Source organism: Mesoplodon bidens (assembly GCF_964165515.1).
Source record: "Mesoplodon bidens genome assembly, chromosome: 16".
Lineage (NCBI taxonomy): Eukaryota > Metazoa > Chordata > Mammalia > Artiodactyla > Ziphiidae > Mesoplodon > Mesoplodon bidens.
Genome location: NC_138173.1, coordinates 23,414,456 through 23,486,544, shown reverse-complemented (window position 1 = coordinate 23,486,544; position 72,089 = coordinate 23,414,456). Strand labels below are relative to the sequence as shown.

The 72,089-nt window shown below is 39.2% G+C and overlaps 1 protein-coding gene across 1 annotated transcript; it reads right to left on the bottom strand.

The window, feature by feature from the left end:
• Window positions 1-18,863: 18,863 nt before the first annotated feature.
• STMN2 (stathmin 2) lies at window positions 18,864-69,629 on the bottom strand. Its single transcript, XM_081258356.1, has 5 exons — window positions 69,546-69,629; window positions 42,460-42,555; window positions 38,546-38,718; window positions 27,088-27,279; window positions 18,864-20,203 (listed from the first exon to the last, which is right to left on the bottom strand). The coding sequence occupies exons 1-5, from the start codon at window positions 69,562-69,564 to the stop codon at window positions 20,144-20,146; spliced, it is 540 nt and encodes a 179-aa protein (XP_081114482.1). The 5' UTR covers window positions 69,565-69,629; the 3' UTR covers window positions 18,864-20,143.
• Between the last annotated feature and the right edge of the window lie 2,460 nt (window positions 69,630-72,089).

Below are 72,089 nucleotides of genomic sequence, written 5' to 3'. Positions count from 1 at the left end.
TGGAGTATAGTTGCTTTACAATATTCTGTTAGTTTCTGCTGTACAGCAAAGTGAATCAGCTATATGTATACATATATCCCCTCTTTTTTGGGCTTCCTTCCCATTGAGGTCACCACAGAGCATTGAGTAGAGTTCCCTGTGCTACACAGTAGGTTCTCATTATTTATCTATTTTATACATAGAAGTGTATATATGTCAGTCACAGTCTCCACTTCATCCCACCCTACACACGTTTTCCCCCTTGGTATCTATGATTTAAAGATAGTTTTACCACATGGAACAAGCTAAAAGTTGAGGATCTCAGGCAAGAGGCATGCAGAGATATCAGCCCTTGGGGCGAGTATAGTATTCAGAGGAAATCATGTAGAACAGGGCAAGCTAACTAGAAAAGGATTAAAGACTTGTGCTTCACAAGTCAGATTTCTTTTCTGAGTACTCTTCCTGTGTTTCCCCTTTGTTCTCCTTTATGATTTAGTAAAGACTCTTACAGGGGTTGGCTTGTGTCAGCACTGCAAAGGGACAGAGCCAGCCTCCCCTAGAATCAGCATGGTGGCTGTGGGTGAGCTCAAAGGGAAGGGACCAAGTCAGAGCAGCCACAGTACTTGGGAGGCAATGTAGTGAAGCGACTGCAGATGTGGCTGCATAGTCAGACTCCTGTCCCACCACTAGCTGGCCGTAAGAACTTCATCAAGTTACTGGACTCTTCCTTGTCTGTTTCCGCATCCATAAAATGACAATATATACTCAGCACGTTGCTGGGAAGATTTAATCTATTGATGTTTGTAATGTGCTTAGAACAGTGCCTAGCATATAATAAATATTATATCAACCTTTCTTTTCACCAGGAAACTCTACTTTGGGTACTAAATTTTGGAGGTTCTGCATTTTACTTTCTTAAGGGAAATGACATTATCTTACACGCTTCATGACTTGAAAAATTTACTAACCTCCCATTTCCCACTCCGATCCAGATTTTCTAGTCTCTAAACCATGTATTGCATCTTATCACCAGGATACTCTTCCTTGGAGCCCATTTTCCCCATGACCTTGGATTCATTCTGTCCGTGGAGCATCACCTTTTTTTCTTCCCGTTTGCTTTGTTCAGGGTGGTCTCATATACTGTCCTTGTTCCTACCTCTTCGTTTTCATTCAGAATATTTCTTTACCTGGAATGTCCTTCATTCCCAATTCTTTCCCCCTTCCCTACCTCCCCTCCACAAACTCTACCTATTCTTTTAGATCTAAATTAGTTCAAATTTTTTCCAGGAAGTATTCTATGGCCACCTTAGCTTTCAACTATTTATAGGTCATCTCCACTAGATGGTTCACATGTACTTTGAACTCAACATATTTAGACCTGAGCTCTTTATTCTCCACTCCTCCCATTTATTTTCTTATAGTTTTTCTCTCATTGCTGCCAGCCAGGGTGTGTGAGTTCAGGACACCAAATTATGACCCAGTAGAAATTAAGAACATCCAATAAAAATGCATCATCATTGATCCTGCTCGTATTTTATCCTCAGTATCAATTGGCTACCATGTTGTCTTGGTTCTACATCCTACGTTAATTCTTTATTCCATACCTCTCATTAGCTTCTGTCTTAACTACTGAGATAGACTCCTAATTATTTCCTTTCCTCTAATCTTGTCTTACTCCATACCATCTTCCATGCAGCAATTAAGATAATCCTTCTAATACACAATACAATTGCCCTAGTCTCCTCGTCTGATATTTTAAAGGCTTTCTATTGTGTAAAGTTGAAATCTCCATCCCTATTGCCACGTGGTTTCTGCCTCTCTACCATTCTCATATCCCATCATTGCTCAGTGTTTACTCTGACTTCAGCCCATTAATGAGCCACCATGCCATTTCCTGACTCAGTGCCTTTGCACACTCAGTTCTTTCTACCTGGAAGATCCTTCACTCATGAGTCTACTTAGAAAACACCTTCAAGACTCTCCTCAAATGCCACCTTTTTTGTGATGTTTCTTCTAGTTCTCATGCTCATCTTAAGCATTACCTATCTATCTATCTATCTATCATCTATGTAAATTTTCTATCTATAGATAGATAATTATAGGTATTTGTAGGTATCTGTCTATCTACAAATAGTTCAATCTTCAAAGTAATAAAAAATATATATTACTACACACACGCACACATACACACACACACACACACACACTACACTAAAAGTAAACAGTTTGTTTACAGTCTGTCTCCCTTACCAGCCTGAGTTCCTCGTGGGTGGGATTGTGGGTTATTCATATCCCTCTTGTTTAACAAGATGCTTCATATGTTACATGTGGTCCATTAATCTTCATTGAACAAATTAATAAACAGAATAAATCATACTCTTTACAGTGAGAGTGTAAAGTCTGCAAGGGAGAGCACAGTGCCTTTTACATACACTCTTGCACCTCATTCATATTTGGAACTTAATAGGCGATCAACATATATGTATCGACCATCTCAGTTGAACTCTGCCACACAGAAGTAGAATCTGTTTTATATTATTATTAACAAATATTTTTATGCATATATGCCATGCTCTCATAGTTAAAGTTCCTTTAGGGTAAGGACAATATTTTACACACTGCTTTCCCCACAGAGATTCATGCAGTGCTGTTTAATGAATGTCCATTAATTGAATAACCAGGTAGCAGAGCCTAGATTATTTCTTTCCAACTCTTATGGCTTTTTGTTTCCTGGAACAGTATTTGGTCTCTCCCATTAACGGTTCCTAGTGAAGAAGTTGCTGAGGCCCAAGCAGGGGCTCTAAGCTCTTTATAAGTGTTCTGATGTGCTCTGACAGGAATAACGTCTCTAGGTGTCTCAGATAACACACTCTTGAAAGCACCTGGTCATTGACTTTCATCAGGAAATGGCAGTGCTCCAGGGCCTGTTCATTCTGGCTGGCAGTGAGTTGAGTGAATTCTGGGCAGCCTGTCAAACGTGGGTGGCCATTTTCAATTCTGCCTGCACCAGCAGAGCGCTCCTCTGCATTTCCTTATCTGCCAAGCAAAAATGATAATTGCCTCTCATCTATCTCAATGAGTTATGATGAGGCTAAACCAGACTATTCAATGTGAAGGAAGTACCCGTTGGAAGTGCTTGAACAGCATCAATGCTGAGTAGAAACCGGAAAATTCCTTCTCACCCGATATTAATACCTGCTGTGACCTATAGCTGAGTGATGAAAATGATAAATGATTAGGAAGTAGAGATTTGTTCCATTAGATAAGGATAATTATAGAATTATGAATATGGAAACGCCTCTTTTTTTCTTCCTTTTTAATACATTTTAATCCAATTACTATATTTGTCATCTGTGAGGATTATGTATTTTATTAGTCATGTAAAAGGAATGAATAGCATTTTACGCCCATTTTTAACAGATGGGGCAGGCAGGAGTCGCTCCCATGCAAAATGATTGCCAGGGTCAGAAAAGTTGTCACACGTGGTCAGACACTGCCCCCTGGTGGTCCAAAATGATCTCACATTTCCTCCAGGAAGGAAAACCCGCAATCCAAAGACAACACATCCTTAGGGGGTCTGAGGGTCTCTCTCTCTCTCTCTCTCTCTCTCTCTCTCTCTCTCTCTCTCTCTCTCTCTCTCTCTCTCTCTTCCTCACACACATAAAACTTCTTTCCCTACTGTTCTCCCTACTCCACCATCATAGCTGCCATGTTATAATTTTATTTTTAAGAAAATTATTTATTTACTTATTTATTTTTGGCTGCGTCGGGTCTTCGTTGCTGCGCCTGGGTTTTTCTTTAGTTGCAGAGAGCGGGGGCTACTCTTCGTTGGGGTACGCGGGTTTTTCATTGTGGTGGCTTCTCTTGTTGCGGAGCACGGGCTCTAGGCACGGGCTTCAGTAGTTGTGGCTTGAGGGCTCAGTAGTTGTGGCGCGTGGGCTTAGTTGCTCAGGGGCATGTGGGATCGTCCCCAGACCAGGGATCGAACCCGTGTCTCCTGCATTGGCAGGCAAATTCTTACTCACTGCGCCACCAGGGAAATCCCCATGTTATAATTTTTATACATAAAAGTTTATAACTTTTCTAATTCCAATGTAGGCTTGCTGAGCACAGTTTTGAAGGTTAAGGAAGCATTTACTGAGCACCTCCTATGTGCCAGACCTTTGCCTCCACCTCAGATAAGAATCTTTGGACAACTTTATCTTCTGTATCCCTTTAATCTAACAGAGTATGAATCTCATCATTTTCATGGCCATTTCCCCCAAGTTGTATGAATGTATATATATGACTTATTTATTGTCAATCTCCCCTCACAACCATGTAAGATCCATGAAAGCAAGAATCACATCTGTTTTACTCAGTATTGTATAGTTAACACCTAGTCAAATATTTGGCACTTAATAGTCCATCAATAGTGTTTGTGGAGTGAATGGGTAAAACTGGAAGAAATTATTTCAATTGCAATGTGATAATTGTTGATACAAGCAAACATACGGAGTTACAGAAGCAGAGAGGAGAGTCAGCCAATGGGGGGAAGTGGGAAGGGATGGATATGTGTTCAAGATAGGTTCCTAAAGGAACCAGTGATGTGTGAGCTGTAGAAGAAGGCGGGTAAGCAAGCAGATAGAACAGCACGAGCAAAAGCATGAGCCTGAAAATGAGCAGGGCATGGTGTATGAACTGTGATTATCAGTTCAGTCATGTCGGAGGGCACCATGCTTAAGACCAGCCAGTGGGCAACTGGCAACTATTGTAAGAATGTGAGATAGCTACATTTGTTTTTTAGGCAGATCACCATTTGAATGGCCTCACAGCTGAGGATCGGGTTCTATTCATTTATATATGCAGGGCTTGGTGAGCACGAATCACTCTCTAAATGTTGAATGCAAACATGAATCAGTAAGAACAAGAGTAAGAGAAGGACAATCATGAGGATGGTTGATGCAAGTAGAAAATAAGTGAAGAGAATGGGTAAAAGATGGCGAATGCATGTGATCGTTTTCTCAGATTGTGTAAACTCCATGCTGGATCCTCAAGGAATGTTTGCTGAATGACTCAGTGAACTGGAGGACTTGTTACCAGAGAAATAGTAAGCTGAATGTGTTGCAACAAAATTCTACAGATTGTGCAGTTTCAGTCCCTGTTTACCATGTGCCAGGTATTGGGCCAGTTGAATTAGTCAAGTTCTACCTTTGTTCTCGGTTTGGTGTTGTACTGCTCATTCTGTAGTGCCTTCGTTGTATATGCCATTTAAAGAGCGAGACCATTGATTTGCTTAGATTTAACCTACTTTTCATAAGGTTTCAACTGTGAAATGAGTGAGGAAAGCCCCCTGAAATCTGGGTTTCACTTCTGGAAATTGACCCCTACTTAAAAGTTTAGAAGCTTTGTTCTGAGTGTGCTGCCATGAAAATTATGTTTTGGCTTATTCATAGAGTAGGATTTTACCTTAAACTTATACATAGAACAAAATCCATTTTGAAGTAGTTTTCCTTACATGTTTTTCTCTTTGTGGAATCTAGCTGAAATTCATGGGTCTCTTAATAAATACATTACTTGAGAGTGAATTCCACTGCATGGTAAGACCTTTCTAGAATTTATTGCAGTTTCTGGAGGATCTGAAAATTTAAGAATCAAGCACAACAATTTACAAGTGTTCTGGATTTTGTGAAATTTTAAGGAATCATCTGTTTTTACTGAGGCTTCCTGTATTCTTAAATTTACTGAATTCTTTAGTGATAAGATAGTGTGGAAGGAGTTTGGTAAGAGGCTTGAAAAGAAGCTTGATTTGAACTGCAGAGAGTTTCTCTTTATAAATAACACTTTTTTGGATAACATTTTCTGAAAAGTTCCAAATTGTTATTACTTTTGAAAAGAACATTACTGGTAAAAAGTCAATCAGAAACTATTTTAATTATGTCAAACTGAAAGAGATTTAAGGGAATTTGGTGTTTTCCAGAACTTTGTAAGTGCTGCAAGAGTGAAAGTCAGAGGCACTGTAGCTGTGTGGTCCAGAAAATCAGGAAGTGGTTGTTGCCATGTAGGAGTCTGGAGACAGCAGGAAAGGCCAGTGTCCATGGTCACAAGTGTCCTGAAGTAAGGCATTGCCAGAGAAATGTGACTGCTACAAAAGATCATCTTTGCTTTTCCCCCCAAATCCAGGGGGGAAAGAATGACTTCTACTTTCCTTCCACCTTCCAAACCTAATGCAAGCTCATATCATTGGCAGAATCTATAGAGTACCAGGAACTCTGCTGGCAAAGAAGATAGGAAGTGTAGTTCACAGGCTTGTAGTCCTTGGGGAGAGTACAGAGGGATGAGAACGATACGGAATGATGTTAGACAATATCAAACATATTCATCAACAATAATTAGAAGACCTGTAAATCTTACTGGCTCCTTATACTGACAGAGTATATCCTTGAGTAATTTTCTCAGAAATTGGGCAGTACATTTTATGAGTTCCTATATATATGAAAATATCTTTATTTTGCCTTTGCATTTGATTGGTCATTTGATGGATATAGAGCCCTACCTTATTTCCTCAAGACTTTAAAGATATTTCTCCTTTATCTTTTAGCATTCAGAGTTGCCAACAGGGACTCAGAATCAATCTGATTTTCACTTGTCTGTAGGTAAATTATTTTTAACTTTGTTGGCAATTTAAAGGATTGGATGTTTCCAAATTTCAGCATTTGTGTGGGTGCAGTCTTTTTGCATTTGCTCTGTTTAGCACTTAGTTGGTTATTTCTATCTGCTGATTCATGTTGCTCTGTAGTGCTAGAAAATTTTCTTCTGTTATGTCTTTATTTCCTACACAAACTGCTCCCCCTCTTGCCCAAGTAATCTAGAAGAGCTCTGAGATGAATGTTGGAACCCTCAATCCATCTTTCTTCTGTTCTTTCTTTTGGTGTCAAATCCAAAATAATCATTGCCAAGATTGATGTCAAGGAGCTTACCTTTGATATTTTTTTCTAGTAGTTTTATGCTCAAGTCTTTAATCTATTTTGAGTTGATTTTTGTGTATGGTATAAGTTAGGGGTCCAGTTTCATTCTGTTGCATGTAGTTGTCCAGTTTTCCCAATACCTTTTATTGACGAGACTATGCTTTCTTCATTTATATTATTGACTCCTTTGCCATAAATTAATTGAGTATATAATACATGGGTTTGTTTCTGGACTCTTTATTTGGTTCTTTTGATTTGTTTTTATGCCAATTGCATACTGTTTTGATTACTATAGCTTTGCAATATAATTTGAAATCAGGAAGCATGATGCCTTCAGCTTTGTTCTTTTTTTTTCAAGATTACTTTGGCTAGTCAGGGTCTTTTGTGGTTCCATACAAATTTTAAAACTATTTGCTCTATTTCTGGAAAAATGTCATTGGAATATTGATAGGAATTGCATTGACTCTGTAAATTGCTTTAGAGGGTAAAATGAGTTTGAATGTGTTCCCTCTTCTTCAATTTTTTTTGGGGAAGAGATTGAATAGAATTTTCCTTAATTCTTCTTTAGATGTTTGGTAGAATTCATCAGTGAAGCCATCTGGTCCTGGAATTTTCTTTGTTGGGAGGTTTTGATTATTGAGTCAATCCTTACTTGTTATTGATATGCTCAGATTTTCTTTTTCTTTACAATTCAGACTTGGTAGGTTGTATGTTTCTCAAAATTTATCCATCTTTTCTAGGTTGTCCAATTTGTTAGTATATAAATTGTTCATAGTAGTCTCTTATGATCCTTTATATTTATTGGGTATCAGTTGTAATGTTTTCTCTTTCATTTATAATTTTATTTAGTTGAATCCTCCCTCTTTTTTTCTTGGTAAGTTTAGATAAAGGTTTGTCAGTTCTGTAAACTTCCCTCTTAGAAACACTCCTGTCATCCAATAAGTTTTGGTATGTTGTTTTTCCACTTTCATTTATTCTAATTTTTTTTTTTTGGCCTCTATGTCCTTAGGGCTCACACTCATTGTTTTAGTTCGAATATAAAGATAGTGTTGTCTAACTCTCACTAAAGCCTGGAAAGGGGAAAGGAGTCAGCTGGCCTACATACTCAAGATATATGCTCTCAGTTAAACACTCTGATACCTGGTTGCCCCACACCTGTTACCTCTTGACTCTGGACTTAGAACTCCCCCCAACTGCATCTACCTCTGAAATACATGCGTTCCTCGAGCTGGATTTCTCTACAGATCTGAGTCCAACTGGTCTCCATTTTTCAAAGTTTGCTCAAAACTTCTGGCCTATTTACAGCACTTCTATTTTCTATTATTGCAATGGAATTACTCTATCTTAAATATATTTTATGCTATTTCACAGATTTGGGGTAAAAACAATGAGAAATGAATGTATCCAACCCTCCATCTTGGTCTAACTGGTGACTTCTCAATTATGTTTTCCTAAAGAAATAGTCCCTTAAACCATTTATGGTGTTGCTCAAATAAGAGGAAATCGCCCTTTGCTTTCAGAATTTTAATCAAAAAATTGATTTTCAAAATTGTTATCCCACATTTACAACACAACAACTAAAAAGTTATTGTTCTCTCTGTTCTGATACATTTTGTGCAGACCTACTCAATGACGGAGAAATCAATTTGTTAATCCTTTGAGATTCTTTTGATTCTGAACTTTTGTTTTGTTTTTTTTGCTCTCTGTACTTTTAAAATATTGTCATCAGCCATGTTTGTGGGCTGAGCCGTGAAAGGAGGAAATGAATCAAATCATTAAGAAAATGGAAATGTTCTCTTTGTTTCATTCACTTGTTTTCATTCTTTCTTTCTTTCTTTCTTTTTTTTTTTTTTACACTCCACAAATGTTTTCAGGCACTCTGTAAATGTTGGGAGGAGAGAATCATGGTATTTTCCAGAAACTAAAGAAAGTAAGGTTGTTACATAGATTATAGGGCTATGATGATAAGAGATGAAAGCAGTGAGACCACAAGTTTGTAAATTACACTAAGGAATTTAGAATAACTTCAGGGCAATGAGAAGCCACCAAAATATTTTAAGTGGAGAAGTGACCCAATCAGATTTCAATTTTATGAACTCCCACCTTGGCTGTAGTATTGTAGAACAGACTAGAAGTGGGTAAGATTTTTTCTTTGTAAAAGACTGTCCTATTCTTACACGTTTTTCTTGCTCTTCTCTTCCATTTGCTGTTAGATTCATTTTACAAAAATGAAAACCTAGCCAAGAGAATACAAACCAGTTTAATAAGAAGGTTGCATGTGATTCTGTAATAGATCTTCTATAATGGACATTCTATAATTGCTAAAGTTTAATAGATTTTCCCATCCTTTTTGTGATAATATATAACTAGGCTTAGTTTATAGCTCTGGACTAGAAATGATGTGTCTTTCTTCTGTAACCATCAATTTCATATTGAAAGTATGAAACATTAAAAGTTTCACAAAGAGGTATTACTCAAAATGTTAAACTCTAGGGGAAACTTTGACTTACTCTGTTGCTCCACATTATTTCTTTTCAGTATGTAATTTGGTAATTAACTGTCCATCTCCCAGTAGATAATGAAAAAGACACATAGGCAAAATATTGTGGTTACACAAGTCCTTGTTAATGAGTAAACAAATAAATTACATATAGAAGGTTGCTGGCAACTGCTTAAATTTATAAGTGATTCTTACTGTTGTGTTAAATGTTGTGTTCCTTCAGCAGAATAAGTATATTTTACTAATATGTTTGGGCTTTATGGCTACAATAACTGTGAGTGGAAATATATTTATTTAATGCCCTACTCTGTTCCAAAAACCATCATCTGAGATATTTATATGTGTAAATATAAGCCCTTATTGCAGGCAGAGAAGTGTTTGAAAGCTAAATCTGTAATAAAACTTGTATGAAAATCAAAGTGGTCTGGGTGTAATTATAAAATGTCTTTCAAAGAGCTGTGATGAGTTTAATATAAAGTTCATGACAGCAAAGTTTGCATTTCAGTTCCTTCTAGATAAAAAATATCCAAAGTAACTAATACTTTATAAATAGTAAGTACTACTTTCTAGAGGTTAAGCTTTTTTTTTTTAGCACTTAAAGTTGCTGATTCATTTAATTTTCACTATAACTTTATGAGGTTGGTACTATTATTATCCTCCATTATATCTGAAGAAACAGAGGCAGAGGGGTTAAGTTATTTGTTTACTGACACCTGACTGATAAGTAACCAAGGTGGGGTTTGAACCCATACACTTTGACCCCATGTTATTGGCCAGCACACCATGTTTCTACATTGTTAGAAGGCTATCTCAGTAATCCCAACAAATGATGAAGGTAGATTAGACGAAGGTGATAAAGTATCTATCTACCTATCTATCTATTATCTATCTATCTATCTATCTATCAATCATCTATGATCCATCTATCTATTGATTCTGAGAATAGAGTCAACAAAATTTTCTGATATTTGCCTATGGAGTATGAGAGAAAGAAGGGGATCAAAGATGACTACATGGTTTTTGGCTGAGCAACTTAAAGGATGAAAATGTAAGAGAATGGGGAGCAGGATTTGGGGGGAATATTGGAAGTTTTGTTCTGGGCATGTTAAGTTGAGGTGTCTATTATACAAATATATAAATGGAGATGCATGCAGTATATACAAATGAAGATGTTGAGGGTCAGTTGGCTATATGAGACTGGAGTTCAGGTGACAAATATAGATCTAAAAGTTTGGGAGCTGTACACATATAGATGATGTTTAAACTTTGAGACTAGTATAGACCACTAAGGGAATAAGAGTGAAAGTAGATCAGTCCAGGGACTGATCCCTGGGACACTCCAACACTTAGAGGATGGGTAGAAGAAGAGGGTCCTGCAAAGGAGAAGAAGAAGCAGAAACACTGAGATGAAAGCCAAAAAAAAATCTGGGGTAGTTAAAGCCAAGTGAAGGAAGATATCATGGAAGAGGGAATTATCAGTTATGTCAAGTAATAGGTCAAATAAGATGAGGGTTGAGTATTTACCATCGGATCTGGCACCTGGAGATCATTGATAATTTGACAAGAATAGTGTAGGTTGGGCTTCCCTGGTGGCTCAGTGGTTGAGAGTCCACCCGACCAGGGTTCGTGCCCCGGTCCGGGAAGATCCCACATGCCATGGAGCGGCTGGGCCCGTGAGCCATGGCCACTGAGCCTGCGCGTCGGAGCCTGTGCTCCACAATGGGAGAGGCCACAGCAGTGAGAGTCCCACGTAGAGCAAAAAAAAAAAAAAAGAATAGTGTAGGTATAGTAGAATGCGGGTAAAAGCCCTGTTGGAGAGGGTTCATGGGAGAAGAAGAGAGAAAAGATGGTGAGGGGAGACAATGCTTTAGGAGTTTTGCTGCAAAAGGGAGCAGAGAAGTATGTCAGTAGCTGGTGGGAAAAATAAATAGAAAACAATTTTTAAAGTGGGAGACATAATAGCATGTTTCTATGCTGACACTGTAGAAAGAAAAAAATGATGAAATAAGAGGGAGAGGAGAGAATTCCTGGAGCAATATATCTGAGCTTTTGAGAGGAGATGAGCTCTAGCACACAAATGGGAGGGCTGGCTTTGGATAGCTCATCTGTAGTAATAGACAGGAAGGCAGACATAAGTGTGGTAGGTGGATAGATGTGTTGGTGGGAGTCTGTGGAAGTTACCTTCCAATGACTTCATTTGCTCAGTGAAGGAGAGTCATAAGCTGAGTGTCAGGATAGGGGAGGTGGTATTAGAAGTTTGAGGAGGTTTAAGAGAGTATAAGAATAAAATTAGAGTAATAAAGTGTGATTTCCTGGAAAAATTAAGGGCTCATTTGGAGTTCATGAACGTAAAGAAAGACCAGTGAGAATAGCTGTGTGATTTCTACAGCTGTGTTCATCTGCATGGGTACAGCATGGACTAGATGGAGAGGTAATTTAGCTCGGGTGTGGGTTTGGCCAACTGAGAACAACACGTTACACGGAGGGGGTTGTAGGGATGTGTAAGAGAGAGATTGCAATAATTGCCCATGGAAAAGAAGCTGGTAAGGAGGGAAGGGATGACTGAGAAGTTTAAGGAACATGAAGAGGTTCTATCAAGGAACTGGAGTCTCAGTGTGACTGAAGGGTAGGAGTCAAAGTACTAAAGGGATTCAGCTAGAAAAAGGAGGTGGTAATCAAAGAGTGCGATGATAGAAGGGAGATAATTGGGGGATTATGATTATTGATAATAACTGATAATAATATGATTATTGATAAGGTCTAGGCAATAACCAGGAGACTAAGTGACTGAGGAAAAGTTGAGGATCAAGATCCCTAGAGGAGGAGAGGTCAAAGAACTCAGAGCAGAATGTGGGAGCTTCGTCTATGTGGATATTACCATTAACACAGAAATAGAGTTGAAGCGAATAACAGTGATCCAAGAACTAAAAATCATAGAGAAATGAGGGAACGTGACCTGGGGGTTTGTAGTGAACCCCAACAATGAAGACAAGAGGTTGAATAGTCTGGTGACATGAGATGCAAGGGTGGGTATTTCAGGGAGGTGTTAGAATGATCTGAATGTGGAAAACAAGAACACACTCCTTGAGAAGCCTACAGGGGAAGCAGAATCCCCAGGGGAGAGAGGGAAAGACATTGTTTCCATTGGGAATTTCCATTGGGAAAGACATTGTTTACGTGGGGAATTTAAGGCTTAAAGGAGACAATGCACGTACAGTATTCAGCACATAAATTCCAGGAATTTTTTTGTCACCAGACCCTGAGAACTGTGCCCTTACTGTACTTGCCCATTTTGGAAGAGAGTTCAGTTTAGTTAGACTCCATTTCCTCAGGAACAAATGGGAACTTCAGGCTTCAGAGCCCTGGACTAGCTGCTGCTTTAAGTGGCATGACTTGCGGGCAGAATCAGCAGCCCACGTGGTGTGACCTGCTGGGACCAGTGTTGGTTTCATGGTATGTTGCTGAAAGTGTTACCATTAAATTCCTAATTAAAGAGTTGCCTCCAAGTGATTTTATTCTGTTTTTCTCTATGGTTAGATGTTAAAAAGTTTTCCCTTTTGTGCGGAGGTTTATTTTTCTGATCATCTAAAATGGTGTTGTATACCTAAAGCTTAATTTCAAGCTCAAATAATTTGAAACCAAGAAGACATTAGACTATAGAGGAAGGAAAGAAGATGGGAACTCATATTAAGCGTTGAATATGCCAAGCACTGCGGTAAGTATTCTTCTCATTTGAATTCATCGATTCATTTTGTTCATTCATTCATTAACTCACCCAAAGTATGTGTGTGTGTGTGTGTGTGTGTGTGTGCATGTGTGTGTATTGAACCCTTGCTAAATACTAGGGATTCAACAATAAATTAGAAAAAGACTCTCTGCTTTGGAGGAGCTTATGGTTAAATGAGAGAAACAGCTAAGCAAACAGAAATTATAATATAGTGGGATATATGTTAATAATAATTATGGAATATTTACTATGCACCAGGTGCTGTGTAAAGATCCTTTACATTAGCTCATTTAATCTTGTCAGCAGTCTTCTCAGACACTACATTAATCATCTCATAACAACGCTGTGTTACAAACCATTTCAAACCTTGGTGGCTCACGACCATAAATATTTACTTTTCTTGCATATATATATATTTTTTCTGTTTCAGAGTGTTGGTCAACTGGGCTTGGCTCCAGGCTTTTGACTGGGTTCGGGTCTGCTCACGTGCCTCCACATTCTCCTTGTTTACAACAGCTCCTCCAGGACATGTTTCCATGACAGATCATAGGAGTATAAGCTGGCAAGCCTCTGCTCGGTTAAAACCTTGACTCATGGCAAATCCAGTATTATTCCATTGGCCAAGGTCTGATGCATAGTCAAGCCCAACATCAGTGGGTGGGGAAATGTACTCTGCCTTCTCCAGTGAGAGGTCCTGCAGTCACATGGAGAGAGTGAAGAGCTGAGACAATGCTTCAGTCAACTATAGACATTGACTATGAGATCATCCCCAGCTTATCGGTAAGGACATTTAAAGAAGATAAGCAACTTGCTCAGGGTCAGAGAGCTAGGGACCTTGATCTCCAGAGCCCATGCCCTTGACCACTACACTATTTTGCACAGGGTGCTTTGGGAGCACATAGGCGATGCGGCTCACCAGCCTATTGGGGCATGAAGTGTTCAAGGATGGATCTGTAGGGAAGGAAGGGACTGGAGTTGATCCTGAGTAGTATTTGGCCAGACTGGGAGTTTAGTAGCAAAGGGGCCATTGGTAGTGGTGAAAGCAGTTTCACTGGAGAGGTGAGAGCAGAAGGCAGATGGTGGTAGGTTGAAAGGTGCTTGGGAGGTGAAGGAAGAGAAACAGGCTCTAGAAGCTAAGATGGGTAGAAAAAAATACAACAGTAGGACTGGAATAGGATAGAAGCTAGCATTTTTTTTTTCTTCAGAGACCTGAGTGCTTAATGCTAACCTGAGAGTTAGTAGAGAGGCCCCGTTGGATTGAAGTTTGGCTTCCATCACATCTTTGTCCCTCCCTACGAGATGACCCTGCTGGGTGGTGGGAGGTGAGGGACAGGGAAGAGTTGAATGCGACTCAAAAAGAGGAAGAGGGGGGACTTCCCTGGTGGTCCAGTGGTTAGGACTCCACGCTTACATTGCAGGGGGCACGGGTTTGATCCCTGGTTGGGGAACTAAAATCCCACATGCCATGAAGCGCGGCCAAAAAAAAAAAAAAGAGAGAGAGAGAGAGAGAGAGAGGATCATTTCAATGACTGTATGTGCCATTGCATATAACATGTAGTCTAGCTCAGTGTCTGTCATGTAGCCTACAGAATTGAACTGATACATTTTTTAAACTAGTATTTAGGAAACATCACAAGCAGGTTTTAAAAGACTTTCTGGAAGTCCCCATTAATTGACATGGAGTCCTTCACAATATTCCATGCTTGTGTCACGTTAGTCAAACGTATTACTTCCTTTCATACACAAAAGGGTCTACTGAAGCCTCAGTCATGGGAATATGTGTGTTAGGAAAATAACCTTTAGAGGTAGTTGGCACAAGTATGTATGTGAAGATTTTTGTATGCTAGAATTTGTATAAGGTTTTTAACTTTATGCTCTCTTATCTTTTAAAACAATGCAGGTGACTACAGTTCAAAATAAACCAATGAAAAAATTCAATTCGCCTTTTCATATTTGAGATAAAATAGTTCAGTTGGTTAGGTCAGGCCTCCTTCCCGATATCATAGTGTTAAATGGTTTCTTTGCCATTTAGGACTCAAATGAACTGAAAATACATAAGCCACTTGAAAGCTGTTGAAACATTCAGTTTCAGACTGGGGATGATGTGATTGGCTAAAAGTTACGGTGTGTGATGGTAAAAAGAATTTCAATTCATTAATAATTATTAGTGAGTAACAACCTCAAAGCTCAAGGGCATAAAACAAAAAGAGTTTACTCCATTCCTGATACATGTCTCTCACAGATGGGGGCTGAGCTCTGCTTTATCTTCTTCCAGGTCGTGGTAGCAGGGGGAAATCGGACATGGTGAATTGTGAATTTCCTCTTAAGTTTTCCACCTGGAAGGGGCACGGGTTACTCCCACACAACGTGCACTGAGCGAAGGGAATTACACAACCACACCTAACTAGAAGTGTCAGGGAAGCAATCAATCCCAGAAAAAAAGAAGCCAGAAATATTTAGTGAATAGCACTAATGACAGACAAATAGAAGGTATCCTAGTTGTCATCAGCACTGTTCTCTAATTATGTCGGCGGTCTGTACTACAGGTTGCCATATCCTCCATTTGCCCTTCCAGATTCTCCTTCTGCCTTTCTTCATCCTGCTCAGCCCCACAGGCTGACTTCTACACACTGCCTCACCTGGGCTCCCTTGCCCTCTGGTTTCTTGTTGGATTTGGCCACTGTGAGTCCTTGGCTACAGATGGAAGAGTAAGAGAAGAAAGCTACTCTATTCTGTGGATCCCTCCTTGCCGGGCTGCATTTGCTAGAGGCTGAATTCCTCTCTTTAAGGTCATAGCCCCTGATCAGACAGCCTTCTTCTACAGCTGCAACTGTCTCTTGGATCTATAGGCCATAGGTGGAAATGGCTTCTCTCTGGTGGTACACACTAGGTCCTTCACCATCCTTTGTTGGTTTCTTTTAATCTGTCCACATCCTTATAAAAGAATCTTCATTAAATATACTTCATTTACCCCTTTATAGTATGCCATCTGTTTCTTGCCAGGTTGAGGACTAATACGTGAGGGTATGATAGTAAAAACGTAATGAGTCTTGGATCTACAAGTTTGGTGGGCCGCGAGCTGGCAAGGAGCTGCTCAGGTTCCATGGAGGGCGTATTCTCCAATGCCCCAAGGGGAATAAAGGAACAGGAAGATCTGCTCAGGTGACAGAGCCAAGAGCCATGGAGTGGGGAGCCCCTCTCTGGGAGTAGAATAGAGACAGAAGCAAGGAATGTTCCCTATCCCAAAGGAGGAGGACCCTCATAATGACAGGCCAATGGGTCACCAGAATTTCTATCTTCAGTGAATGCCATGTATTCCCTATCGTTCCCCTTTAGAACAAGCTTGTTTATTGTGATTTATCTGTCCTCATTTCACCACTGTATATTGAATATGTTAGGGAAGATAGCTTGTATTTTAAATTTATTTGCCTCTTGTCAAGAGAACTCACATCCACATCTGTCGGAAAAAGTACTGTGCACCAGCCAGAGATCCTGGACATTGAGCTTGATGTCATGGACAATTGACACTTGGGGATTTTATATCTTAGGAACAGTGTGAGTGTACTTTACATGTGGGAAGGAGAGTCAACCTGCTATTTGGTGACCAGTAGGGTGGCAGTCATTGGTGCTGCTTACCAAATATTTTTGGCTTTCCTCCTTCTGGGCTTATGATGGGATGGAACTTTTCCTGATCATTTGGAATCGAATGTGGTTGTATCACTTACTTTGACCAATGACATATAAATTGTGCTACTTATGGGAGGAAGCTTTAAGAGAGTCAGCACGTGATTGGCCTTGGTTACACTCTTCCTCTTCTATGGTGGCCAGCAATGTTCCAGATAGAGGCAGTCCTTGTAGGTCTTTGGCCCCAGAGTGAGCAGTGAAACAGAGCAGCGTCCACTGTGACTCATGTTGGACATGTACAGCAGGAGAAGGAAATAAACTTTTGTGGTTTTATTTCACTGACATTTGGGGGGTTTTACTACAGAGCAAGCTAGGCTCTTGTGACTGATATTGTAGTGAAGATAATTCTAGACAGAGAAAACAGCATATGCATGGAGGCCAGAAATGTCATGCCATTGGTATGTCAGGATGCATAGTTTGGTGTCTAAGGAAAATGACATTCTTGAGAAAAGAGAGGTGTATTGGGGACAATTTAATGTCATGTAAAGACGTGCAGATTTTATTCTGCTGGTAAAGGGGAGGCGGTAGTAGAATGTGGGAGAGACCTGATCAGCGTGTAGAGGAGGCTGTAGACTGGCACAGAAGAGACTTCTTAGTTGGCTCCTGTAAGAGTCTAATAGCATCCAAATTAGGGCAGTGGTTATGAAAGCAGAAAAGCAAGGAATGAGGGGCAACTTGGAAGTCAAATCAGTCCTGCTTTGATGGTCACTTGGAGGTGGGCACTGGGGACAGAGAGGAATCTAAGATGATCTGGGATAATTTGGGGGAGCTTGAGGATGCTAGTTTTGCTTTAGGCTCTGTGTTTGCCTTAGCAGTTTTCAGCAAATTGCCTGATTAGAAGTCAAGGACCGTTGTCCTGTCCAGCCTGGGAATGCAAGAGATGATTGCTTGCTAAAGTCAAGGGTGCCGTGTCTCCCTTCTCATTCTCTCCCTCAGTGGGAGGGGTGGTGTGAGGGGTAGACTTTTTTACTTCTGCTTTCTCCTCTGAAGTGTTGTAAAGTCTGGTGCCTGATCCAGGGAGGAGAATGACATTTATCAGTCCTCAGCTGTTTCACACATTTTTGAGAGTAGAAGAGATGAGAGGAGGGTGAATCTTCAAATCAATGGGATTATGTGAGTTTTCTTTAAAGAACATTTCAAAGTCATATACACAATTTAAACGTAATCCTGAGGAAATCCAGGGCTTAATCACAGGTTCTGGCCCAGTGGAAGCCCTTCAAGTAATGTTTACTGAATTAAGCAACATAAAAATCAGTGTGAAAATATAGTTTATTTTATGCTAATCAGAAGCTCTGATTGACTTCTGAAAGGAAGATCATGGAATTCATGTTTTTAAGGATGTGTATCAATGGTTGCAGTGTTAGATGCCCACAAATAAAGGATATTCAAGATAGGGACCAGGTGGCCTCCACCTTAAACTTGGCTTGTTAGCACTCCTATGGACAAATAGCTCAGTTTGCTTATTCATAAGTCTGTGTGGTTTCAATTATTTATGATTTTCTGCTAAATCTGGATGTGGTTCCTTTGGTCCTGCAGTATCCATCTGGGTCATTGACACGCCCCCGCTGTGTCCGTGTGTGCAGTGTGTTTATTGGCAGTGCAAAATTCGGCAGTATGGCAGGGAAGTCACATTTTAACAGGCTGGGGAAGGTGTCCTGTGGCCGCGTGGGAGAACGTGAGACTGTGCCAGGAAGCTTCCAAGCTCTTTGAGAAGGGCTGTCTCCTGCAGAATTATCAGTCTAAACCTGTGGTATCTCTTTCAATTTTGAATGTTTTTAAGGGGAACAGATTGAAGCCCTCTCCTGCTGTGTTGGACTGTCAGAGGGAGAGAGAAAAGTGATACTTCCTGCTGCTCCAGAAGGGAAGTGAATCAGCAGGGCCCTGGTTTCCTTCAAACTCTAATTACTGTCTTTGCTTCTGAGATTGCCTAATCCAACAGCCACCCTTTTAAAAGCTGAACTCCAGGGTCTGACACATGGAGGGGCAAGAGAACAGACCAAACCTGTATTAGTTCACAGAACTCCAATTCTTTATTAATCACAGCTTGCTCACAATGACATACAGGAAAATAGCACTAATGAAGAGTAAATATGCAGGCAGCAACCTTCGGGAGTTGGGAGTTGGGGGAGAAACGACTTCAAAACTGCGATAGGTACTTATGGTGGGTATCTGTTGATTCTCTCAGTTGGCACAAACGCCCTGCCTAGCCCCCTTGACTGCATCAGCCCTCATAGATGGAGTAATATATATAAATATTTTTTTAAATAGGCAGGATTGCCTCACACTGGGGAAGAAAGACCAGCTTAAGTGAAAGTCCGCAGTGTTTTTGATTTTGTTTGCGTGTGTGTTTGAATGCAACAATCAGCTCACAGTTTCCAAGTGGAAAAATATTCAGTAGCATCATGTACTTGTACTATAGGTAAGAGCTTAAAATGAACATCATCAATCATGGCATCCACAAATAAGCCACCTGACACATTAATTCATTCCATCAAAAGAACTTAAACTAGAGAATAAGCCCACTTCATGAAAAGCGATTTCACGGCTGCTTGAACCATTTGGGTTAGGATCTGTGTTCAGCACTTTAAAAGGTTCAGCTTTTTGCTTCTACCCAGATTGATCTCAGATCTGTCTTTTTCATCCATCCCTTTCTAACGCCAAAGCACATTTGTAGCACATAATCCAGTAGAAGCAGAAGTAAATGCTATGAGTAGTGGTTTTTCTTAGCCTGGTTTTGTAGTTCCTAGGCAGTTAGTAGATTATGAGCGGACAAATGTGGTGATTTGTGTGGAGTTGTAATACCTGTGATCTAGGTATGGTCTCAGTCAAGTTCAGAGATTACCAAGCTGTCTAGGTCAGTAGGCAATGGTGGGTTTCTAGCACCAAAGACTGTCTATTGACCTCATTTTTCTGTTGGAATGAAAAGGGCAGGGAATGGAGTCAGACATGGGGAGCTTCAAAAAGAACAGACCTAGCAAATTCATTTGAGTGGAAAGACACAACATCAAAAGCCTGTTACAGGACATGTAAGATTATGAAATAACTTGCATAATGCAATACTTGTATTTTTTAACAAAAATGTAAGTATTTACAAAGTAAGATCCAAGGTATTTTTTAAACATCAAGCAAAACATTCTGCAAAGAGACCGCATTGATTTTTTTTTTATTTTTGATTCTGTTTTTTGTTTTTTATAATGAGTTCTTTTTAAACCATGTCATACATTTCCCATACTGATATCGCATGATCCATTATAATATAGGCAGGGGGATTTACTAATGGTGGGGCGTGCCATACCCTCCGTCGCTTCAGCCAGACAGTTCGACCTGGAGTTCCTTGTTCCTGCGCACCTCCGCAGCATGCCTCTCCTGAAAAACACCGAAGGGAGACGAGACATCAGGAGCCTCGCCTGGTCCACAGACAACGAGGAGGGCCCGCCCACTAATTTGACTACTATGCGCTTGACTGGAAGTAACCCCCTTTAGCACCTACCTTTAGGAAATGTTCTCATTTCAAAGAAAGGAAAACGTGGAACCCAATAAGGGTCACATTACAGAAGATCATAGAAGACTAATAGTGTCTAAAAAAATTTTATCACTGTATTTGATTAAAATGATGAACAAAAGATCATATGATTAAGAGAATTAAAAAAATCTTTAAAATTTTTTGATTAAGAGAATTTTGACTATTAGGACTACTGTATAAATCCGGAGAATAGCAATAAAATATCATCCTGTCTTCTCTATCATTTTGAACAGCGTTTTTCCTTTTCCCTAACATTTTAAGGGATTATACTGGACAGTGGACACTTTGGGAGGATGAGATGCAGGAACAAGACTTTTTGTATACTTCCTAAATTCTTAACCCCTTAGTCAAGATCTTTCAAAACTTGAGTCCAGGGGCTTCCCTGGTGGCGCAGTGGTTGAGAGTCTGCCTGCCGATGCAGGGGACACGGGTTCGTGCCCCGGTCCGGGAAGATCCCACATGCCGCGGAGCGACTGGGCCCATGAGCCATGGCCGCTGAGCCTGCGCGTCCAGAGCCTGTGCTCCGCAACGGGAGAGGCCACAGCAGTGAGAGGCCCGCGTACCGCAAAACAACAACAACAACAACAAAACTTGAGTCCATATGACCTCTCCAGTCTTACCCTCCACCCGTCTCCTACGCCTGCTTGATTTCTCGGTTTAACAGAAGTGTCTTTTCATGCACTTTTCAAGGCTTGAGATTCCTAGTTTTCTAGTTCTATCCACCAGGATAGTAAACAGACTCTTTAATCCCTGTAGCGGTTGTCTCTTTCTCCGTGAAGACTTTCATAAGACTGAAAACTATTTCACTTTCCATTTGAAAACCTGCATTAATCTTCCCTTTTTACGTGACAGCCGTTTTATTCTAGCTTGTGCTTTGGTCATTTCTGTTCTTGTCTCATCAGGTCTCTTAGGCAGATGCTTATTTAGAAGCCCGCTGAGGGCCAGGGCTGCATTTTCTCACTTTTGTTCCACTTACAGGGCCCAGCAGGTTCTCTCGCACATAGTGCATGATCAATAAATGTTTATTTACATGAGGATCTGGGGCACTAAACTTGATTTGGGAACTAAACTCTCTGAGCAGGGAACTGATAGGAAAGGTGGAATTCTATTTTTAGTACACAGGTCTGCCTTGGATGATTATAAGCACATGGGCTTGCCTATCATAGGTGATAAATAAGTGGGTGTTAAATTGAAATTGAATTTTTAAAATATTAATTGTTATTAGTATTATTTATTTTTCTATTTAGAATATTATTTATATTGCTATTTTCTCCCCCTGCAGCTCCAGAAATTTTTTGTGGCTCTATAGCAGGTGTCCCCAACCCCCAGGCCACAGGCAGGTACTGGTCCTGGCTTGTTAGGAACCGGGCTGCACAGCAGGAAGTGAGCGGCGAGCGAGCGAAGCTTCATCTGTATTTACAGCCGCTCCCTATGGCTTGAGTTACCGCCTGAGCTCTGCCTTCTGTCATATCAGCGGCGGCATTAGATTCTCATAGGAGCGCGAACCTTACTGTGAACTGTGCATGCGAGGGATCTAGGTTGAGCGCTCCGTAGGAGAATCTAATGCCTGATGATCTGAGGTGGAGCTGAGGCTGATGCTAGCCCTGGGGAGTGGCTGCAAATACAGATTATCATTAGTAGAGAGGTTTGACTGCACAGAGACCATAATAAATCAACTGCTTGCAGACTCATATCAAAACCCTATGAGTGAGTGGCAAGTGACAATTAAGCTGCATCTTACAGAGTAGACTGGACATAAGCAACACACTTCGGGTGTCACTTTCTCCCATCACCCCCAGATGGAACCATCTAGTTGCAGGAAAACAAGTTCAGGGCTCCCACTGATTCTGCATTATGGTGAGTTGTATAATTATTTCATTATATATTGCAATGTAATAATAATATAAATATAGTGCACAATAAATGTAGTGCACTCGAATCATCCCCAAACCATTCTCCAACCCCCGCCCCGGGTCCGTGGAAAAATTGTCTTCCACGAAACCAGTCCCTGGTGCCAAAATGTTGGGGACTGCTGCTCTATAGATTCCTTTAGCTCAGAGGCAATGATCTTGACCAGCTATAAAGTAAATCTTATCATTAAGCTCTATTAATCTCAAGGAGTCTCTGCTTATAGGTTCCTTATAATACTAAGCATTTATTAGGTACTTAATATGTACCAGTTCTGCATAGGTACAGATTTTACCTGTATTAATTCCCTCGATCCTCGAAACAATCCTGTGATGGAGTCTCTATTCTGGTGCCCATTTTACAGATGAAGAAACTGAGGCACAGAAAGGCTAAGTCACTTGCCCAAGATCACAAAACTAAGAAGCAGCAGAGCTGAGACTCCAACCCAGGGAGCCTGGCTATACAGCCCCCATTCAACCACTGCTATGTAGCCTCAATGTGAACGTGAGGAGAAAATTTTATAGTTGTGTGGAAAAATGTGTCTTTTCAAATGTAGGTTCTGGGAGAGAAAGGCATGTACAGCCCTACATTTCTTTCAAAGATACAGAGTTAGAGTAAACAGGAAGTTGATTCTACAGAAAGAGTTTAAAAGCAATTTTATTTAATTGGTTTAAATGAGCTTTTTGTCTGTATTCAAAAGCCATGAAGAGAAGAGGGAAAAAGCATGTATAGAGAAATCATGTCCTGTCTGGAAATGTCACAGGGGAACTAGCATGAATGCAGCTGACTCTTCTTTCTTTTTGTTCTGCTATGGTGAGGAAAAAGATGCCATAAAATCTTTTTCTCATGCAGAAAGAAACTAATTATTAAGACCTGAGCTCTGACAAAAATTGAGAGAAAGCCCAGACCATCACTATGTTAGGAAAAAAACCAGCCTCAAGTCTAAAGACTCATATAAACTCAAATTTATAATATAACAGGAAAGATTATAATCAGTATTAGTAGGCTACTTTGGAGCACACTTCTTACTCAGCTCAAAATTAGTTGCAAAGAAATGGATTTTGCCCTAGGAAAGAACAAATATAATCTGTGAGCTTGAGATAACATGAAAAAAAAAGGAAATTTAAATAAATGCTGAGCTTCTGGGAAAAATATTGTTTATTTTCAAGCATTTTAATAAAACTATTATTTGAAAACCTTACATTCAAATCATCAAATATATACTCAAAATTGTAATGTGATTTTGTATAAAAATGTGGGAGGATCAAAGGCAGATATGCAGGGGGCGTGTAATTTTCAACATAGTCTGTTTTTTTTAATCAGCAAAATGTTGGCAATTGTCAGACCTTGAGTAAGAGGTTACTGAGGAAGTTGTGACACTCTGAGAAAGCGCATCAAGAGGTCAAGTCTATTCTTCGATAATATTCATTTCATTATTGAGCTTCTAATATTTGCCAGGCACTGTCAGACACGCTGGGTTAGACAGAGTGAAGCAGATCTAAATTTACAATGTTCTCTACAATTTACCCCCTTGCTCCCATCAATATAATAGTGCTTAAGCACTTGTATGCAAATATTCTTTTGATATGCAAAAATGTGTAAGAGATGGTTTTAGGAAAAAATTCTGACTCTTGGAGAAAATGTGATTAGAGAGATTTCTGTACCGGAAGTGAAGAAATATGAGGTCTTTCTTTTACTTTACCTTTTAATATCCCCTTCACCTCACTAAGTATCAAATCTAAACAAAAGACTTGAACTAGATGACCTAGGGTATCAATTCCAATCCATGAAATCCTATTATATGAGTATTTAAATGCAAGATGAGATTCAACATCATCAGAATCCTTCTTTTTGCTGATAACTATGAGCTTGCAATACAAAAGAGGGGTCAGGAGTGAGTCAGGAGTGCAGGAAAGCACATTTTCGTACGTGAAGATGACATTGGTCATGGGAGCACTATCAACATCCAATGCCGCAACCAAATCTGCTTACTGTGCAGTTTTAGGATGGCCAAAGTTACAGCTTTAGCTTAGTATAAAAGTTTGGAGTCAAAAAGACATGGTTTCAAACTGAGACTCTGCGATCTGCTTAGCTTTGTGATCTTGGCCAAATGGCTTACTTAACCTCTCTAAGGACCAGGTTCCTTAGATGTGAAATGGGGATGATAACAGTATTTCCTTCTAGGGCTGTAGTTTGGATTAAGTTCCATAGTATGTGTCAAATGCCTGGCCTACAGTGAGAAATCAGTGAAAGCTAGTTTAATCCTCTTTTTCCTTTCATTATTCATTTATCAGACATATTCCATAGGAAATAGTTACGCAAATAGCATTCGTGAATCAGAATGATAAAGAAAAAACGTCAGATGAGAAGAATGAAAGGTTACAACAGACGGAAATTGATAATGGTTAAAATCTCTATCTAAAGAGTTATATATCATCAAAATCATCTCTTAGAAAAAGACTCACAGAATGTTACTCCCTGAAGAAAACACATTTTTTATCCTTTCTATATCCAGATTATTTTGCATATGTCTTCAGCCTTCACGCAATTAAAAGAGCTCTTCAGTAGGTTCTAAAATGCAACCGGGATTGATTTTGCTTTAGGCTTTCAGTCTTATCTAAAGGCCTTGTGCTAACATGGCTGAGAATTCATCAGTGAATGACACTGAGGATACCATCGTAGCCACCATCGAGGGACATGCTCTGCTCAAATGCTCAATTCGATTAATTGAGGAGGAGGGGGACTGAGGGCTGGGTGGTAGGCAGATTGCTGCAAAAGCTCACGTGGAATTGTATCACATCTCTTGGCTAATCGGTAGGGCCAGTGAGGGCTGTCAAAATGGTGGGCACTTAGTGTGGTCACCTCATGACTATCTAACTAACAGATGTCATTTCAGTGATAATTATTTTTTGATGCGGGAGATTCCAGAAAAGCTTGTGTTATATTGGCAGTTTCATGCACTTTCAGCATAATTATTATTATTGATCCTCTTTTTAATTTCTAACTTCATTGCAGTAATTTCATTCAAAAAAAGTCACAATAAAAAACTAACTTTGTCTTATTTTAGGAAGGAGCATAATAGTTTTAGTACATACAAACACATATACCATATGTCAACAAAAAATCTACAATGTACTTAAAATACATCAAATGGAAGTAAAGTTAGTATGCTCTAAGGCTAATCTCCGCTTTACTGAGAAGATAACAGATCTTGGCTGTCACTGGTCAAAGATTCTATTAGATTTGAAAAGTGTCTCTTTAGCTATGGAATACCAGGGAAAATGTGGCCCCCAAAATGATGTGGGCTGCATCATTCAGCACAGGATAAAATGCTGTCAGCTGAGATTTACATCAGAAAAAGCTACAAACCGCTAGTCCTCAAAACTGACTGCATGCTGGAATCATCTGGGGAGTTAAAAAAAATATATGGATGCCTGGGTCCCACCCCTGGAGATTCTGCAGCTTGATGCCAGGAATATTAAGCATTCCACAGGTTGATTATTTCCAGGACAAACTGTATGTATGCATGTATGTACGTATGTATGCATGTATGTAGACATGCAAGTGTGTATGCAAGTATGTATGCATGGAGGGAGGAGACCAATTCTGGATGAGAGTGAGAAGGGAGAATAAAGGAGCTGGCTAGAGGGGTGGGTGAAGAAAAGTACACAGAGAGAAATAAATTGCCCATTAAAATCCAGCACTTCTAGAAATAATAGTTAAATATGCAAATTTTATGAACTATTTTACAACTGAAATCAAGAAGGATCTGCTGTGTGTTTGAGTATGCGTAATTTTAAAAAACAGTAATGCTCCTGGATAGCCTTGGATTGATATGCCTTTTTTTAATTTAATTTAATTTTTTTAAATTTAATTTTATTTATTTTTTTATAAGCAGGTTCTTATTAGTTATCTATTTTATACATATCAGTGTACATATGTCAATCCCAATCTCCCAATTCATCCCACCACTTGGACTGATATAAATCTTGCGCTGGATATTAAAGGTCTAATTGCCAATTCTGGAATAAGATCAGCATGCCCCATTCCTAGCAATGCCATTTGCTTTTATTTTTTTAGGGCCTAGGATGAGAGATGAAGGTTGATTCACAATTATCCTGAGTAAAAGATACAGTGGCTCTGAGAACAATTTCTAGAGGATTTCCGGGGCTGTGCATCCTGACTGATGGGAATAGTTATATGTTCAGGTTGGTGAGAAGAAAGGCACCCGGATGCCAGAAATTGAGTAAATGAAGTTCCCCTACTAGCTTTTAGTGTAGATTTTCCTACATGGAGGGAATGGGTTTTCCTCTGTTCATAAGTATTCTGACAAATATGTTTTTCCAAATGTATGGAAATATGTCCAAATATATTTTGACAAAACCTTTACATATTTAATATTATATATTAATTATTAGACTAAATATTAAATTTATTATTTTACTATATATTACTGTCATTTATTACTGATTGTATGAAATATTTAATATTTCCAATTTAATATTTTTCCAGTAGATGGGTTCCTAAGATTTGTGCTGAAGTCTGTTATACATTTGAAAAGCAGGAATCAGCCTCCCTCAAACTCTTCACCACTGGAAAATCTGACAGAATTCCAGCTTTAAGTCCTACTCCCATTCCTCAACCATGTTTCAGTGCCCACTAAGGCCATGCTACCCCGGGAAACCCTGCCCATGGGGTTAGGTGCCTTCTGCACCTGCAGCAGAGATTGATTAAGTCTCTGGTGCCTGGGCATTTGAGAGTTCATCTGGCCGTGTTGCATACGAATGTGTGCATCTGCTCAGGACTCTGTTATGATTACCTTTTCCTGCAGACGTTCAATAATAGCAGCTAGATTAGCCTCACGGTTTTCCTTAATTTGTTCCATCTTCAGGATCAGCTTCTCCTCTGCCATTTTGCTGAAGTTGTTGTTCTCCTCCAAAGCCTTCTGGAGGACCTCTCGCTCGTGTTCCCGCTTCTCTGCCAATTGTTTCAGCACCTGAGCCTCCTGAGACTGGGGAAGAAACACATATGCATCTTAGAATCACCCAGACACAAACCTGGTGGAATAATGGTCCACTGATTCAAGACAGCATTCCTTTCAAATGAATAGTACTTCTAGCCTTGAGCACTGTTGTCAATCCCCTGCTCATCTGCATGCCTTAGAATTTGCTATAGAATGTGGTGAGTGGGGAAATGTAGTGAGCTGAATTTCCAGCTGCGAGTTTTTTGGACAGATTGTTTAAGAAGAAGAAGCATGTTACCCTCTTGGAAGAGTTTTTGTTTTCATAAGTTGCTGCTAAGCATTTATGCAACAGGGAATGCTGTAATTAATCACCTGATGGCAACATCCATGGCAGCCTGAGGAAAATAGGTGAGGACTGGGGCACGTTCCCATCTTTTTCCTGCCTCATTGTTTTTGATCAGTTGTAGGCTGGACCCTGCAATGAGCCTTTCAACTTTCCCCAAATTGTTAAATTCACTTTCTCATTGTATTCCATGCCCACCTCTGCCCTTTTTTTTTTCATGCACCAAATTCTCTTTGGAGACTTTGGGAACAGTGCAAACTTCAGCTCCATATGGCCATAGACAACAGAAAGTCCTTTTCTGGCCCCGTCTTGAATATGCCAAGGCCACCTGGGTCACCTGTGGAACCCTGCAATTGCTCAGTGATTACAGCAGAAACTTCAGAAACCTGTGTACCCCACTCCTGCACGTCCCAAACATTTTTGTGCACTGTAATTCTCCTGCAGCATCAGGAGGCTATACGGTTCTGTATGTTAACAGTCAGAGGGTGCTTGATAATTATACCGAGGCCTGGTATCCACCCGTGAGATTCTGACAATGCAGTTCTTTGGTAAGCTACCTTTTTTTTTTTTTTTTTTTTTTGCGGTACGCGAGCCTCTCACTGTTGTGGCCTCTCCCGTTGCGGAGCACAGGCTCCGGACACGCAGGCTCAGCGGCCATGGCTCACGGGCCCAGCCACTCCGCGGCATGTGGGATCCTCCCGGACCGGGGCACGAACCCGTGTCCCCTGCATCGGCAGGCGGACTCTCAACCACTGCGCCACCAGGGAGGCCCAGGAAGCTACATTTTTGATAAGCATCCCGAGTGATTGTAATGCAGGCAGTTCACAGCCTACTTTTTGAAAAATACGCTGGCATGGGCTTTGGTGTCAGGTCTGTGTTTAAGTTCTAACTGTGTCAATGACCCTGGATATATTAACATCTTTCCACATTCACCTTCTTCTCCACAATTATGCAGGTAAGAGAAGTCTTACCCACTACTGAACTATCCAGGTTTAAGACTAAATTATTACACATCCATAGTTCCTGGGTAATTCCTTGGGATCAGCTGGTCCTCTGAGGTGAGGCTTCAGAGGAGTCGTTGTAAATGTGAATATCTAAACAATGGTAGATCAAACAAATATTTCATGGGCTAAATATTGGTTACCATTAAAAACATTAATAGGAAGATATTTCAGTTGATGGGAGTGGTCGTGGGCCCTTACTGGAGAGATTGTGATGTATAAACAATACGAAGTCTGACAGGGAAAGAGACTTTTCTTTGGATAAAATTCTACAGGAATGGTAAAGTCAGACAGCCTTAAGAGTCTTTGTTGATGTGGTTATTGTGAAGTTTATCAGGAGTATGTCTAGTGACTCACTGGAGATTAAATAGACAGTTCTGGGAACCAGCCCCACTTCTTGTTTTAACCCCATAATCTTTTCACTGACATCTTTAGCGGACCCATTTCATTCTTGCTTTGTTATAGCTTGCAGAAAATCTACTATGAAAAATGATAAAATGTTAACACAAAGTAAGTTCAAGATCAAATGGAACCTTTCTGGAAGAAACATGAAAAAATATTTTCTAGCTTATTCATCCTCCTGCCTCTAGGTGGGACTATTGGTAAAACATCCTACATTGATTTTGCTTATCTACTGCTACCAGGACTACTGAACTGTGACACAGGGAAAGAGAGACTGACTAAAGGTGTGTGTGTGTTTAAAGTTTCTCTCTGAGAAAAGTCTTCATGAAATTATTTTTTTGGCATATGCATAAAGATAGTAGCTATCTCATAGGACTATTTGCTAGCATCAAATGAAATAATGTTTGCTAGGTATTCAGCACAGTGTCTAATATGGAGTAAGCTAGTGCGGAGCAAACGGCAGCCATTATTATTGAAAGGAAAACTCAAAACACTTGTGACAAGAGAGGATGGCAATTGAACCTCCCGCTACACCTAAACTCAGATGTAGAATCTTGGTTATCTCACGTGTGCAGGATATCTGTTCACATTCCTTTAGTTACTGAGGGTGAGTAGATTGTGTCCTCGTGGTTGGTGACAGTCAGCCCTTCCTTAACTCCCTCCTCTCCACCAGCACACGTACACTGAATGGGGCTGTACTGCTAAGAATTTTCACAGTTAAGGAAGCACCACAGAGAAGTAAGAGGAAATGACTTTGATTTTTCATTTCAGAAAGTTCAATTCAATTTACGTAACCTAAGTCCAAAAAACTTTTTGAGGGAGAGAAGTCTGGGTTATCACAAAACAAGGGCACAATGTGTCCAAGAATTATGGGTAAGACTGGGGCCTTAGGTATCTCTTGTAATGGGCAGAAAACAATGGGGCAGCTTCAGGAAACCAAAGAACACCAAATCAATCAAAATAAAGCAAAACAAAATTTTTCAAAATCCTCTAGAGCAGCGCTTTTAGATTGTATTCCTCTGTACGACACGGTCCATCAGCCAAGGCTGCTGAAGCCAGTAGGTACGTGAACTTTCTGCTCGGTATGTTAGTAAGTCCCTTTCCCCTCCTCTTTCTCCCATAGATCAGTGCTTCCAGCGCTGCCCTGGATAGGATCTACCTGGATTTTTCTGTGGCCCTTTCTCGCAGAGTTACCATCGATAGTTATCCAGGAGCAACTGCGTCATTTTTAATTTTCAGATGCGCAAATTAACTTTGGCACTTTGTGAAATTGTGTTGTAACTTGATGTTTATATTTGTGCTCTTAATTTTCTTTTGTGAAAAAGCTGAAACCAGTCAGGAGACAGCAGGGGAATAGGATTGAGAAGGGAAGGCCTTGGCATTGAAAGGGTAATAGAGCAAATTCCTTTTCAGGTCTCTTGCCTTGGTGGGACACATTTGGTCTGTGTGAACACAGGCTCCCTCGGGGGCCCATAATCAAGAAAGGAGGGAGGTCTCTTGCATTTGTGGAGTGTGGCATTTGGCCCAGTTTGAAATGCCTCAAATAATGGCGTTAATACTTTTGCAGCCACTGGGGCTAAATGAGATTACCCAGACTAGGTGTCAAGTGCATTCCTTTAGCGCAATTAATGGGGTGAAACAGAAACAGAAGGCAGTACAGAACTTTCTCACGTGAGGCCACTGCTCAATGATGAAGACCTGCCTAACTGGGCCGGGCCACCCTTCAGGGCCACTCGCTTCCATGGAGCCTTTCCTTATGCACTGGTAGGGATTGTTATAACCACCATTACCTCAACTCATGCATTAGTAGGATCTAATAATTATATATGTTTCAAATATTTAAAGCTCAAGTGCATGGAAAAAAAATACAGGATGAGAAGTTGATTATGGAAAGAATTCCTCACCAAGAAAATATGTCTGCCTCCCTGTTTTGATTCTTCCTCATACATACTCAACTCTTACATTCTTCCATGGAGCTAACAGCCCTGAGGGCGTTGACCTCAGTTCCTAGGGTCTCTGGAACTCCACTGCTGCAGGAAGTCATTATTCTTCTTCCTTCTTACATAGCCTGGCATCCAGATATCACCACCTATAACGTCTCTAACTTTGTTCCTGGGGAGAAATTGATTCTATGAATACAGCTTTAATCTCCCAGTCACAGCCTCACTGGTTCTGATTCTAATATTTCTATCAATAAGCAAATAAGTATTTTGTCCAGAAAACTGCCTTAAAACAGAAAATGAGTGTGAGGATGTGACATATAAAAGTAGAAGCATTTTCCTTCATTTCAGTAGGAGTAAAGTTTTTGCTATATAGTCGAATAGGTATTTTTACTTTATTCATTGTTTGGGCAGATTGGCAGAAAGGAATCTTGATTGACTTATAGGGAGGCTGGAGAGGTGGGACTTGCTAAACGTTGTTAAAAATAAATTGTTTAAGGGAAAAGGATCTGACCATGGAGGAACATTTCTGAATAGCATGTACCTAATGTTGAAGGTCACTGAAATGCGGAAATAGACAATGAGGGCATGATAATCATCAGCAGGTATAATGCGAATGTCAAGCCAAAGTATTTATAGAGCTAAGACATCCAGCATGATATTCTAGGAGATGAAGAACATCTCCATCTTGCTATTGTAATAGTGGAGCCACATGGATGGTGAACACCTATTCTAGGCATAAATTTCCTCACACTGAACTCAGTTATCACTGAAATAATTACAAGAGAGATACGTGAAGGGAAAAATAATGAGAAGGTGAGAAGAATTATTGTACATTTAGGAACACTTTAGCTATATAATTTTCCAAAGAGGTTCATTACCATTTCTTATATTACTGAGTATAAGCATTTAATTACTGTATAATGAAATGGAAGATAAATTTGAGTTAAGTGGTATAATAAAACTCATTTTACTTTGTGTACACAGAGGAGATTTAAGACTATATTTTAGAAAGCGCTAGTTTTTATTTCTATGTGTTCTGAAGTATATACATTTCTACCTCTATTTTCTTTTAAAGTTCTTTTTTTTTGATATGGACCATTTTTAAAGTCTTTATTGAATTTGTTACAATATTGTTTCTGTTTTACATTTTGGTTTTTTGGCCACAAGGCATGTGGGATCTTAGCTCCCTGACCAGGGGTTGAACCTGCACCCTGCATTGGAAGGTGAAGTCTTAACCACTAGACTGCCAGAAAGTCCCCATACCTCTCTATTTCTTGTCCCTTTTCATCATTTGGATATATTTCTTGCCTTCTAGAACCGTTTATCCGACGCTAGATCCCCTAGTACCTAAGTGCTTTTACGGTAGTAGGTTAGATGATGTGTCTCTAATTATTTGCTTTACTGTTAACAATGAAAATACATTATTAACCCAGCTAAAGTCACAAATAAAGCCTTGTTAAATATGATGATTGAGTATAATTATGTAAAACAAAAGGGTTTAATATTCACTTTGTGTTGAAGAATCAGAAGCATAATAAGAAATTTAAAATGAGTGAAATCCAAACACCTTTAGAATGAGTCCCTCTGCCAGAGGCTGTAGTGCATTTACTGTGGTTAACTCCTAGGAAAAGAATCACAGGGGTGGTCTGCACACACGGGAAGAGTCTGTGGACCATGTGTCACATTCTCTAAGGAGCAGAACGCTTCCTGAATGTTGAATTGTGAATAATCCAGCACTTTAGCTCATAATCATTGCTATACAAACCACCCCTCTTTTACTGCATTCGACTTTAGTTGCCATCTACAATGTGAGATGCCGACAAATGGAAAAGGTAAGTCTATCACGTTTGGTGACAAATGGTCCACTTCGAGGCCATATTATTAAAAATAAGCAACACAGATTTCTTTCGGAGGTTCGATGATTTTGGAGTTGATTGTGCCAGTATTGTCAGTATGCCAATTATAGTTTACTGGAGTGGTCTGAATAACTTTCTTTTTAATTTAATTGATTTTAGCATGAGATTTTTATCAATATCATTCAATTCCTTAAGTTTTCATCTTTTTTTTTTTTTTTCTTTTTTTTTTGTGGAACGCGGGCCTCTCACTGTTGTGGCCTCTCCCGTTGTGGAGCACAGGCTCCGGATGCACAGGCTCAGTGGCCATGGCTCATGTGCCCAGCCAGTCCGCGGCATGTGGGATCTTCCCGGACCGGGGCACGAACCCATGTCCCCCACATTGGCAGGCGGACACTCAACCACTGCGCCACCAGGGAAGCCCCATCATTTTTTTTTTTTTATAATACTAATTTTTCAAGCCACTTTTAGTTGGGCTGAACTATTTATATATCTGTTACCTATCAAACCACCTTTGTAATTTGATAACTAATATTTTATAATGTTTAAAAATATTTATGAAATGTATTATACAGTAACATTTCAGCATCTGTGTTAATGAGAAGCTTTCTTTATAAAATCATGAGTTTGCTAGATCATTTCTGTGAGGTTGGAATTGGATGTGTTTTTACACAACAATAGCTGACACTTTCACAGTGTTTGTCATATGGAATAACTCTTTTAATTCTCACAATAACTCCAGGATGTAAGTTCTATTGTTAGTCTCATTTTACAGATGGATAAAATAAGACATAGTGAGATTAGTAACTTGCCCAAGGTCACACAGCTATTAAGCGGCGAAACCAGACTTTGATCACAGGCATTCTCTTAACCATGTGTTCTTAACCACTATGCTTTCAGGCTCCGGATGCGCAGGCTCAGCAGCCATGGCCCACGGACCCAGCCGCTCCGCGGCATGTGGGATCATCCCGGACTGGGGCACGAACCCGTGTCCCCTCCATCGGCAGGCAGACTCTCAACCACTGTGCCACAAGGAAAGCCCCTAACGACTATGCTTTTAAAGATGCTCTTAAACACTGTGCTTGTCTTGCCATATCACAAAATTTATTGTCCAAACTGGGATACTTACGAGATTGAGATAATAATGATAACCAAACAGTAGGAATAAGCTGGGGTTGTCCTGGGCCAACTGGAATGTATGGTTAGCTTAGCTCTGCTGCCTCTCACTAAATAAATGTTTGTTGAATGAATAAATGGATAGATGGATAGATGGATGGATGGATGGATAACCGAAGTGTTCATATCATTTCATCCACATGGGTAAGCTGCTGTATGGAAACTTTAATTTCAAATAATGAGCTTCAAATCTGACCTCATGAGGTAATGTGGTCTCATGGACGTGAATACTGAATTCTCAAAGATAATCAAAGAAGGAAGAAAAAAATCAGGAAAAGGACTTATTCCTTTTATAATAATCTTCTACCAACTAATCAATGGAGCATTAATTCTGGTTCAAAGGAGCCTAAGGGGGCTTCGCTGGTGGCGCAGTGGTTGAGAGTCCGCCTGCCGATGCGGGGGACACGGGTTCGTGCCCCGGTCCGGGAAGATCCCACATGCCGCGGAGCGGCTGGGCCCGTGAGCCATGGCCGCTGAGCCTGCGCGTCCGGAGCCTGTGCTCCGCAACGGGAGAGGCCACAACAGTGAGAGGCCCGCATACCGCAAAAAAAAAAAAAAGGAGCCTAAGGGAGGAGCATTTAACCTAGTGATCAGATGGTCAGTGCTGCAATAGTATCAACAGATGGAGTGAGGAATTGGGGGAACTGCCAAAACATTGAACACAAAGTGAATTTGAGCCCACATGGAGATGAGTCCATGGCAGCCCTCCAGCTCTAAATCCAGCAGGCTCCAGCAGCACAGCCGAGGTAGGTCACTGCTTCCCAGACATGATCTCTAAACTCAGGTCCCAGAAGCAAGTCTTTCAAGAGTACTACTGGAGGGGGAGGGGTCTCATAACCTTTTTGTTTTAAAAGCCCTATCAGAAGTCATATTTCACCTCTGTGAAATACCTCTGTGTCTATCTTTATCCTTACTTTGAGTTAGAGTTATGTTAATTTAGTGAGAGAATGCTTATTTTATGATAATCAAAAATATTAATTAGCAGTTATAGATGCTTTGATTATAACCATGACAAAAGGAATTGATTAATACTTATTTAAATGTATTATGTTTGGTAGGCAGAATCTTTACAAACTTTTAGCTTGTAGGAAAGGAAATGGAACCAGGGCAATATGAGTGTTGCCGGTCACTCGGCTAGGTTGGACATCTGAGTATTTTTGAAAGCCTTTAATGACTCCTCATTTCTTAGATAAAATGGAGTTTGAACACCTAACCAGGCATTGAAGGCCCTCCACGATCTCACCTCACTACTCTCCAACTCCCTACCCAAGGCCACTAGCCCAAACTACTGGTCTACCCGCTGCCCTGAAAACACACTTTCTGCACTCTCACCTCTGGGTATCCTTAGTTCTGGAACCATTCTCTACATCTAGAACACTTTCATGTCTTCTCTATTTATCTAACACTATTTATTTTTCTAGTCACCCAGCTTTTTAAAGCAGATATTTCTCTGAACAGAGGCTGTGATTCACAAGGAGTGAAATGGTTTCATCTTCCCAATGAACTTCTTTTTCATTTGAAGTCAGAGTCCTTAAAAATGCTACCTCTGACCTCAGTTCCTACCTCAGTCTCCCCTTGCTCATTCTGCTCCCACCATACTGTCCTCTGTGTTATCTCTCGAATAGTCCTAGCATACTCCTACCTCAGGGCCTTTGCACTTGCTATTCTCTTTACATCAAACTCTGTCCCCCAGAGAAGAGTCCCATGGGTCACTCCTTACCTTCTTGCCTTTTTTTCAAATGTTTTCCCTCACAATCTTCATGCTTCTTTTCAAATGTTCTCATATTCAAGAGGCCTTTTCTGACCACCCCATATGAATAGCACTTTTCACCCCAGAACTACCAATTCTCTTTGTCCTGCTTTATTTAGTACCATCTTACTGGGTAGGGCATGTGACCCGGCACAGGTCACTGAGACTCAATTCTAAGACTTCTGTTAGAACTATTAGGAAAGAGAAGCTCTCTTTCTGCTGGAGTTGCTAATTTGTGAGAAAAATAATTTGGGACTGACTGAAACAAAAAATCCTTGGTATTGAGACCAATTAGTTGCAGAAATAAATGATAAATGTAAAAAGAAATATTGAGCTCCTGGATCAAGCTGTTTTTGAAGCTGTACCACTCTGAGGATTTTAGTCTCATACCGTCTTTTTGCTTCATTTAGTTGAGTTGGGTTTTGGTTATATGCAGGTCCTCACTTAGATAGTTACTGAGATATATGCACTTGCTAAAGGCTCTTTAAAGAGAATTAAAGAATTTAAAGAATTCTCTTTAAAGAGAATTAACAGTCCTTCAAATGAGTGCTAATTAAGTCAGTACAACCCAATAGAAAAAAAATCAATTAATGATTTCTTAAGCTGTCACTTTCTGTTAATTAGTTGTATTTTCTTCTAATTAAAACCCTAGTACCTGGACATAATCTATATAATGATTTTTTTGAAAATCATTTTTTTGAAAATTTTAGTAAGAGCAGGAATGTGACAGAATACTGATTTTAAAGGGCTCCAAAGAATATTTTTCCTGGGTGTCAAAATGCTGGATGATTACATTTGTAAATGTCTTTTAGCCACGTGGCCAATTTTTAGTTAAACTCAATTGTTTAAGTGTGTAATTGTTGATAATTTATTGTTGTCAGGGTACATGAATTTTACCAGAATCAGTAATTAGCTAACTCAGGGAATTTTATGAGAACATCCAGTTAATTTTGATCATCTCTGTGTTCTTCTTTTTCTTTTAATAATTTCCTTCAAATTAAATATACCAGCAACATTCTGAACTATGATATTGAATTTTCATCTCTAATTTTCAATTTCAGGTCAGTTACTGACTTCTAATCAAGTCATGGCATCTTCATATGTCAACCTATGACCTCTACTTACAACTGTTAGCTATAAGATGCCAATGCTTCAGTGAGAACTTAAATTACCTTGACTGTAACATGCTCTCTACTATTGTAGTTAGTTATTCATATTTGTTGGCGAAAGTCTCGAAGGACTGTAACTCTGAATACGTTAATTCAGTTTTACTATGAGAAGAAAGCTATAAACAACAACAAAATAAAGATAAATATTTCTAAAGCAACTTCCTGTATGTCTGCTTGGGTTAGTAGCTTAGTTTCCTTCCTTTGAAATCCAGATTTATAACAACAGTAATTGGTCAAATACAATAAATAATACGTAAAGAAATACTCATGGATGTAAAGAGAACTTCACCTGAGTAAAAATTGAAATTGTGATCAGAAAGTTACACAATATAAGAAGATTTTCCAACCACAAAAGTTAAAACAAAAATTATTTTTGGTTCAGAAAACTTAATCTAGGATTTATAATCTCTGAGCCTTGTTATTTGATGCTATAGATATGTATGTACATATATGTGAGTGTGTTTGTGTGTGTGCGTGTAGGTATATATAAACACATATACATACACACACGTTTGGGTTTGTTCTGCACTCCCTGTTAGAGAATTCAGTCTTTAGGAGAAGGACTATTTTCCTTTTCTTTGTAAGTATCCAACATAGAAGTGTTTAATGTATTGGCTAACTTTTTATAAACATCTAAATAAAATTTAAAAATTATTATAAATGCAGAGTTTCCATTTAAATCATGAGACCATGCATGGAGCATATTCTTAGTGAATACATGATTCTAAAAATATATCATGATAAAGTCAGTGGAAAATACAACATAGGAATGAATTACCTGCAGTAATTCATTTGGGTTTCAAGAGTGTCTCGATGGGATGTACCCCCATAATCACACAGCTGATACACACATATTCAGACATAACTTCTGTCTCTATGTATACAGTCTTAGGGATTTCTGTATGCCCTCCATTTTTAATACCCTTGACTCAGCTGATTGTGGAAAATTAAAGATTTAGCTCTGTAAGAAAAAGCTCTTTAATACAAACAAGGATCAATGGAAAAAAGAAAAAAATACCATCAAGGCTTAGAACTGGGTAGAGGAAGATACTCATATATTCCCGAGAGGGTTCTGATCTTGGATGAACCAACTTCAAGGACAGGGAGTGAAGCCTTGGGGACAGGGGCAAGCTTCTGGCCCTTACCCTGGGGTGAACAGTGTTTCTGGGCAGGAAATATCTCAGAGGGAGTATCTGGTGTTTTCTGGTTCCAAGGAAAACCATGTACTATGCTTTGGGGGCAGGACGCAGAGTCTGAGAGCGAGGACTCACCACTTGGGCACCTCTCTCCACCACAACCCCTGGAGTTACGGTACCTAAGGCTGTGCTTTCTTGACAGCCAGGATAGGCTAAGGCAGGGAGGTTTTTATCAAAATGGGTCCAAGATGGGGAGAGAGCACTAGGGCACTGAAGTTCTTTCAGTGTCTGAGATCTTTGGTTTTAACTAGCCTCAAAGCAGCAGTTTTTACTTGAAGTAGCCTGGATCTATGTCTAGAAGACCTACATGTGCAGGTTCAGGCATCATTGTCCCCTGGAACTTCTGATGGAAGTGTGTGTGTGTGTGTGTGTGTGTGTGTGTGAAAGCTGAGGGGTTGGGGAGGGGAAGGGAGAGAGAAGAGGAGAGAGAGAAGGCAAGGAAAAGAGAGAGCAGAATTTAAAACCCTATGGAAAAACTTACCTTCCTTCTTTCCTCTGCAGCTTCCAGTTTCTTCTGGATCTCCTCCAGGGACAGATCTTTCTTCTTGGGAGAAGCTAAAGTTCGTGGGGCTTCTGAGATAGGAGATGGTGGCTTTAAGATCAGCTCAAAAGCCTGGCCGGAGGCACGTTTGTTGATTTGCTTCACTTCCATATCTGAGAGATGAATATTTGAGGTTAAGCACACAGAACACAAGCATGGGTTTACTAAAATAATTTGAATTCTGGCAATTAAAAGTAGCCTTGTTATTCTGGCAAAGATGAATAAAATGCTGCATATGATCATTTACTCTACATTGCTTGAACATATAAGACCTCTTTCTTTAGTATAATTATAGATATATTTTAACTGGATAAATATTTACAGTGTTGGGAAATTCAATAATACCCATAGGGAGTTGAATCATGGTAGGTGTGCCCAGAAAAAAGTAGCCTGAATCGATTTAAACTAACTTGATTTTCCTTTTGAATAAATATGAGCCTCATATGAAAGCCAAGGAGCACAGATTTAGATTTATTTATTTTTTTGGAAATTAGCATAGCTGGAAACATTTTCAGATTAAATAATGAGGAAAATAACAAAGTCCTCCAGTTCTCACACCTAATCCTGTGGTTAGAAATCACAGGAGCTGTGTTGGAACTGATGTAGCTCCCTGAATGGTTGGAAATACCTGCAGCAGTCAAGGCTCATGTGCAAGGCATCCTGCTGGCTCCTGTTTTGCCCTTCAGTGTGTCTGTTGATCTGAGTCATCAAGCAGTGTAATGTCCACTCTGGGGAGGACACTGTGATGGGGGTCCCTGTCTTCAAGGTGCTTATAGTCTAATGAAGACAATAAGGCAGGGTACCATGGTAATATCTTTGCTTCTACTTTGCTGCTATTTAGAATGTCCTTCTTCATCTCCCTCAGCTGTAGACAGGAACCGGGGGAAGAGGCATTGTAGTAGGGGAGGGAGGGGGCAACATCTGCTTATATGATTTATACACTCTGTACATTTAAAAAATATTTAAACTCAATAGCTGCATAATATGCATAGCAATTAAATGGGCAAAAACCTGAAAATAAATGCATAATATAATTTATAACATAAAATAATATCATTTATAATATAAAATGGAGTGATAGCTAACACCTGCTAGGATATTAGTGTAATTACACAACTTACAGCTTAGTAAAGTATACTGATTTTTAAAAGCTCATTGGACAGCTCTAACTTTTAGATGAGTGTTTTTTATTTTGACCCCCAGACTATGCCCCTCTCATTTCGGCCCCCCAGTCCTTGTTTTGTCCTCTGAACCCACCCAAATTCAGGCCAGTCTCTGTTGTGCATCACAATAGTATTTGAAAAGAGTTATGATTTTCCATTTCAATTTTTTTCCCCGGTCTAAAGCATCCTCAGTGTCCTAAAGTGACACGGTTTCTAGATCTTTACTACTGCATCATACCCTAACCTCACAGGGCTCACTCATTTATTACTGTCCCTTGAAAACTGTGGCAACCAAGCTGGCCAGGTCTCCAGGCTAGTTCTGACTAGAGCAGAGCAGAGAATTATAAATTAGCTTCCATTAATGTTCTTTTAGCAGCCCGGTTAGTGCACTTTCAGTTTGTGGTCAGGTAAGACTCCAGGTGAACAGGAACTGACCTTACTTACTTAGATGTGTGAATGCTAACAGATTATATAGACAAAGTCAATTCAGTAAGTATGTTAAAAATGATGTGGCTTTTTTCACAAATATAAAAATGTTTTAAATCTTCCTGAAGGCATCCAAATTTGTACTTATATCTTAAGTACAATTCTATAAAAATTATGTAAATTTATGGAAAATGATTTCAAGAGAACAGAGGCAAATAAAAATCACTTATTTGATGAGGTGATGGGATTTTAAATGGATAGAGTTAGAGACACTGAAATCAGAACTGCCTGTATTTGCATCCAAATAGTAAGCCCTGCTTACTAGGGTGTGAGACAGGGAAGGTTAATTCACTTCTTTAAGTTTTCATTTCCTCATCTAAAAGATGGAGATAAAAGGCACCTTTCTCATAAGACTGTTGTGAAGATTAAAAGATGAAGGATACTTGTCCAAATTAATCGAATTATATACATTAAATATGTGCAGTGATTTGTAAGTTACCTCAATACAGCTGTTAAAAAAATTAAATTGTAAAGATATTCCAAAAAAAGATATAAAAGATACTAAATATAAAGCACAGGCCATAGCACTTAGTGTTTATAAATAATAATAAATAATAATTATTAATAATAAATTATTATTATTAATTCGTGTTATAATATTTGTCTACAAGAAACACTTCACATTATTACTTAATATAGAAAGAGAAGACAAGGTTAAAGACTTTGGGAATTTGAAATTCTCTATCAGTTCTTTCAGGAAGCAGTTCATGAGCGATGTGGAATTGTCTATTTGACTTCTAAGATTCAGCTTATATATAACTTTTGATTTTCGTTTCCTTCTCTCCAGTCCCTAAGAGGGCAGAAACCATCACTGTCTTCTGTGTCCTACCAGTAAATGCTGCCTTAGCAAATAATCACACTGAGTTCCACTTACTGGTTATTTGTATGTTGTAATTCTCTCCTACTAGGCCATGAGTGGCTTGAAGAAGAGGCCTGAGCCATATTCATCACTGGAGCCTCAGTGACAACACATGGTGAGATACAGTCTCAGAAGAAACATAGCTGGATTACTAGTCACAGCCACATTTAGCAGATTAAGGATAGGACCAGTGTATTTGTTGACTGAACGAACTTATACGAAGTAGGCATGGGACCTGCATTCTAATGAGAGTTTTGGTTGGAAACCAAAATCTTTTTGCATGAAAGACATTTCCTTGTGAAACAGTTAATTCATATTTATGATGCTTGTGCCATGACAGAATCAGTTTGAAAGAAAAAGTCTTTGAGTCCTGGAATATTTTAAAGGCATAGAAGGGGTTAACTGCCATAGATCATTTCACCTTACCTTTAATGTATTTCCTTATACATGTGGAAAAGAAAATCGTTGTGAGCCAAACAGGTAGCCAAATATGCCTCAGCTTTATCTACTACATATATAACTGCACCAAACATTTTGATTAAATGGACTGAATTAAGTAAAAATGGTATTGTTGATAATGACAGCTACCATTTTGAATGCTTACAAGAGGCCAGGCTCTATGTTAAACATGAAACCATTGAAACCCAACAACACCACTGGGAGGAAGATATTAGAGTTAAATCGGGCTCAAAGAATCTAAGTTACTTGCCTGAGGTCATGCAGATAGAGGCAGAACCAGGAAGGTAATCAAATTAAGTAGTATGAATCAGGATAAATCAAACCAAAAGGGTTTTACTGCAAAATAAGGTTCATAGCTATGCCAGTTCTTCAGGATTTTCTTTTAAAATCCTCTTTATCTGGGGCTTCAGTCATAGGTCAGTTTTACTACTGGAACTTGCACATAATTGACATGCACACACAAAATATGGGGATTTTATAAAGACTACACTAAAAAGATGCGATGGTGGTTGATTTTCTCTCCTGAGTTTTCTAACTACAAAACATTTTCTTGCAAATTGTGATCTCTAATTACAGCTTAGCATATCATGTTATTTGCAAAGAAAAGCCTCGGACATATTGTGGATGTTGACATGCTAGATGCGATGGCTAATAAGCACTCAGCCATGTTTCTTAAGAGACATTAATGTGCTGTTATTAGCATCAAACTCATACTGTTTTGAGCAAACGGCAATCAATAAGACCCATTAGCTAGACCCGGCAGGTCAATAGTATGATCTACAAAATATTGATTTAATTATATCAGGAACTGTGAGACAGAAACAAATATATCCAAGCTTTGCCAACTGATCCAGCCAGCAGGGGCATTTCTATTGTAGGCATCTCACCATCGTAAGTGTAGATGTTGATGTTGCGAGGCTCCGGGTAGAAGCAAGAGCAGATCAGTGACAGCATGGACAGCTCCTTCATTTTTTCCTTGTAGGCTGAAACAAAAGGCTCAAGATTAGTATCTATCATTTTCTGAATTTCCTCTGAACGTTTTAACCTGAGTAATAATTGTAGCCTCCTGCAGAATGAATGTTGTCAGGGACACTGCTCTCTTTCACAAAATATAAATGAACGAAAGATGGAAACAGACCCTGGGGTGCATATTCCTTATTACAGAGGACATAAAACACAAATTGTTGCAGGTGAGATAAGAAGTGAGAGAAAGGGAGCTAGAGAAAGAAAGGAAGGTTGAAGGAAAGGAGATCCAGCAGGGTAGGAGGGAGAGACAGGAAAGATACAGAGGAAGCAGAAACAGACAAAATAGGCAAAGAGAAAGGTCCATTCCAGTACATGTGCACGCAGGTCTGTTGTATATAAATCAGCTTCAGGAGGTGTCCTTTGCTGGTTGACCCTGAAAGGCCACATACACATTTGGAGAGAGTCAGAGAACTCATCAGGAGAGTTATTAAGCAAATATTGACATATCTTGCAGGGACCAATGTTGCTTATTTCTCTTCATCCCAAGTGCACTTTTTTTTTTTTTTATTTCCCTCTTTCCACACACACCAAAAACCTGGACCTGAGATCTGATAAGGATGTCTCTTCCTCTCTGCACACTCAGTTTGGATGCCAAACAGCTGCCGGAGTTCAGACCTTTCTCCCCTTTCACTCCCCCCAACCCCCCCCCCCCTCACCATTTCATTTTCCCCTTTGTCCTTCAAGAGGTCTCCTGTCCAGGAAACCTTGGAGGGCCTCTTATCATGTTGGTCATCACCGGGACAAGTGATGACCAGATGGGGATAAAGAGGTGGGATCTTCTCACCTTTGTTGGTTATTTAATTAGCAAAATTAATAAATTAAGGAAAATGGAAGAAAAATAATAGAGATAATGTGCACTGACTTGTGAGAAAGTATAAACAAATGGTGATGTCCTACCATATTGAACCTCACAGGGAGCAGGTACCTCTTGGCAGGGTCTTTGGATCATTATGTAACCCATGGAAGAGGAGTACATTGGGAAGGTGAGAATCTGCAGCAGATTGTTTGGGCATTATTGCCAGGTGCATCTTTGGTTAGCCAGTGGGAAACAGATTCAGTATCTGGATGTTTCAGAGCTACAGAAATTTAGGTTGGGAAGATTCTAAGCGATCATTTAGTCAACTGTCCACCCATTGTACCATCAATTTTGCAAATGAAATGGCCCACAGAGACTGAAGTCATATATGGACGGTGACAAAGTTGGGATCTCTGGATAAAATGTAGTAAATCAATCTGTCTTAAGATTGCCAAGAGGCTTTCTTCTAGCTCTACTTTCAGAATGAGATTCAATGTGCCAAGAGGGCTGGACATGCTTGCACACCGTTGAACCATACACAAAGACCAGTAGTGTCATATTGCATATGGTTCAACCTAACACATCCAGAGCATCTCTCTAAAAGAGTCTCCATCCCTATTTAGCTTATTTCCTTAAAATAAGCAACACAATTTGCCTTGTGCCGGAATAGTCCTGCCAACACCCATTCTGAGAGATTTTACTGGATGCCTTTGGAATTTTAGAAGGCTGAAACCATATTTCTTTGTCCTATGTGTCTATTTAGTTAATAAAATTATGTCACTTGTAAAAGTCCAAGCCGATCTTCACATGGATGTTCAGCGTGAATCACAATATCTGTCACATAAAAGCATTTTGTGGTTCAATGCATTTAATTCCATGAACTGATTAAAACCAAAACAGCAAGCCTTTGTAGGCTTGTACCTTTTTTCTGGTAAGAGGATGCCAAATGGTACCCAAAATATTTTGCAAAGCTAAGCACATATTAGAAGCACATGTTAAAGACATCAAATTTATTAGGGAAGGATAATCCAAAAGCAAAATAAAAGATATTCTGTCTCATAGAAAAGGGAACCTTTCTATACTGTTGGTGGGGATGTAAATTGGTACAGCCACTGTTGGTGGGGATGTAAATTGGTGCAGCCACTATGGAAAACAGTATGGAGTTTCCTTAAAAAAACTGAAATAGAACTACCATATGATCCAGCAAACCCATTCCTGGGCATATATCCAGAAAAGATGAAAACTCTAATTTGGAAAGATATATGCACCCCAATGTTCGTAGCAGCACTATTTATAATAGCCAAGACATGGAAACAGCCCAAGTTCCCATCAACCAGTGATTGGTTTAAGAAGATGTAGGGGGTGTGTATATATATATATATATATATATATATATATATATATATATATATATAATGGAAAATTACTCAGCCATAAAAAAGAAATGTTGCCATTCGCAGCAACCTGGATGGACCTAGAGAATATCATACCAAATGAATTAAGTCAGACAAAGATAAATATTATATGATATATCTTATGTGTGGAATCTAAAGAATAATACAAATGAATCTATATACAAAATAATACAAATGAATCTATATACAAAATCTATATATATATATATATATAGATATAAAATCTATATACAAAATCTATATACAAAACAGACTCACAGACATAGAAAACAAACTTATGGTTACCAAAGGGGAAAGGGAGGGGGCAGGGATAAATTAGGAGTATGGGATTAACAGATTAAAAACTACTATGCATAAAATAGATAACAAGAATTTACTGTGTAGCACAGGGAACAATATTCAATGTCTTGTAATAACCTATAATGGAAAATAATCCAAAAAATATATAAAACAGAATCACTTTTCTGTACACCTGAAACTAACACAATATTGTAAATCAACTATACTTCAATAAAAAAAGATTTTCCATTTTATAGAGAGGTAACAGATTAAAGCTGTAAAGGAAAATGAATTCCTACTGAAGAAAACATTCCTCAACATCTGTCCTCAGTTTCTTGGAAATGAAGTTCACCAATTTTCAGTAAGGTCACTGACCTAATTAAGATTGATAAAGGTGTAAACTTTCTCAGGAACCAACACATTTAGAGGCCATGTGTAATATATAATGGTGACTGATAAAAATGTTTGTTTTTTCCTCTCTTAGGTGGTCTGGGGACAAACCCCAGCTCATCTCTGTGGGTGATTTCTTTAATGGCATCCTTACTTTGATTATTTTTTTTAAACATCAGGGCCTGTGACTCTACATGGCATGACTCTATCCAGTAGTAGCCATTGCATAGATTTTCGCTAATATAGTTGCTCTGAATCTTATGGAACCCTGTAAAACCAGTTGCAACCACAGCCCAGGCAAATTCTGATTGTTTCCATGCAGCAAAGGCATACTGTGAAGATGGGTCTCCTTTCCACTTGCTGCAGTTGCCCGAGACTTTCCCCAGATGACATTACCCTTCCTAATCGTCTCCACTCATCTACATCCTTCCCAAGATCTGAATCCCAATTCAGATCACCCCTCTTCAGCGTTTCCCTCTCTTCGGGGTACTCCCACATTGATATCCTGCTGTCCTTAGTAGGCTATACTACATAATCATGATTATACACTGTTATACTTGATTATATACTGTTTCAGGTCATTCACTACTGGTTTTTTTTTTTTTTTGCGGTATGTGGGCCTCTCATTGTTGTGGTCTCTCCCGTTGCGAAGCACAGGCTCCGGACGCGCAGGCTCAGCAGCCATGGCTCACGGGCCCAGCCGCTCCGCGGCATGTGGGATCTTCCCGGACTGGGGCACGAACCCGTGTCCCCTGCATCGGCAGGCGGACTCTCAACCACTGCGCCACCAGGGAAGCCCCACTACTGGTTTTTGATGTGTAACTTTTCTTTACTAAACTAAACTCTTTGAAGGCAAATGTTGCACCTTACTCATTTATGAAATAATTTACAGCATAGTTCTGAATGGAACAGAAAGCAGTTGTTTAATAAATAGTTGTTGGCTATTTTGCTCACTGATTTTAAATCAATCTCTCAATTGACAAGTATTAATATTTATGATCACCACCTATGGTCAAGAGTTTCTGTGAGGCATTATGAAATTAAAAAGAGATATATGTGTCCTCATTCTTAAGGAGCTTTCAAGTCAGGGAAATGAAGTATATGGATATAAAAAGCGATAGAAACACATGCAAAATAGGGTAAGTGTCAAATAGAGGTAGATGATTTGTACTAGAAATTCAGAAGAACCTCAAAGCCCTGGGGCTGTGGGGAGGGTGGTCAGCAATGGCTTTACAGTTAGAGTTGCCAGATTTAGCAAATAAAAATACCAATACCTAGTTCAGTTTTAATCCAAATATTGCACGGGACATACTGAAAACCATTCCTTGCTTTTCTGAAATTCAAATTTAACTGGGTACCTTATATTTTATATGGCAACCAGAGCAAATGGACCAGGATCATAAGATTGAGTAGCGTTGAGGAAAGCAAAGAAGAGAGGAGGTATATTTGTTATTGTTGACATGGAAATGGGTTTATAAAGAGACCATATGGAAAACTTTTGTGAGTGGAACAGTGAGTTTACATAAGGATGGATGATTCAACTCAACTTCAGGGAGCATAATTCACTTCCAGGTCTTTGTGAATGGCCTTCTCTGTGTTTCAGGAGACAGCTTTTTCACAGACTACACTTTTTTAGAAGTTGTGTCCTGATAGTAAGTCTTCTTTGAGGTCAATTTGGCTCCAAGATTTTGGGTAAGATGTTTTGAAATTTTGCTCATGTAAAAGGGTTGTTGGAACTTAAAAACATTATGTGTACATTAAAATGAACATGGATATATACAAGAATGTTAGAATTTCAAGAATTTTAAATGTGTAAATGTAAAAGAAATTTGAATTTGAGAGTTTAGTTTTGAGTCCACCCTTAGGAATATTTAGGTGAGAAAGTTTGAAAAGCACAGTTGGTAATAGGTTGGTTCGCTGTAAGTCCTGGTTTGCCTGCATCGTTCTGGTTTAAGCCCATTAATAACATCCCTATTCACGGTCAAAATGTTTGGCTATTAGGAGTCATCCTAGCAATAGGAAGCCATTGAACGTTTTGAAAATGGAATTACCTGATAAAAGCTCTTCTTAGACCTATTTGGCCGTTTTATGCAGAAAAGACCCATCACTAGGAGACACACTTAAGAAACAATTGAATAAAGTTCAGCAGGTAACATGGTTTGGGGAAATGGTAGTGCAGAGGAAAAGGAAAGGGAAGATGCAGGGGACTTTATGAAAGATGAATTGATAGAAAAGAATAACTAAATTTGGAGTCAAGGGCAGATGGAAGAGAGTGAGAGATCCTCACGGATGGGTAGCCAAGGGAAGCTTTCCAGAAAAAGGGTCGCTAAAACTGAGTCCAGCTCATCTAGGATGAGCTGACCTTGTAGAAAATAGACCATGGGTTGAGATATGGAAATATATATAATTTGAATAAACTTTTTTATTGACAGTAAAACAAATCCCAAGCAAATGTGAATGCTATTAGAAACATGTTATTAAGATTTCACTATTGAAACTTCATACTTTGAATTGACAATCATTTTCTTCATTGGTTTTTGGAAATCAGCATATATTAATCTTTTCACTATACCCAACACCAAGCAGAGTGTGCATGGTTTGTAAGGATGTGGGAGGAGATAGGTAATTCCATATAAGGTTTTTCATTGTTGCTTGCATTTGCTATTTACTATTAATGTTTACAGGTAAGTGTATTTCTCTAGTAAATTCATTTAAAATTCAACCCACATGATGCATAATGATTTAATAGCAATATCCACTTAACCTAATGGTGTATGAACGCTGATATTTTTTCCATTCTTCTAAATGACTACAATGAACTATGAATAATGGCAACAGCTGCGATTTGTTGAGACCAAACAATGTACCAGGCATGCTGCTAGCTGGTTGCGTGTATTTTCTCATTTAATCATCTCAACAATACAATGAGAGGTACTATAATTAGTCCAGATTTACAGATGAAATTAAAAGACTCAGAGAAGTGGTGTAGCTTGCCCAATGTGCAGTAGATGATAAAGTGTGGAGTTTAGTTTGAATGTAGGTCTGCCTGAATCTAAATGCTTTGCTGCTAATGTTATTCACTTCCCCAAGAATTTGTTCAGGTGTATTACACTTACCTTCACCATCTACACGTTGTTTCTAACTAGAAAATAATGCATATTATTACTGATTTTTAAAATAATGAGTTCAAGACTTTTTTCTTTCCCATTTTTTCTTTGGCATTTGTTGTTTAACTTTATTGACTACATGGCTATAGGTAAGTGTAGGGGTTTATAGAAAGAAAATGTAACTTTTCTTTTACTTGTGGGTTTTACTTGGTACAGAGATGGCTAGAAAATGCAGGAACAGTTTCTCAAAAGGAACTTTGAGTATATGTATATTTTATTATATGAGTAAATATATCCTTACACACTCATATTACAGCTAATGAGGTAAAAAGAGAAAGTGGTAATTATCTAGGTAGGTATTTTAGGATAAAAGTACTTTTGCATCAGTTATTTGGATTGTTATTTTAAGGATGATATATTTTGGTAGGCAATCATCTAAATTTTCTCAATTTTTTTTGTTGTTTTTTCCTGTGTGTGCGCGTGTATGTGTGAATCTGGAGATTGTAGTCCTCCCTCGAGGAACAAAGAGTGGTTGAGGAGAACAATACAATCCGTACTAGAGATTTAATTATCAGATTAGATCTTGGGATAGATTAAAATAGCAGAGAGATTTTGTTTACTTAGTAAAATATGAAATAGACACACACACATATATATGTATATACATATAAAATTATTTCTCCCATTTTTCTAAATATATATCACAAGCTCTAAGCCCTTTGCTCAAAATTTCAAATACATCTTAATTTTATACACTTTGGGTTTCAACAAGACAATAATCTATATTATTCATGACAATATACTCCATTACTTTTGAAAGGCTTGAATAATTAAAAATAAGTGTTTTAAAAATGTTCAATTTTCTATTTCACCTGGCTTGTGTGGGAACGACCATCAATATGAGGTCTCATACTTACTTTGTTGTTATTTTATTTAGAATCAGTAGTATCACAAAAATATCTTCCATTTATTCATTCTGGGCAAAATTTTATTTGACTCAGTTTTGGCTAATGCAGAGTATAAAAAAGAAGTAATATGTATTAGACTTCCTGTTAACATGTGAAAGACAGTTAAGGAATGCTCTGAAAATGTCATTAATATACTACTTTGGAAGAAAATATCTCATAATCTCTGGATGCGCTACTGGTCTGTGTTCTCACATAGCAGTGTTAACCATAAGAACAGAGTCATTCAGGGAACTCGTTGCCTGACCATGGACTTGTGTTTTGGGGGTTCCGATGAAGGATGCTCAGGGTCTATTAGCACATTGCTTTCCCTCCTTTCCTTTCTCATGTTTTACCTGCGATCATTGATCATTTTAGTCCAGTAGGGGGTAGGGGTGGGATTTCTTGACAAGTCCTAAGATACTCAGTTTGGAGTCAACCTAAATTTCTTCTTTTGAAAGGTCTCTGGGAAGAAAGTAAAGGACAAAGTTAGATGATATACAGAATGCAGGATATAAGTTCCTTGCAATGATTTTACAGCAAGTAGATTTGCATTGGTTTCTAAGAGATTTCATTGACAACATTTTTTTATTTGAAGCTTTCCAATTTATATAAGCAGTGAATTAAGAGTACCTCTTTCTTTGGGAAAAAATGCTGTCATTTCCAGGTAGGGGCATCTTTAGGATCTGGCAAGTTGGGGGCGATAGTTGTAGACATTCCTGGTAGTCCTCATTGCTGTTGCCAGGGTTTAAATGAGAGATAATTGGAGAAACATGGTACTCTGCTAATTGATTCTAAAAAGACTCAAGACTTACACCCACAGTCATTAAACACTGAACCCACACTCTACCACTGATCTCCTAGATCTGACTTCTCTCTGTGCCTCCTATTATCTGTCTTTAAATAGATGGGAATCCGTTACCTATAAGCCCCTTTTTTGATGCCTTCTTTATCCATGTCATAAATTAAGCTCCTGCAGCTCATCTTAACTTGATTTTGGCCGTATTGTGTTATTGTGTGTGTGTGTGTGTGTGTGTATGTGTATGTGTATTGTGTTTGGTAGTCTGATTGCTTTGAGGTCCTAGAGCCTGAGGTCAGATTATTTTCTAAAAGTCAAATCTATCATCCTGTTTAGAAATACTTTCAGGAGTTCCATTACTGATTTTCTTCTTGAAAGATGAAATAGACTAAAATGGTTCTATTTAAAACATTTGCATACTATATTGGCTTCAATTTGGACCCTAAAAAAACCTTAGCTTGATGAATATGTAATTGAGAATTCAATATTTACATGAAAAAGAAATCTCAGATTTTTCAAGATCTATTTTAACATCCCAGAAGATCACTGATATGAAGTAATGTTCTAGATATTTCTGCCATGATGATGTAATGCTAATCTATATAAATATGGATTCAGTTTATATTTGTTCAACTCACATCTCCCCACAAGGATTATGATCTCCTAAGCTGTAATAACCAGGGAGGTTCTGAAAGATTAATATTTTGATCAGCCAGAGCAGCATACTTTTTCTGTAGGAATAGATATCAAATCAAGTAAAGGAACATTTAAGAAGGTCAAAGCTGTACAACCCATCATTGGCTTTTACAGAAACATATAAGGCTCTTAAATTTCAATTCCACTGATTCTTGGAAAAACAATTGTGACAAGGAAAAGAAATTGGGTGACATGAATCAGTCCTTGTGATAAAAATTGTAATAAAAGCAGTAAATTGTATCAATTTGGGACCTCACCTTACTCTTGATTCCAGGTCAAGCGCCTGTTGAGTTTAATGAGAATTCCGCTGTATCATGCAGCATCTTGTTCTTTTATCTTTCCCCTGATAAAGAAAATCTTGTAGTTCTACATGGAGACCAAACTACGCTGTGGTTTACAGGGGTAATGGGAACACTTTATTCTATCTGCAATTCAAGATTTTATCAGCAAGCCTAATTCTGGGTACCGAGGGATATCTTTTTCTTAAGTCACCTGTAGTAGTCACAAGCCTAGGATGATAGCCAAATTGGTTGGGACTTAAATGAGACAAAGCCAGAGTGAAAGAACAGAGAGACCATTCATCTGGCTGAGTGGAGTTCCCGTAGAGGAATGACTCTTTTCTCCCCTTCCCTTCAGTCTCCTGATGGGGAGGCAACCTCCATTTGAGGGCTGTCATGATGTTCTCTGAATTGTGTCTCCACAATGGCTGAATGTGACACCCAAGTGATTTAAATCTCTTCCCATTATTTTTTAATTTTTTGGTTGAAGAGTAAAAAAAAAAATACTTTGCATCCATTCTTAATTCAGCAAAACATACTTCTTATGCAGACTGACTATTGCATTTCTGAAATAGGATTCATCCCATCATATACTAGAACTTGAATTAGTAAAATTTTCTACCAGGAATGAAAAACAGTATAAAAAGCAAGTAAGAAAAATGTCGGGAGCTTCTGAATTCCACAGTCCATTTTGTGTCATCACTGTTACAAACAAGATTAAAATATAAAAGACAACTTGGTCCAAGAAAAGTTTTCTAAATTTTCCTTCTTCTACATGCGTTTTGTTTCTTCTGGAAATAAAAGGTCTTCTAAGAAACGGTAATTTTCAGTGATGCAAAAGTTTTGTATGCTCGTGCTATGATAAACGTAGTTTTGTTAAGTTATTGTTCTTTGTATGCCAAAGTATCACTTTGCCTTTTTTGTAATAAAGTAAATGACTACAGAAAGGATAAAGAGATTGAAATTTGGGTTTTGATTTATTTGAAATAAGCAATACACATCACAAAAAAACCCAGAAAGATTTAAAAAGTAACCGTATGTTCTCTTACAGGTGGATTTCATAACACGCTTAACCTATAAGATACAAATAAAAATACCTGAGTGATCAGGAGGGTTTGTTCATACTTCGAGGAAACATATTATGAGGTTTTTAGTTTGTTTTGGTTATGCATTTTGTTTTTCTACTTTAGTGAAATCTCGTTGACCTGGATTGGTGAGCAGTTCCTCAAAAAGAGTTACTTTAAGGTCATCAATATAAATATGTTTAGATTATTAATAAGTCTGCATTTTGTCTAATGCAATTGGAATCACTAGCCTTAGCATCGTAGAACTGGAAGGAACAGCAGAAATAATCTAAATAATCTAATGATAGTCTCATTTTATACATGAAGAAATCAAACTTAATAACCTTAGTTTTTTTAAAGGCCTTCCCCCACTTTGGGGATGGCAGATGGTGTGGTGGTGGTGATGACAGGGGCAGAGGGGAAAACAGCAATGGGAGAAAGGTGTAATAGTGGAAGTGATGAAAGGCTTTTAAAAACATCATCTTTCTTCGATATTTGACTCTTTCTCCTGCTTCTAAATCTGGTTGTGCATTTTTGATGTTGGGTGATATAAAGCAATTTATTTGTATTGTGGCAGTATTTTTTTCCTTTCCTAAAACCTAAGGATCATTGATCTCCTCTTCCAGAGCACTTGGAACAGCCTTTCCGAGGGCTTCACACACTTTCATCCTTCTTGCGAAGCAAGTTCATCTGCATGTGAAGACCAATGCCTCATGTATACATACGAAATTCTTGGAATGCATCCAGAATGGTGGTACTTGCTGCTACTGCTGACCAAGGCAATATATATGTACCATGTATTACTTGTAGAATTCCTCCATTTACAAAATTTTCATGAAGAATGGCATTTCTCTTTTACTTTACAAAATTATGTAATGTGTTGCGATTAAACTCGCTCTTGGATAGTAGCCCAAGTCTTAATTAACCCCATGTTTCAGGTAGGAAAATAAGTATTAGATGGTGACTGGATTATATGACCTGTGAGGTCTTCTCAAAACTTAAGATTTTTCTGTTAAGAACTTGAGCAAGTCATTTAATTTTTCTGGACCTTTTTTTCATTATAGTTGGTATTTCCAAGCTCTGGAATTCTATGATTCTACAAATTTAGCAAATATTGTCTTTAAATGAATTAACTTCCTCGTTGCATGCAGATTCATTTTTTTTGTGTTTTCTGCACTAAGGGCTTTCTTTACCTACCTTCTTTTAAACAAATTATTTTAAGGCATTACATTTTTAAAGAAAAGGAAAACTTACTCTTCATATTTCTGCTTTGTAAATTGTTTCCTCTTTCCAAATCTTGGTATTTCATAATAAATATTTACATGATAGACACAAAATGTTATATATAATGTGATTCATAAAGCAACTCATCATGTGAATTTCAAATTGTCAAACTATTTGAGCAAATTTAGCTTTTCCCCATACTACAAGGAAGATCTATTTTAAATATATATAAAATATATATATTTTATGATTAGGCTGAATAGGTGATTCATAAAATATGAGCTTTTTGGTTGCCATCTGGAGCCCCTTTTGAATCCATGATACTCATTCCTAAGATATGAGAAAGATTACATGTTGGTATAACTGGTTGAGTGAGATCAGAATAACCTATGCTTCTTATTTTCTTTGTGGCAGCTAGTACTACAAGACTTGGTCATAAACACTCCCGGTAAAAAACTGAAGGTAAAATGGTATCAAGTGTTTGATCTGCATTGATAAATATGAATCAGAATTTAGCATAATAAATTGCTGATATTATTTTAAAAATCATAACTTGGTAATACATAATACTTAAAGGCACAATATGGGCTTTCCTTCACGTTCTGTTTTCTCTAGATTTATTCAGCCTAAATACATCCATAAAAAAGTGTACTTGTGGTTTGGGATATTGCTCACAATTTCAAAAAGTTGGCCAAGTAATAATGTGTAGAGCAGGACAGAGGATCTGTGTATGAGGATGTGGTGACAATTCAGAAATGTCTCCAATGTTTGACTCATGCAATTCCATAAGGCTGAGTTCCCATCTCCCTAAAAACAGAAGTGACTCAAACTTAATTGTTCCCATCGCAAAGGGCTTTGAGTCTCTTTTCCTTTCAAAGACACAGTCATGTTCCTGGCTTGTTTCACAAAGCTTAGCCCTTATTCCTCTACTGTTGGGTTTGCTGCTAATCGTTTCTTCCCAACTATATTTAAGTTTTTTGAGGGCGAGAGAAGGTGTCTCATTTAATGCATGCATGTAGTTATATGTAGCAGTTAGTGTTCTATAAATGCTTATCTTTTGGTGGCTGAGCAGGGAGGAGCTGTCACCAGCTGCAAATGATACCCCCTGGATCTGTCAGTGGCTCAGCTGGCTTCCCATTGAGACTAGCTTAAGAGTAGGGATTAAGAGTCCAGATGTTGGAGCCAGATTGAGCTCACCGATTATCTTCACTAAATTTACTAAATTCCTTTTATGCTACAGACTGGTATTTCTGGGTGCTTTGAAGTGGGCTACTTATCTCACTTAGCCCTTATCCCACAGCCGTAGCTATGGCGATAGTTTCAAAATGGCACTAGTTAGTGGCACAACTGTAATTGCTTGGTTCCCAGGCAAAATTTAAGCAGCCCCACCTACCTCTATCCTTCATAAGGTCAACTTCATGACAACAGGTAATCACCTCTCTCTATGCAAGGAGAAAAAGGAGGCAGGTGAATGTTTCCTCTGCATTCATTTATATGTTCTGTTGCTTTTTTGGCCACAATACTGACTTAAGATGAGTAGATATTACCTTGGGATAATGGAAAAAATATGAGTAAGAGCTGAAGACTTACTTGGGCTCTAGCTCAGGATCTATCCAACCTTAACAATTTATTAAACCTTCTAAACATGAGTTTATTTATCCACAAAATGGGGATATTATTGTAAAGATTGAATTAAATAATGTATTGTGAAACTGAAGTGCTAACTCATGTAAGATATTGTTAGCAAAGATTAATCTTCTCTGATTTGCTCTTTATTCTTTGAGTGACTTTTGAAGTCTACAGGCCGTGGCTATAGTGAAATGCTGTGGCATCTTGCTTCTTGTAATGCTGTGGTTTCTCTTCATCCTTAGCTCATCAAATTACCAAACATAGCCAGAGCCCCTACTTATGTCCAAGGGACACTGTAGGTATAGTGGTTGCCTAAGAGGGCTCCACGGTCAGACTGATTTGTTTCAAATCCTGACCTTAGCACCTACTGGATGCACATAGCTTTCCTTCCCTGCCTTCCTTTCCCAGCTGTGAAAATGGGCATGATAATCTTCTCAAGGTGCTTGGGACAGCTTTCACTGCACTCAGCACACTACACTCAATACACATTACCCAATAGTATCATTACTTCCGGCCACAAGATGCTGTGAGGGTGACAAAGTACATGAAACGTAGTTCTGGCCTAAAAGAAGCCCTCAGTATAGTTGCATATAAGGTAAAGAAATGTCTGTAGCAAAACACACAGTTAACAACTTTTCCCGGTAAGGCAGCTGGAGTGAAGAGAGAGGGTTTGAGATCTGAAACCCGCCTTTGCCCTGAACAAGGTGTGAAACTTCGACAAAGTCACTTAACTTCCCTTAGCTTCTCCTATCCTTCCTTGTCCAGTGGGAATAATGAAACCTAAGAGTGCCATAAAAATGAAATGGGAGAAAGGGCATAGGGACACATGACATGTGACTGGTTCATGAATAGTAGGGGACAATAAGTGATGGGAAATATGATGACCACAAAAAGGTGCTGCAAGTAGGTATGTGGCTAATCCCTAAGCTCATTGTTAGACAGTAAACCTGTAGAGTTCACAGGAAGAAAGATCAAGGAAAGCTAGATTTGAAGCTGCCTTGCAAAGCCTGCTACTCTTTGTCTCAAGCAGAACAAAGCTTTTATAGAAGCAATTCTGAGAAATCCTATTTGACTTCTTAGTTGACCGTCCTCACCCTATGTATTCACCATTCACGTCTAAAATTTAGCAAAAGTGATAAAATGTTGGCTATTTGTTGTCAGCAGCATTGTCCCTTTGCAAAAGTGGGTAGGCGTTTATTCTCTTCGGTTATGCAAGCAGGTCATAAAGTTCACCATTCTCTCCCAAGTTATATTTTTCTGCAATTCTTCTCTTGCATAAGTTGGAATACAACTTCCTGCAACTCATAATAAATACAGACTGCTACCGTACACGCTTGAAAAAAATTCATTTTAAGACACATTTCAGCACGTGGAATCCAGTTCTTTCAAAGCAGCATAATTCAATATTTCTTCAATGTTAATGTTGAACTTAGAAAAAATTCTCATGCTAGATACTGAATTTCATTTTCTTTTATTTGTTCTACTACTAAGCATTTTTTTTAAACCAACTTTTTGGTTGATAGAAGAGATGCAGTTCTTTTCTTTCTACCATTGTGTTTTGGTTAGGCATTTCGGAAGCTTGTTCAATTTTTTTAAAATGAAAGAATGTCTACATTTTCTTTAAAGTGAACTCTTCTACCCACTGCAATATCTTATGACCTCGTGAGGATTTAAACTGTATTGATGCTTTCATATAAAGCTCCTCCTTTGTCATTATTTCACGTTTATGAGAAAGTAGGAGTATATCTTATCATCTGCATTTTATGGCTTATAAATATGAACAATATTGAGTATTTTTATATGTAGATTGTTATTATCAACAGTATCTAATTTGAAAAGGACTATACTTGTAAATGTAAACATATTTCTATTAATATGCCTATAATTATGTCATAAATATAATTCCAACTTTATGTACCATGTGTTTATATGAAATGATATTTTGGAGGCAAAACAAAATAGTTGTAATGCTCTTTTATAGCAGAATTACGCTCCCTTAAGCCTTTGTCAAGCCAGATGTCAGATGAATGCTAATTTGATTTCTCAGGATATTTTTATTATTTTAATAATGACATTCCAGTAACATTTTAGTGTTTTACTGATCGGTACCTGGAACACTACTGATTGAAAATGTATTATTTTCATGAGTACGGGGAGAATAATACTAAACTCTAAGTATCTATATCTTTTTTCTTACTACAGTCATCTAAGGAATATTCTGTTTGTACTGTTCGGCTCTAGTATTTTTGTTGTACTTATCTACTAATGGGTGGAGAGTAGCAAGGCTAAATTTATCCAGGTAAGAAATACCTGAAGTTATCCCTGAAAGAAAAGATCTAGCTAAAGGATAGGTGTTGTAAATGGAAATAGGAGAGCAGGAGAGTTCCAGGAAGGGAGGAGACTGGAGAAACAGAAATGAGAGATTATGAAACAGTCAAGTGATGTGAGATTTGGGTGAAACTGATGGGTTAAGAGGATTTTAGGAACAAAAGACTCTGTGTGCATGTGTGTGTGTGTGTGGTATGTGATGTAATTTCTTCCTTCCTGCTCTCCAAGAAACGTCAGGGAAGACTTTTACATTTTAATGTTTCTGGAATCAGTTTTTATTTCTACTGAATGTGACATTTTATGTTGATGAGCCTTACTGGGTAGGCAAGAAGGGTTAGTTTTATTGAAGCTATATATGTATTTGACAGAGGATGAGATATGAAGTATAACGGGGAAACATGAGATGAGAAATAAATGCAAAAGAAATGTATTTTTAATTCTGGCATTACCTGGAATGGATTTATCTTGGAGGTGTTCTATATTGGCCGCTGTGTCATAAATATCACATCAGTTTTCCCTCTACCACAAAGAATTATTGAGTGATGCTCATTTCCTGAATTCCAAGTAATTCCAGTAGATTTGTTATTATATGTAGAAATTTACAAAGTATAAGAATTTAGTTATTTACTTTAAATTAATATTTTTATTTAGTGTTTTCATCATCCATCTAGGGTGTCAGAGAAGGGGATTACTCTTTTGGATTACAAAGTGCTTAACACTGAATTGCTTACTTAATCCTCTCAACAACCATGTGATGTTTTAAAAAAATGAAGTATAGTTGATTTACAATATTATAAGTTTCAGGTGCACAGCATAGTGATTTAGTATTTTTGCAGATTATACTCCATAATAGGTTACTAGGATAAAGGCTATAATTCCTTGTGCTATACAGTATATCCTTATTGCTTATCTATTTTATACACAGTAGTTTGTATTTGTTAATCCCATACCCCTAATTTGCTCCTTCCCTCTTCCCTTTGGTCACCACAAATTTATCTTCTATGTCTGTGAGTCTGTTTCTGTTTCACATATACGTTCATTTGTATTTTTTAGATTCCACATATAGGGAATATTATACAATATTTCTTTCTCTGTCTGACAACAACCGTGTAATTTAGGTGGTCTTATTTCCCCCTGAGATATAACTGAGCTATACGTGAGATATACTGTGAGATATAACTGAGAAAATTGTAGTATAGAAATGATAATTCACTCAAGGATTATCAACTAGTGAATAGGTGGAGCAAGATGTAAAATTACATCCATCTAATCCCCATACCCACCTCTTATCTGCTAGAGGTCTCTTAGAGCACTTGAGTGGCTCTCTGTACTTCCTAATTGATGATCTTAGTATATCATTATATGCTGCCTCATAATATTGTAGGGTAGTGTAATAAGATTGTTAAAATGGTGGAGACTTCTATTTATAGTTACAAGCTACTATTACTGGTTATTAATTTTTTTTGTATGTACAGGGTCCTGTTTTCTTCAAAAGACTAAATTCTCCAAGGGTAAGGACCATGATTATTTATATTTTTACAATACCTAGCATAGGCTTCAGAACAAAGTTGGTATTTGAATCTATTTTACTGCAGTTAATGCCATTAACTATTTTTTTTAACATCTTTATTGGAGTACAATTGCTTTACAATGGTGTGTGAGTTTCTGCTTTATAACAAAGTGAATCAGCTATACATATACATATGTCCCCATATCTCTTCCCTCTTGCATCTCCCTCCCTCCTACCCTCCCTATCCCGCCCCTCTAGGTGGTCACAAAGCACCGAGCTGATCTCCCTGGGCTATGCGAATGCCATTAACTATTAATAAATTTAGACTGATGGTAAACCCACTTAGTGTGTGCCTTTCCTCACTTGTACCTATTGTTACTGGACAGGAGAAAGTGCTACACTTTATTAGTTTTGTTTTTATTATATATTATCATATCTAATATAGATGTACTATATATTAGGTATATTCATATATATATCTAATCGAATCCTATCTAATACATATATATATATTAATATATATTAGATATCTATATCTTTTTATTGAAGTATAATTGACTTCAATATTGTATTAGTGTCAGGTGCACAACATATTGATTCAATATATATATATATATATATATATATATATTTTTTTTTTTTTTTTGCGGTACACGGGCCTCTCACTGCTGTGGCCTCTCCCGTTGCGGAGCACAGGCTCCGGACGCGCAGGCTCAGCGGCCGTGGCTCACGGGCCCAGCTGCTCCGTGGCATGTGGGATCTTCCTGGACCGGGGCACGAGCCCGTGTCCCCTGCATCGTCAGGCGGACTCTCAACCACTGCATTACCAGGGAAGCCCTGATTCAATATTTTTATACATTATAAAATGATTCCCACAAGAAGTCTAATTACCATCTGTCATCATACAAAGTTATTACAATATTATTGATTATATTTCCTATGCTGTACATTACATCTCTGTGACTTATTTATTTTATAACTGAAAGTTTGTACCTTTTAGCCTCCCTCACCTATTTTGCCCAACTCCCCTTTCTGCCCCCTGGCAACCACCAGTTTGTTCTCTGTATCTATGACTCTGTTTCTATTTTGTTTTGTTTGTTCATTTGTTTTGTAGATTCCACATATCAGTGAAATTACATATATATATATATATATATACACACACACACACACACACACACATATATTGTATGTATACATAGATACATATATCTTTGTTAGACCTGTGTTCTGGCCCTAGCTCTAAAACTTACCACATGTGAACTTTACTAAATTCTTTGAGCTTAAATTTACTCATTTTTTTTTTTTTTTTTTTTTGCGGTATGCGGGCCTCTCACTGTTGTGGCCTCTCCCGTTGCGGAGCACAGGCTCCGGACGCACAGGCTTAGCGGCCATGGCTCACGGGCCCAGCCGCTCCGCGGCATATGGGATCCTCCCAGACCGGGGCACGAACCCGTATCCCCTGCATCGGCAGGCGGACTCTCAACCACTGCGCCACCAGGGAGGCCCAAATTTACTCATTTTTAAACAGAGTGACATGTATACTATGCCCATCTCATAAGGATTATAGGAAGGTTAAAAAGTATGGCACAGGTGAGTATTTTCTGAGAACTACAAGGTCCCGTATTGATAGATCATGATATCCATTTTTTCTTTTGAATGTTTTCAATCTTCTGTGTTTATCTGCTCCTTTTTTTTATTCTAAAAGTAAAGATTAGGTCAGAAATAGAATGAAAAGATGATTTTAAAAGCGACAGGAGTCTTGGATCATGTAATCTGTGCATAAAAAGGTTAGAATCAACTCTGGTAATTTGTTATGTGTTTGAATAATGACTATGAGAAGGATGCTAACTGGCATTGCTCAGATAAAGCTATAAGACTTAAAAAACAACAGTAGATATTAGTGTGTCTGGAACAAAAAAGAACCACGCAGTAGTGAAGACAATTATGGTCTGAAGCAGCGTTCCAAGGCAGGCTGCAGTAACTGGCTGCTGTTCAATCGCCTGAGATGGTTGGTGCCCCTCCCCATTAGAGTCTGGAAATGGTAACAATGACATCTTGATGTGATTTTCTGGTCTCAGTTTTGCAACAGTCAAATGTTTTATACCGTTGAGCTTTATCATGTGAGTTAGGTTTCTATTTACTAGGAAGCCCAAACTGAAAGACTGTTATTAGGTTTAGTGTAAGCAATTTTGTTGAATGGAAATTAAATTTTATGGCTGCCATTAATAGAGAAAAAAAATCTTCTGAAACAGGGAGTAGAATGAAAATTTAAACTTTAAAAGGCTTTCTTGTACAAGTATTTGTGGAACTAAGTTTAGATGAATTTCATCCATTTCTTTTCTGGATATAAAGACATACAACTAAAAGGTTGACAGATTCATATTACTGATCATCTATTGTGATACTAAGGACTTGTGCTAATGGATGATGTACAAATTCTGACATCCAAAGTACAATTATTCCAGAAGAATAACGGCTAAATAAGCACACTTATAAGCATTGCTTTACAATTAAAAAAATCAGTTCCAGATAATACTATATTTAATGGACTATACAAGAACTGTAATTATTTTTGATCACAAAAACAAATTTTTAAAATCTTATAATTTTTCATAGTATTAAATATTTTAATCTGGAGGTCAACAAAATTGCAAATGAGGAAAAGCCTTAAAATTTTGTTATGGTTTTACAGTATAATGTGTGACTTCTTTTCTTAAGTACAATTCCTAGAGAAGCTATATTTCCAGATGTCTAGCAAAATGATTGCTGAAATGCATTAATTAACCTTTACATTCACATAAAAGTGTTTTGTGAGAACAAGTATACACAAAATGTTATCGTAATCATGACTAATAAAAATGGGTTATATAAACACAGGTTTTACTACTGCAAATGTCTCCTTGACAAATGACAGGACCTGATTCCTTTATTAAAAGATAATTAGAAATGTTTTGCAAGGGAGTCAGAGCCTTCCCACAGATCTCTCTTGCCTGAGTGTCTGCTTTTGAGGTAATAAGATGGAGAAAGTCTTGAAGTAATATCTAATGCTTATGTTAAATGTGAATGCCATGGCTGTAGCTCTCTTTTAGCTCTAGATTTATTTCATAAAACAAAATATTAAGATTAAACATCTAGGGTCTACGGAACCAGCTAAGAGCCCATTTTGAAACGTGTCAACCGGAAGATACTGATTAGATTAAGTCAAGAATTCTTTTTTTCCAGAAAAAAAATCAGTGTCCACAAGAGAAGTCCCTGCTGTGTTCTTAGTTGAGCCTTCAGAGAGTGACGTGATCCCATACATTAGAGCCCCCAAGGTCTTATAGCTCTCTTTCACCAAAAGCCTAAATCACGGCAATTATTTTAATAAGCCCCAGGTTAGCTATTAAAATAGTCATTAATTTGAATGTATTTCATCTTCAAGGTGGATCTGTGCTCAGAAAGGATAAGACCATCAGGCTTGTTAAACAAAATAGCAGTATCACTGGTTCAAACCCCATGATGGGAACACCTCTGAAGTCTAAGGGTGCTGGTTAAGGGTGAAGATTCTGGAGTCAGAAAGCCTGGGTTCAAATTTTGGATCTGAATAACCGTGTGACATTGGGCAAGTCATTCCTCTTTTCTGCACCTCAGTTTCCTCATCTGTACTAGTACATACTTTTTAGGATTATTGGATGATAAACATGTTATAACATGCTATAAATGAACATAGTTAATATGTGTAAAGTGCTTAGTGCCTAGCATGTTATATACACTATATAAGGATGAAAGCAATAAATTAAAGTAACTTCTTATAGACACTCTGAAATTTACTTCTATGCCAGGGAAATGATCCTTGAAAATAAGCAATGTCACAGGAAAATTGTTGATTGAAGGACCAGTCAGGAAATTTTTTGCCTCATTCTTCAGGGTCCACTAGTTTAAATTTCTGTTATCTCCAAATGAGGTATACATACAGCTACAACAGACTGCTAGGATTAAACATTTAAAACACACATTATTTTTATAATGCTGTCTTAGCATGTCTTCTTCCTTTTTAAATGTACCAGGAGTTGCAAAATTGAAAGTTTCCTAGCTTTTGAGAGACCCTGAAATGAACAGTTAAAAACAACAGGAACAAAGGGATGGATAACCTTGAGGCTTAATCCAACTTCATGGGGAAAAACAGTATATCCTATTATCTCTATGGCCAGTTTTATTTGGGACCATGTTTTTAGTGCCCTATTTGGGAAATGGTAAATTTCTAATTTGAGATATTTCATGCATAGTATCATTTTTGCAGGAGAGCATTTCCCGAGATGTGGTGATGTTTGCAGTGTCAGCCACCCATTTGCAGGCCAGGACTGACATAGTACATCTTTGATGATATTCCCTGAAGACCCATTTTTTACCTCTAGGTTGACTTTCTTAGAAAGTTAGTATAGAATATTGGAATTCCTTTATTGGCTTAAGTAAGCAGAAAACACACACGTAATGTTTTCAAATATACAGCCATACTCAATAAATTATTAATAATTTGCTCATGTGGTATCCAGGAAGAAATGCTGTTAGATAATTTGGTAAGTAATAAGTATGGGATATGCTGAGAGACAACTTTAGTGATGCTTAATCCTCTGTGTTAATTTCCTTAGTATGTAGAGTATTTGCAATGAATTAGCCATATGGTAAATGGGGTTACAGACTTTTGCACTATATTCCATAACTAAAAGTTTCTGAATTGAACATTTTGTTCTGCGCATTGTTTTGTAAATGACAGTAAACTATCAGTATTGATTTATCAGCCTTCTCAACTGTGCTGCAAGCCACATTCATTTTTTTCTTACACACACACACCGCCCCGCCCCCACAACAGAGTCAAATTCTTATTTCCACATTTCTCTTGAAGGTCTTTTGCTGAATCCTGCAATACGAATATATTAAAAAAATCCAATTAAAAGAGAATGATGGCACAGAACACATAACTCCCAGAGGAATAAAATCCTTAAGTATATGAGTTTGGAGGTGAAATATTTTGTAAAGATTGCCATAGACTTGAATGTTAAGACGTAATGCCAGAGCTTATTGCGGGAGGAACGTGTATATCACAATTTTATATTGCTTAAACTGATGTGTTTGGTGGCTAGAATTGGCATCTTCTGGAAGCTTGTTAGGAATGCAGAATATCTGGCTTCAACCAGACCTACTGTATTAGAATTTGCATTTTAATGAAAATCCAGGGTAATTCACATGCACATTAAAGTCTGGGGAGCATAATAATATGAACCTATTAAATATTTTATGGTTGGATTATAGGTACATGACATATAAGAGAAAAAGAATTTCCTACCATTGCAAACATTAAAAAATCCACTTTTGATAATCCTAAAAATTAGTTTATGCTTATCTATTTCTTCTTATTTCATGAAAATTAACATAAATTTTCTACTAAATAATAAAACTACAAGGAGGTACTCAATAATTACTGAAAGCTGACATAACATTAGATTTAAATGTTCAAGCTGAAATCACACTGGATTTGGTTTAAAAGGTATCCTTTAAATGGAAAAAAAAAACAGGAAGTGGGAAAAAGAGTAACAGCCAGTTTGGGGGGCCCCTCTCAGTATCACATTTTATCTACCTGCTTTATCTACTAACTTGACATCTCTCTGGAAGTGGTGAGTGACATTCAGGTGTGTCCTCAACACTGAGCACATTTTAAATAAATGAATAACTAAACAATGTTTTTGTTTAATTATTCCTTTATTTAAACATTGAAACATTCTGTTCCTATATAATCTTGATATTACTACTGACCACCGTATACTATTTATCCACTACAAACCCCCTAATAACATAAATGATATTACAGTAACAAGGTAATGATACTAGAAAGTAAAATCATCAGAGAATAATTAACCAGGACCTACACCTACTTCCAGATTATGAACATGGCTCATTTCATCTCGTCTCCTTGAAAAAGTGTACAAACCCTTTTCATTCACTAGGCTAAGCATGGCATTAACTTATCCAATAAGCAATTGAATGCTCCAGATAAAAGACGTTCTTAAATAGCAAGTATTTGGAACAGGGTTTAAATCAATCTACTTCTTTGGAGAACTTGAGTGCCCTCTAGTGGGGTGAAAAGTTAATGCAGACTCCAAGCCTTGGTTCTGGAAACATCTGGGTTACTGGCTAATTCCGTTTTTTCTTTTTTTTTTTTCTTTCTTGTCCGGAAAATTTCTTGCATTCTTCATATAAGGTCACAGGTTCTGTGACAACAGAATAATGTGTGTTTTTCTAAGACCGCAGAGGAAACTGGTGTGAGCTGGAGTTAGATATAACAGCTTGGGGTGGCCACACCCAAAGCAGGTAGCCACCAGCTCTGAGGCCAGCTTCATCCAGCCTGTGTGAGCAGTGAGCTATTGGGGTGGGTGTATAGTCGGTTGGAATAAAAAACACGAGTGACCGATAAGTCAGGAATTTTCCTAAAGATGGTCTGGATTTATCAATGACAAAAATCCTCAATTAATTATGTAATTGACTTATCTTCCATTTCATTTTTAATTGTACAGATCTAACTTTAAAACTCTGCTTAATGGCTACTACTAAATATTCGCAGAATTGAGTAACTATTTTGAATCTAAATTACAGGGAGGAAAGCTATTTTATTGCGCGAACCGGCTTTATGACACCCTGAGAGGACATTTCTTGAATCTGAGGAAAACGTAGCCTCCTGCAGCATTTCACCATTGAGAACAAGTTATTTGAAGGTAAGTATATTGTGCCAAATGATTAAATGCTTATTCCACGATCTGTCCATTAACAGTTAAAAGAATATGAAAGTAAGTAAAAGTATTTTTAATGCAACAGATACAATTCTGCTAAAACTGTTAATGATTAAGGACAGAGACAATTGCTCTGACAATAAAAACACTCCCTTCCCCCTTAGAATAATTTGGTACAATTATTCGGTAAGTCACATCACAAATCCATGGTTAATTTTAATTAACTTTAAAGTTGTGTATTTTAATGACAAACCATCCAATCCAATAATCATTGATAATTATCATGGAAAAATTTATTTTCTTTCAGAGAAGTTTACCATGCGTAGGTAGACAACCACCACCCGGTGTATTAATTTATATCATTAAACCAGCTACCTGCCTTGAGCTACACTGGGTCAGTAATGCTTACTGCAGGCTCAGCTTACTCTCCTGGTACGAACTATGCATATAAGATTAAGTGATAAACTACTGCTATTTCTCTTTCAATTTTATCCTGAAAATTTAACAAAATCCTCCTCTTTACACTTCTAGTTATTTATATATCCATTTATAAGGTACCCACTTCATTAGAGAAGATAACAGGGAATATTACATGCACCTAGTGCAATCTTGCTGAATACAATAATTGTTTAATGAATCAGGAAAAAACTCCCGCCCTGGTGATTAACTGATTATGCTTTGCAACTGGAATGACTTCAAAATCCATTATTTTAATAATGCAGAGGTTGTACTTCTTTTCATGATTTGCTTACTCATGGCAGAAAGGGCTCTTGCGTTTGTCATATTTGGGGTGGGATTTTTATTATGGGATGGTGGCTATTTCCCCAACCATGTTTCTGTGCAGAATCGAGTGGGTATCAAGAATCAGCAATTGGAAGAAGAGTTTAGCAATAAAAATAAAAAGTTAAAATTTTGTGCATAACCTATATTTATATATTTATAGATAGGGTCTATGGACTACAAGGTGAAGATCAACATATTTCAATTATATACGGATATTTTCATCCATTGCGGCCACAAACAATTCTCCGCGGAGAATTTTCCAGCAATCTTTGGCACACAAGCCCTGCCCTAAGCAAGCACCTGCACTTGTATCTGACCCACATGAACGTACAAAGTCCCTACAGGAACCGAACATGTATTTGTTTTATAACGTAAAATGAAAGGGGGGATGCATACTTTTTTTGGGAGGGGGGTTGGGAACAGGAGGAAGAAAAGAAAAGTGAGCACAACAAGGGTTAATCCCTATTCAAATGCAGTCATTCAAACCTTTTGAACAAATATGGCCAGTGAGTCATGAAACAATAATAATAATTTAAAATAATAGCAATAATGCTGCTGCTGCTGAGTTTGCAGACGCCCTCCTGCAGCAGAAACCTCTCGGTGGAGGTGCAGAGCGCAGAGCGAGAGAGCCCCCACCCCCATTCTCAGAATCTTGCCGGACTGCCAGGCGAACCGCGAACCGCGGGAGGCCGGGGTAGTTCAGGACACTGCGCAGAAACCCGTCTCCCGGCTGCACCCACGCGGGCGAGCGCCCAGCCCTGGGGAGGGGGAGCGCAGGGCGCGGCGCGGGGCTCTGCAGGGCTGGCTGCGCTCCACTCGCCGGCTCGCCACGTGCGCCCCCATCCGGCCAGCGGCTGTCGGGTCTGGGCCCCAGCTGGGAAGGGTGGGGCCGAGGCCCTCGCTCGAGGAGCGAGGGTCTCTCCTACCGAGACCATCCAAGGGGTCTCCATCCAGGAAAGCATGGAGAACAGGGCGTGGGCCGTGGGCTTCGGCTGCGGGAAACAGCCCCATGCTCCACGGGATGTGGGAGGGCGAGAAGAGACCCTCCCTGCGCTCCTTGGAAGGGGTCACCTCTGCGGTCCCGCGGCCGGCTGGGGTGGGGCCGCGCCTTTGTGTGGCCGGGCGGGACTCGAGCCGGCCTTTCCGCAGAGCCACGCACTTGGCTGGGAGGGGCTCGGCGCTGGGACTCGGACCAACGCCCGCTGTCTGCGCACATCGAGGGGCGCCCGGACTGTTCTGGACTGAGGGGCTGGAAAAAAGGACTCTAGGACGGCAGACCGCTCAAGGGCCCCTCCCCAGCCCCCTTTCCTTGTCCAGTATCTGAGCCTGAGGTCTTTCCGGCTCCGCCTGGGAGGGTAGGGCAGGGCGGAGCTGACCAGAGCAAGCCCTTTTGGCCTCTTTTCCCCCTTCTCCACATCCCGCACCGGGTCCCGCGGAAGGGGTGCTTCCAGCCGCGACCCGACCTCGGGTCCCTCCCTGCCTGTTTCTCCCGGGGCCACCGAGCGCCGAACCGAGGGGCACTGGAGGCGCAAGACCCGTTGGGGATGGCGGCCCTGGATCCGGAACCTCGTTTAGTCTCTGCGTCTCGACCGTCTCTCCGATACAGGCTGAGCCTATGAAAATTGCCGATATTTGGCCCTGTCTGACCTACAAAACAGATATTTCACTTGGCTCAATTTAAGACCTTGACCTCTTTTGTGTCTGTATTATTATGTATACTCGTATCTAGGTTCCAGAAGCTTTTCCCCCAAACGATCAAATGAGTTCAAAGAAGGCTTTATCGCGTTTATGTCTAATAACCCTATGTAATGTGGTTTTGAAAAGAAAAATGTTAACCCACTTTTCCCCCCTTCCCTCTGTAAAATGGAACAATGAGGCCAGGGTGGGGAAGGCGGGGGCAATGGTCAGGTCTCACTCGGAAGCCGAGGCTGGGAGTCGGGAGCGCGAGGCTCCGGGCGTGGCGCTGCTGTCTCCCCAGGGCTGGGCTCCTGGGCGTCGCGCTGCGCTCCGCACCCGGCCCCCTTTCCGCGGCACCGGGTTGGGGGGAGGGGGAGGGGGAGGGCGCCAGCGCGGCTCCGCAAAGGGTGGGGCCGTCCGCATTGTGTGCCCAGCGCTGCAGGTGCCTCCCCCCCCGCCCCCCGGGACGGCTCGTCCTCACACAAAGAAACCCCACCCCAGAGCCTGCGAAACCGCTGTCCCTCCACCCCTCCCCAACCGCGCGCTTCCCCGCCCCTGCAGCTGCCCACCCGCGCCCTCCGTGCCCTCCCGACTTCCTCTCTCCTTCCCCTCCCTTTCCCTAAAACAAAAGAGTGTAGGTCTCCCCCCACCGCCAACCCCGCCCCGCGCCCTCACCTCTCCGCACCGCGCCCCAGGACTATCAGTTTTTCTGACCAGACAATGCCATACATTTGCCCGGTTCTTCTCCCGCCTCCCTCGTCTCCACCCATCTTTCAAACAGCCTAGATGGGACCGCTTTGACTTTGCATTTTTCTTTTTCCTTTCTCCCGCCCCCTTTCCTCTCCCCTATTTTCTTTCTTTCTTTTTTCTTTTCTTGTTTTAACTAGAGAAGAAATAAAGGATGTTACAAAGCACTTTACAAAATGTCCCTTAACCCCATTTAAGGCATACAGTTCGAGTAGACCCCTCCCCCGCCACGACTGAGCCTTAATTTTAAATATGGAAAGAGAATAAATTCGCTACCCATGGGACGGCAAGTTACCTGCTTCCACATTTAAAAACAAATCCTTAGCTTTAGATTTCCAAGGATCCCCTTTTTGCCCTCCCTCAAACCCCAGAGAGGCCTCCAACCTTCCCGATTGCTCTGTTAACAGTAATGTCTTTTTCTCTATAAAATATCTCCGAATGTCTTCCAAGCTGTAAGAGAGAGGGTGAGAGGTGGGCTCCAGGTCGAGCCGAGGAAGAACGAGGCGCGATGCCTTACCCATTGCTGTTTTAGCCATTGTAGGGATGTGCAGATGCTGAGCGTTGGCGAAGGCGGAGGGTCCAGCTACAGCAGCGGAGAGAGCGAGAGAGAAGACTGAATAAGGCACTGAGTCTGCAGAGTGGGACCGTGCGAGAGAAAGAGCAAGAGGCAGGAGCCCATGAATAATTATCACTCAGAAGCTCAAGCAGATTGGCTCCCAAGGTCCCCTGACATGACTCCCGCAGAGTCAGAATCTCCAAGCATTAAATATTGATCGGCCAATGGTGCTGGAGTACAAAGTACCAGAATGCAGTTTGAAATGGAAATCAGTCCTTCCCTGGCAGCTCCCCCCGTTTTGGGGGCCTGATAGTACAGTCCAAGTAGAGTGGAGCCTTAGCCCAGAATCCTTCTAGGAGCTAAGAACTGGGCTGTACCTACCTGGGAGCCAGGAGGCTTGACTTGATTTGCACGTGTTTCATTGAACAAATAGACATAAAACAAGGAAAGGGATTCAGAGGCCTGAGAAGTCTTCATGCCACGCTGACTGTCGGAAACATTTGTTTCAACACTGTTTTTACACGTTCATGTTTCTTCTTTCACCTTTGGCCATGTCTCTGGTAGATTCTAGTCTCTCAAGGTGACCTCATGTCTGGCTATGGTGGTAACTCAGAGGAGAACTGCACTATTGTCCTTTGTCTCCTAGCACATCTGAACTAAGATGTCGCTGGACTCTTGAGGATCTCTCAGTAGAGCAAGGCCTGGTATTTTCTACTTTTGGCACAGAAGGAAGGGGCTGCCTGGGTTGCTTGGGAATAAGGACAAGTAGTGATGGTCTACCTGGGGACTTTGTGGAAGAGGATGAGAGTTAGCCTCCTGTGACTGGGTCCTGTCCAACTGGTAACAGGGCAGAACCAGCTTGACTGGTTGGCTTGAGCATTGGAGGAGCCACAGGTGGGTGGATGCCATGCTACCCTGGAGATGTAGGATTACATGGATAGAAACCTCAGTGACCTTTCCAGGGCTCTAAGGAGACCCCTTTACACTGAAAGCTTAATGGAGCCGAGAGGCATGATCTGGGGCATGATTTTTTTCTGAGATCCAGAGCACCATTGATACAGGGCAAAGAAAGATGTGTCCATGTTTCAGGCTGAGCAATGTGAGGATCTCTGAGACCAGTTGCAGAAAGTGATTCATTACAAACAAGATATTCCTTAATTCCTTCCTACTCACTTAATGAATGCCATTCATTAATTCATTCTTTCTCATTTGATTCACATGAATATTCATTGAGCATTTACCATGTGCCAAGCTCTGAGGATAGAGCAGTGAGAAAGCTTTTAGGACTTGTTCTCATGGAGATTTTTTTTTAAATTTATTTTTTATTGAAGTATAGTTGAATTACAATGTTGTGTTAATTACTGGTGCACATCAAAGTGACTCAGTTATATATATATACACATTCTTTTTCATATTCTTTTCTTTTATGGTTTATCACAGGATATATATATATATTTAAACATCTTTATTGAAGTATAATTGCTTCACAATGGTGTGTTAGTCTCTGCTTTATAACTAAATGAATCAGTTATACATATACATCTACCCCCATATCTCTTCCCTCTTGCGTCTCCCTCTCTCCCACCCTCCCTATCCCACCCCTCTAGGTGGTCACAGAGCACCGAACTGATCTCCCTGTGCTATGCAGCTGCTTCCCACTAGCTATCTATTTTACGTTTGGGAGTGTATATATGTCCATGACACTCTCTCACTTTGTCACAGCTTACCCTTCCCCCTCCCCGTAACCTCAAGTCCATTCTCTAGTAGTTCTGCGTCTTTATTCCTATCTTGCCCCTAGGTTCTTCGTGACCTTTTTTTTTTTTTTTTAGATTCCATATATATGTGTTAGCATACGTTATTTGTTTTTCTCTTTCTGACTTACTTCACTCTGTTTGACAGACTCTAGGTCCATCCACCTCACTACAAATATCTCAATTTCGTTTCTTTTTATGGCTGAGTAATGTTCCATTGTATATATGTGCCACATCTTCTTTATCCATTCATCTGTTGATGGACACTTAGGTTGCTTCCATGTCCTGGCTACTGTAAATATAGCTGCAATGAACATTGTGGTATATGACTCTTTTTGAATTATGGTTTTCTCAGGGTATATGCCCAGCAGTGGGATTGCTGGGTCATATGGTAGTTCTATTTTTAGTTTTTTAAGGAACCTCCATACTGTTTTCCATAGTGGCTGTATCAATTTACATTCCCACCAACAGTGCAAGAGGGTTCCCTTTTCTCCACACCCTCTCCAGCATTTATTGTTTGTAGATTGTTTGATGATGGCCATTCTGACCGGTGTATCACAGGATATTGAATATAGTTCCCTGTGCTATACAATAGGACCTTGTTGTTTATCTGTTCTATATATACCAGTTTTCATCTTCTAATCCCAAACTCCCACTCCTACCCTCTCCCACGACCCTCCCCCTTGGCAACCACAAGTCTATTCTCTATGTCCCTGATTTTGTTTCTGTTTCATAGATAGGTTCATTTGTGTCA

What these genes read in the sequence shown, in the direction of transcription:
- STMN2 (XM_081258356.1), bottom strand. An exon ending in CAACATCTACACTTACGATG is followed by an intron (nt 38,719 to 42,459) that starts GTGAGATGCCTA and finishes TTCATCTCTCAG; the next exon opens with ATATGGAAGTGAAGCAAATC. An exon ending in CTGCAGAGGAAAGAAGGAAG is followed by an intron (nt 27,280 to 38,545) that starts GTAAGTTTTTCC and finishes TTTCTTCCCCAG; the next exon opens with TCTCAGGAGGCTCAGGTGCT.